Consider the following 53061-nt stretch of genomic DNA (forward strand, 5'->3'; position numbering starts at 1 on the left):
CTAAAAAAAAAGGCGACGAAGTAAATTGAAAGAAAAACAATTTAATTTTTTTTTTTGTGTTTCTTTGCATATAAAAAAGAAAAACAATTTTATTTTTTTTTTGTGTTTCTTTGCATATAAAAAATAAAAACAAATTTTATGATAAGCGTCATTTTGCTTAATTTTAATGATGATGAGTTTATTTTTACAACAAAAAGACATTTTTTATACGGATTGCAAATGTATGGAGCAAGTTCATTCACGTGAATAGTGGAATACCGAACAAGAACAGCATTAGCTCTGTTCCTTTGGGATGTGGCAAAGTACTTCTAGTAGTTTACTAGCGATTTTCAATGGAACGCACTTTCAACGAATTTAATACAAATCGTATCTACTCGGGAGCTACTCGAGCATGCGAGTAGAAAATAGTACTAGATTAAACAAAACATATCTTCTCTTAGTAGACTAGCACCTCCAATGGAACAGGGCTAATGATAAACGTTTCGAAGTGTACTAAAATTTTTGTTGTTTTTTTTTCATACCGTACTGTAACGTCAAATGTAATGACGCCCAATGTTGATACAAAAAATATAAACAAGATTTTAATTGCAACTCGAATACGTATTTTATTAATCTTTTGCATTAATTTTACTTATGCATGTGTCCAAATTACATAGTTAATGAAATAAATTTTAACTATTTTTCAAATTTCGTAAATCATAATAAGACACCGTTCAATTCATCTATAGTAAAACATTTGCAACTAAAATATGATTGCCGGTGGTCACGGAGACCCTAATCCCAACAGGTCGTGGTTGGGTGCCCGAGGAATGTGGCTGGCATATCTTCTAGGTGTATTATCTTTCCACTTGGTGTTTCTTTCAGTGCCATTACTAAGCATTTCCATGGCTTGGACTTTTACAAATATTCTTCATAATGCCGTGAGTAATATTTCTAGGACTCAGATCTACTACAATGAAAATGAATTTAATGTTATTATTTTAAAAGGCACACCTTTATTTTTTGCACATAATAAAAGGAGCCCCTTGGATTAGCACAGAAAGTGATTGTGCTTCTCAGCTTACTCATTGGGAACAAATTGATGACGGTGAGCAATTCACTGCTACTCGCAAGTTTCTTACCGCTGTTCCGATAATTTTGTAAGTAATGACAAACAAAACAGCAATCATTTTTAATGTATATTTGTTATTTTAGGTTCCTTCTAACGTGCCTTTACACAAGAAACAACACTGAACACTTCATTGCCAATTTCATCTCCTTGATTGTTATAGTTCTGCCTAAACTTCCACAATTTCATGGAGTGCGTTTGTTTAATATCAATAAATATTAGACTTGTTGAGACTTTTTCTTATTAATCATTTACTAACAACAATTTTAAAATGTAACTTGTTTTTCTGTATTATAAAAAAAAGATATAAAACTAAATTCTAATACATAAATACATTATTGTAAATTTTATTTTTGTTTGAGGTTTTCCAATTCAATCAGTAAAAATCTAATGCGTAGTGCAAGAATAAATCTATTCTTTATTCTAGTGACTGAAAAAGCTAACCTTGAAATGATTTTCCCGAAAACTAGGATGGTTTCATAATAAAATACTTCTATCTGAACAAGCACAAATGTCTCTGATAAACGGACTATTCTATTATTATTACTTCTAATGTGAGAATATTGTTTCATGTCGAAGTCCTAAATACTCGCCTAAATAATAGCAGAAGTGTCGGTCCGAAAAGCAATGGGTGAGTAGATGAGAAAAAATTCGTTTGGCTGCCGATTTGCCGGGTAAAAACGACTAAAGGGAAAAGTATTCGGTAAAAGTAATCAGCCCTATCGTGACTTTCACGTGAAAAAGATTCCACCAGGAAAAATTCAATTTCACGTATCCCCTATTGTGAGTTCCGGGTGAAAAGTTGTTCACCTTCGGACATCTCCTTGTATTTTCAACTTTTGTTCAGTTAATCTGTTAGGTATTCGACAGCTCTCTTCTCTCACTAGAATTTTGGTGCCGAACAAGAAATTAGTTTTGCGAAAAATGTAAATTCCCTTCGGGTGAAACTAATGATAGCTTTTGAAATTCCGGGCGAACAAAAATATTCCGGGTGGTAAACATTCCAAGTGAAATTAACGATAGGGCTGAATATTTTATTTTGACGATTTGCATTAGTAAAAAATTTGAACATTACAGTGTTACAAAGGCTAATTACCTACCTACGACATAAAGCGATAAATCGTCATAGAAACTTTCTGCGGCTCCTTTTCGTCTATCAGTCCAGTTTCATAGTTAAGGGCACACATCGCTGGCTGAAAATTATAAGGCTGTACATATTATGGAAACTCCCATCGCGACTGTATTACATAGTAAAAAAAACTCTCCTCCAGCACGTTTAATCCACGTACCTACTTCGAACTTACAATCGTCCCCATTTATAATAGATGCCTGTAACTGAAAAGTCTTATTAAGATGAACTTTTCCTCAGTGAAAATTGGAACACCGAAACATTTGAGGCGGCGTAATACATCGGACAGACATTCAGCGGCTTGAAAATAAAGTTACCCCAAATAACCATTTTATTTGTGTGATCTATTTAATTTTTCTATTAAATTATAATTAAGTTAATTTGATCAAGTGTTCAATTGTTAAAAAATGTCGTTCCAAATCTTTTATTGCTCAATCTACAGTAAAACATGTGTTTTTTTATTTGTTGTTACTCTACAATGGATTATTTTGTTCGCTTCTCAAGATGCGCAGTCCAATTAAAACAAAGTTTATTATTAATCAAATCACAAAATAATATTTTATTTTTTTTCCTTTCTAATTCCAACAACGTTTAATGTTTTTATGAATCATAACCAAATGAGTACAAAATCAAATCTTAGATAAGATTTCTAACTATAAAAATACTGTTCCTGGAATATATAAAAATTAGTTCTTGCAACCCAAATATGTTGTCTCTTTTCCAGTTTTCTTTAAAACCTCCAGCAGTTCATTGCCTGACAGATTTGATGTTATCTGAACAGTTTTTCCTTCCAAATCGATCGACATATCTTCAACTTTATCTAAAAAAAGATAATAATTACAAAGTGTTATATAAAAGATTAAATATTTAATATACATTATCAACACATTCTATCTGCATGTATATTTAAATTAAATTCAAATAAATTACACATTTCCTTCTTTAAATGATTAAATTAATATAATTAAACAAATTAATTCAACTCACCACCTAACTTTTTGACTACACGTTCTACTGCTCCCGAGCAACCGGTGCAAGTCATCTCTACTTTAAATTCGTGAACCTAGAGAAAGTACTTAAAATGTAAATTAACAATTTTTTAGAATTAATTAAACTTACTGGCATTTTGGCAATTATAAGTGTTTTAATAATCTAATTGGAAATTGTACACAAAAGTATTTCGAAATTTAGTTTTTGCTTAAATGCAGAAAGCAAACATTCGAATTTTACTTGACACTGACAAATTAGTGCTCGTAGGTGGGTGAAGACTTATTTGACGTTTTAGGTGGAACTGTAATCGTCGATAAAATTGGTCGGCAACGAAAATACAGCTTGAACTATAAAAATCGTTTTGCGTTTCGTCAAAATTTCAAATTTGAATATTTTTCAGATACGACGACTGTCGGGCGACGATATGAGCCTCGGGCTCAAACTTTTCAGTACGATAATATGCAAAGAATGTACTGTAAATGTAAATAAGCTGTTCTTAGCAAAAAATGAGACTTCAGGTTAGCGCCTTCTTAGCACTTTTTATAATAATGTTATGTTGCATTGGAGGTGTCAGTTTACTTATAAGTTAGTATATCTAGTACTACAATCAATCTGCTCTAGGAGATAGGAATGTATAGATGTTGTACTAGATTTCTAGTCATGAGTGGTCTACCACCTTCAATGGAACAGAGCTACACTTTTTTAAATTTGATTTTCTATCAAGCCAAAAAAGAGTAAAAATCTTTTACTCCGGAGTAAAATTTAAAATCCGTATTTTCTCCGGATAATCCGGACGAGCATGCACACTTGCATATTTATCATTTTCTTGTTGTTTATATTTGAGTTTTTTTCACAATTACAAAAAGAGATAGTTTGATGGGATATGAATCTCTGTAGTGTATATATATATAAATATATATAAACTTGATATAATATATCAAGTACCTTCCTGAGACCCAGAGTTTGTAAAAATAATGAAGGCTTGGCCACACCGGAGGGTACGCGGTAGCGGTACGGGTAGCGGCAACGATATTTGTATTAAAAAAATTCCACACCCGAACGTTGATGTGTCAGTTTGGAATTTTTTCCATACAAATACCCGTACCGTTACCTGTACCTCTACCGCGTACCCTCCGGTGTGGCCAAGCCTTGAAAAGAAGTATCATTGCTGATACCGTGGCTGGGTCTTATCTACTTTCAGAAATTCGACATTAGGTTTTTTATTATGTTATCTCTGAGTGGAGCACCGAGCAGAGCAGAGCTAATCGAGCTCAGTCTGAGCAGAGTAAGCTAAGGGCCATTTTGTTCACTCGAAGTTGAAGTACAATTGAAAACAAATTGATTTGTATATAATCATTTTTTCTTAGAAAAAAAAAAAAAAAACGAAATAATTCATGACATATGGATTTAAATTATTTATTATTTACTCAAATTTGACATTTTGTTTGCATTTCAGACTTAAAGTTGACAGATTTTGTATTAATTGTCACAAATATCCCAGGGATATTTTTGAAACTGGAAGTTGGCCAACTTTTGTTTTTCAAACTCGAGAGTTAAGAAAAAAACAGTGAACAAAATAGATTCTCAACTTTTGTTTTAACTCTCGAGTTAAAGTCAACTCTCAAGTTTGTCAACTTGAGAGTTTGCTTCAAGTTGAGCAATAGTGAACAAAATCGCCCTAAGAGCTTTCCGAGTTAATAAAGAAACAAAACTGAGCCCGGAACTGTCACCTATAACAAAAATATTGACAAAAATTTGTCAAATTTATTAAAATAATTAATTTTTACTTTCAGTCGGAGAAAAACTAGCGTTGCTACCTTTTCAAATGTTTTTTTTTTTTCTCTTGTCATCTCACTCACGACATGAACAAAATAAATGAAATTGATCGCTCTCAGCTTATTACTCTATCTACTCCAATTTTAAAGTTCAAGTGACCTCAACTACAAATTTATAAAGCGTTTCGCCCAGGTACGACAGTGGGCTCATCAGTTAGATCTGTCGTACCCTTACTAAGACGCTTTATTTTGGTCGACTTTTGGCGAAGTATGCGTGAAAAAACTGTGGTTACACTGTGTTTTTTTCACATTTATTCACGAATACAAAAGAAATTACAACAACGCGAAATAAACAAATGGGTTTTGGGGGGTAAAACGTGCGAAAGTTTCCCATCTCCTTTGGGTATCTCTGATTTTAATAATTTGTTATTATTTTTATTATTTTTTCTTCGTTACTATATCTACTCCATCAATTTTTCCTAAGGTCGTAGATCGCGCTCTGACCACGGCCTGATCGAAAAAATAAACAAAAGTTGAGCGCTTAGATAAACTCAAAAACAAAACCGACTTCCATGGATTAAAACTGGGTTTAATGTTTTTTATCATAGTTTCTACAGCCAGAACTGAACGAAATTGAAATGGCACCACACTGCAGGCACCAGCTTTCCAATACTAAAAGAATTATCAAAATTGGTTCGCTTAATCCAAAGTTATGAGGTAACAAACATAAAAAAAAAATTCAGGCGAATTAAAAACCTCCTCCTTTTTGGAAGTCGGTAAAAAAGAAAAACGCCTATTGATTTCGAGTTTTTAACAACACTTTGTAATACATTTAATGGAGTCAGTTTTATTCGATAAATTTACGCATGGACATTTGTTGGTTTAACAAATTTATTCATTTGTAGAGATGCTGTCTTCAACATGAAACTTATCATCTTGTGTTCCATACACATTTTTTCTTCTCGGATCAATCAAAACTTCCTCAAAACTGTTGTTACCAACTCCACCATGCATCATATCTTTCCCTGATGGACCACCTGCGTTGCCTAAATTCGACTTCCATACCAACAGCTGAAAGTACAACCAAATTTTTAATTCCAAACGACAATTAAATAAGTTTTGACAAACCTGCTTATCTGCCCCTGCAGTTGCAAATTGCAATCCATCTACAGAGAAAGCTACAGATTTAACTTTTTGAGTGTGTCCTGTAAGTGTGAATAGTGGCCTTCCTTCCAGCAAATCCAAAATTTTCATAGTCTCATCATCGCTGCCTGACAAAATATAATTACCCGATGGATGGAATGACAAAGTATTAACTGGTGCCGAATGCACTTGATAAAGTTGAATCAGACTTTCGGTTCGTATATCGTATATCTTTATTCTGTTGCTTGTCAATGCAACAGCCACCAAATTCCCATCCGGATGCCACGATACTTCCGTCCCTAAACCCTTTTCTTCAGTAAACGACGATATGCATTCACACTTTTCGACATCAAATATCTTAACATGCTTATCGTCGCCAGTGGAGGCGATAATATTTCCTTGAGGACCAAATTTTGCGCTTCTCACCCAATTTGTATGACCAGTGAATGAAGCCACAAACTTTTTAAGAGATACTTTCCACAATTTCATAGACTTGTCGTCGCTGCCAGTTAACAGCTTAAAATAAGTTTACTACAAACTATTCGGATATAGTGAACTAAAATTTGAAAACATACCAATTTTCCTGTAGGATCAAAATCAACAGTACGCACTGGTTGATTATGCGCAATAATTTCTTTAGTAATTCCACGTATCTTTGGTTCCCATATTTTGACCAATCCGGAATCAGATGACGATGCGACTATGTTCGATTGGTGAGCCCATGCAATTGAATGAACTTTTTCAGTGTGGCTACTAAATCGAATGCAGCGAGATGCTAGCTGCAAATCCCAAATCATTACGGATGCATCTAAAGAGCTGGAGGCTATATAATTTGATGTGGGATTGAAGCAAATTTGTGTAATATCGGCATTGTGTCCGGTGAAATGACGTTCTAGAGATGGTTCATTATTGTCTTCCATTTTTTTGTAACTTTAAGTTAAATTGTGAACAAAACTTGAGATAAATAGAATAAATAAAATGTTTTAAAATACAAAAAATGTAGACGACAAAGAACAAAACGGTGCAAGAATTTTTGTTCAAATTCAAAAATGATTTGACGTTTTGAAAGACAAACATCATACTTAAGACGCCATTTACACCATCATACTTTGTTTGGATTAGGTTCTTCATTTTGGTGTAGGTACATTTATTAGGCGCGTCCCAAAACAGAAAAAATCTCTGAGTTTCTCAACTGAATTCTATTTTTTTTCCAAATCCAACACTTATAGGCTTTTCACACCAGACCCAAAAACGCAGTTTATGGCAAAAAGTTTTCAAAAACCTGAAAAGCGTTCACACCAGAAATTTACAGGTTTTTGTTTAACGTTTAAAATTTTCTGACATCTAAATGTCAAGTTTTCGATGGGATTTAATTTTTGTTGTTTAAATCAGCTTGAGCTCACAAAATTGGTCAAATAAAATGAACTCTGACAATTTAAATATAATTTTATTTATTTGGTCGTGAAATTGTGTAGTTTTATTTTAATTTCTTCCGGAGAATAATATTTTGCCCGCCCCTCAAATTCTGTAGACATTTTGATGTAAATATGACTGTTTTTTCAGCTGCCTTTGAGCTGTGGCTCCTTTTCAGCCCAAAGTTCCAACAGGAACTCTTCATCTTCGATCCCTCATTTGCTCTGCCATTTTCTATAATTAATGAAAGAAATAAAAAAGCAATTTGATTTATATTATCAAAAAAAATCAACAAACCGCATTTGTAAAACACTTAGTTATCTTTGCCTGTCAGTTCTTTTTTTTTTTTGTCTGCTGTCAGTTTTTTTTTTTGTCTGCTGTCAGTTCTTTTTTTTTTGTCTGCTGAATTGTTGCTGAATTCCTCAAAAGGTTTGTTTGGTTAATTCGTTTGGAGTTGAATGTTTTCATTTTCAGGTTTTTGGCGAGTTTAATCAAAAACTTGTGTTTTGCGAAAACTTGTGGTTTATGAAAAATGTATGGAAAAACTTGTGTTTTTGATATAGGTTTTTAATGTTTTTTCGCAAAGAAATTGATCCGCGGATCAAATATTTGATCCGTGGTTTAGCAACTTTTATCTTCTGAAATCGGTAATAAAGCTGAAGCGTAGTACTGGTTCAAGGTTCATACATGTAAAAATAGCCACGTCCATGCTTGAACCGAAGTTGACCCGCAGCTAATCCACCGAAATCGGTGGGTTAAAATCCTGACCCGAGGCTGAATCACGTTTGTACAACTGGACCTAGAGGAACCACTAAAAAGTTATAAGGTATAAAGTTCAGGCAACTTATCTTGTCCGGAAAATGAGCAATTATCTCAATTGACAAGTTTTATGAGAAATATCTTAGTTGCAGCCGTTTTTGTTTTGTTTGACTTGATAGAAGCTGAGAAATTACATGCCTTCTTGTGGATTCAAAATGTTCATGCAGGACCCATGGCATTTTTCTTTTTTAGATCAGAACAGAGTCTGAACTGTCAAACAAAAAATTGTATTTCTTTTTTACCTCTAAACATTCAGAGCTTCAAATTTGTGTTTCTTTTTTCGTTCTCTTTTGTTTACAAGAAGTGACATTGAAAAAAAATCTCAAACAATTAAAATAATGGCGCAAGAATGCAGTTATCAGTCTAGTTTTTTTTAATTTAATTTAAGTTTTAATTCTTATTTATTGTTTCTGTAGAAGACAACGACAAGTAAATAGACAAATGTTCAGGTGTGTTTAAAAATTTTTTCTGAGCTCTCAGAACAAGTTTTTTTCAGAGCGTGCTCAGAATGTTCAGAGCTTTCTTCTGAGCTAAAAGAAAAAAACGCCTACATATGGCTTCCGCACAAACACTCATCACCATTCCATTTATGTCAAACATGTTTGAAAGTGTAAATGGTCCTAACCTAAAACATTTATATGACAACAACTGTCACTTGTCATTAATATATTTTGGTTAAAATTTTATTTCAAAGAAAAAGGCGAAGAAAAATATTATCAAGATGGCCCTTTTATCATCTTGTTTGCAGCGATCAATAAAACCAACATTTTTGGGAAATTTAAATAGTAAGACCATATCTTTCCTCAAAATAATTCTAACACACATCTTTTCCTAGCATTATTTAACTCGTTGCACATGAGTCCTAGGTCACAACAATCCACAAAAACCCTTGACAAATTGCCTGGAGCCGATTTTAACCCTAGTAAAACTGCCCAAGACTACCAGAACATTTTCCGCAAAGTAAATGATAACCTAAGTTCACCAGAAAGTCATGGTCGTCTGTTTGCTGTCGTCCACTTGTGTGGAAAACAATTCAAAGTTACGTCTGGTGACATAATAGTTGTTGAGGGATACTGGCCCCCAACCGTTTCCGATCGCATTCACCTGGAAAAAGTCTTGCTTGTTGGAGGGAATAATTTCACTTTATTCGGACGGCCAATACTTGAAAGCGGGCTTGTTGATGTCCAAGCAACTATTATTGAGAAAACTTTGTCGCATACTAAAACGCATTTCAAGAAAAAGCGAAGGAAGCAATACACAAGGATTAACTTTCAGAGGTCGCCGCACACAATGCTACGAATCAATTCGGTAGATATTGTTGGAAAAGTTAATGAATCCGCTAAAGGCATTAATTCTGTTAATCTATTTTAATTAGACGTTATGCATTAAAATAAAAACATTGTTCATTATTATTAACTCCCTTATTCTTTATTCTAGATGTATACATTTCAGGTCTGTTTGGGTACTTGGGTACAGAAATATTTCAATTTTTGTTAAAAATAATTTACAAAACTACACAGTTCCAGAGTACCCAAACAGGAATTGGGTTGAAAATGTTGAAAAAAGTAGAAATATTTCTGTTTTAGGCAGTACCCAAACAGACCCAGTATTTAGATCAAATTAGAGCATAGCATCTCTAAAATCAGTTAGCAAAACTGTACGGTTTAACTTACGGCGGTTGATCTGTAGGTACAATCAGCTGCATTTAAAGTTGCTAAGGAATGAAAAGAAAGCAATATAATCCTTGAGAATTTTGATCTAGGGTGAAATCGGGTAACGCGGTAGTCAATAGTTAAAAGTCAATAAACGAAAATTAATGAAGCAAAACTGTCGCTTTTTGACTATCAACTATTGCGTTAGACCAACGGATCTCAACCTTTGAGAGTGCGCGGAACCAATTTAAAAAAAAACATACCCCCGCAAATTTGCATTTGGTTCAAGAACCGCTAGTGGTCGCGGTAGCGCATTCGAATTTAAAATTGAAAAAAAAAAAACAAAGAACAAAATGGGCTTATAAAACAAATATCTACAATATCTTGCATTAAAAAAAAATGTAATTTATTTATGCATTTATTCTTCTTTAAACAGACTCCGTTAGTTATTCCTCATTGCAATCGAACCCAGAAAAAATAAGACCAGAAACCAAACGATAGATCAGGGCTTACGGAGAAGAAATATTTTTTAAATATTTTTCAGTTATATATGTACTTATTTTTTTTTTTGTTTTTGTTTAATTTAGTTCCTTAATTAATTTTATATAGGTAATCCTTTTTTTGTATCAACTCTATACTGAAAAAAAAAAATGTTTTTAAATTAAAAAAAAAAAAACAACAAAAATACGATACCTACAGGGAAACATAAATTTTTGCATTGCAATGCGCGACCCCTAGCGGTCGGAAATACATAAAAAAAATATTACATTAGTTTTAGGACTATATGCAACTTTTGCGGGGGGTAGAATTTGAATTTCCAGAAAATTAAATTTCGCTCCGGCCTAAAGCCCTTATTATTACATACATAAAAAAGTAAATTGCCCTTTTGTAACTAAAATTAGATGCATGTATCTATTTATTGAGAAGGATAAGAAAACGCAATAAAATGGAATGAGGAAATTAGTAAAAAAGAAAGAAAGTTCATTGAGCGTCACATTAGAATAATGTTAAAGACGTATTTCTGATGCTTTATGGAAATGCTGCCGCGGACCCTCTGAAATCTTACGCGGACCCCCAGGGGTCCGTGGACCACTGGTTAAGAACCGATGCATTAGACGATTCCACGCGTGAAAATAGTTACTTCTTTTTCTTCCTTTTTCTCGGCGCTGTTATGATCTCGATGTCGAGGGGATCATAACTATCCCACGTATCTGCTTCACACTAGTGATCCGCCTGTGGGGTTCGCCGGGTGAAAATAGTTACTACTGAATCAAAACATATCGATGTAAGGTATACGGGTCAAAATTATGGAGGTGGAAAATTTCGATGACCGAATTTTTTAAGCAATCAACTTTGTTGTATGATAAAAATTTCATGCTCAAATGTTCGCTTTAGCTATAATTTGTCGGTTCATGAACGGGCAGAGCACAAAAATGTATATTTTTCAACTTAGCGCAAAACCCCAAAAATTAGTAGGTACTAGAAAAATGTTCCTCAAATGGTACTGATCTCTTAAAAATGATTTTAGGGGTCTAGAAACAGTATCAATGTGAATGTTGTATATTTAGATAGTAGATCTTAAATATATGTAAATAAAATAAAACTTTACTTCTTATTTCAGAGACCAGTTTCTACAAAAAAATGATTTTCCGAAAACTTGGGCCATAAAAATTTGTTTATTTTGTTTTTTGGTAACTTTTTTGTATAACAGTGTATATTACAGCCAGTTTTAGATAGAATACTGATTTAAAATACCCAAAATGGAGAATTGTGTGTGGAAAGTTTTGACCTTAATTTATTTTCATTTTTTATATAGGAAACAAAGTAAAACGAAATATTTTTGAGATTATATGTAGTGGCCTTTATTTTTGATAATAACATCACCAAAAAATTAAAATTTTAATCTAACTATACCCCAAAATAAGCGTTCTCAAAATTACGGTTAATTGATGTACGCTACTTAAAAATGAAACTAAAACTAGTTTCTAACATATATTTTATATATTTATCCATACAAAAAAGGTGTGGAATGATTACACTGGTCAACAAAATTTGACTTTTTTTTTGCCACAAGAACCAAAATATACTTTTCTAGTATTTTGTGGGGTGCTGAATCCGAATCTGAAGTCAGAAAAATTTGATTGGCCTCCGTTTTTGAAATATTATCGTTATAAAATGCTAAAAAACGTCATTTTGGCTGTTTTCGAGGTTCTGTTTTTATGTGGGGTAATTCATTATAAACAAATTTGTAACGGTTATTATAAGAACTGATATTCTACTTTCAAAAACTGTTTAAATTTTCCCGATATCTCTTTTATTGCTCGAGATATCTTAAGTTTCAGTTAATAAGCCAAAGAGAAACTAAACTTAATTTAAAGATTAAGACACTGGTCACAGAATTTTTGCCACAAGAACCAAAATATACTTTTCTGAAGGTTTTTGGGTTGCTGAGCTCGAATCCGCAATCAGAAAAATTCTGTTAGCCTCCGTTCTTGAAATATAACCGTTTTCTGATTGCGGATTCGAGCTCAGCAACCCAAAAACCTTCAGAAAAGTATATTTTGGTTCTTGTGGCAAAAAAAGTTTAATTTGGTTGGCCAGTGTTGTTTCTGATTCAAAGACCGCTATTTAAATTTTAAATATCTCGGGCAGTAGAAGAGATATCGGAAAGATTTAAAAATTTTTGGAAAGAATAAAATCAGTTCTTATAGCCACCGTTACAAATTTATTCATAATGTATTACCCCACATCAAAACATAACCTCGAAAGCAGCCAAAATGACGTTTTTTGACATTTTCTAACGGTAATATTTAAAAAACGGAGGCCAATAACAATTTTCTGACTTCAGATTCGAGTTCAGCACATCAAAAACTACTAGAAAAGTATATTTTGGTTGTTGTGGCAAAAACCTTGTTGACCAGTGTTATTTATATAATACCAACTTTAAAAACGGCTTGCAGCACCATTTGTAATTTAGATGATTAAAATATTGACACTTTAAGAAATTTGGATACGATGCGTCTTTTTTCTTGGGACAACTTTTATTAAAGTTTAAAAAATAACACAATTCAATTTTTGTGTAGATATGTATGTACGAATTTATAAAGATTATTGTGTGAAATACTTAAAAATAGTTGACTTTAATGTTTAATGTGTTTTTAAGCCATTTGAATTTCATTTTTTGAGTTTTGGACATGTCCGGGAACGCTATTTTCGAGTATATTAGATGCAATTAAAAAGGAATTTAAACTTTTCTAACCGAAAAATATATATTTCCAGATGCGTGCCTGTTATTTTAATTGATAAATGCCAAACAAATTTTAATGAAATGTTTGTTTATTTAAAAAAATACCTGGACATCAAATTTTCCATCTCCATGATTTTGACCCATACAGAGATAAGGTTTCAAGAACGAATTGTTCATTTAGAAAATCTTATATTTCTCATTACTCATTCGGAAACTTATTAAGCTGAATTTTTGTTTAAATTTTGTTTATGTACCTATGTATATACAGATTAACAATTTATATCACGAATTATTATAATCATATGAAGGCCAAGTGGCATGGGTCTTCAGCATATCTATTGACACCTTGTGTTTATTTCCTCCTCTCTTTCCGAAACATTTTTTCGGTGTACACTCAGCTTACATAACCCTGTAAAATAAAACCGATATCTACAGATTATCATCAACTATACCATTCAAACGAACTTCGATCATGGTTGATCTTAACCACGTTTTGACTCTCCTCAACGTGCTAAAAGTTCTTTCAACCGAGCTTGTGGTGCACGGTAAGGAAAGGGCAATATGGAGAATAAGTTTCGTTGTCCAGAAAAAGTCGTCTGCTTCTTGTACGATATCGCATAAATAAAGTTTTTGGAGATCTTAGGGAGATAGCTTGGCTATTCTTAGTGTTTGCAGTTCTAATTCAACCACCAATTTTGAATCAAACATGAGTTCTTATACTCCTGAATCCTTTGCCATATTAATAATAGTATGAATAGGTTTGGTGCATGCAAGGTCTAATTTTTTTTATTGCAAAATATTCACAACTGGTTCGAGATAAGCTGAATATTTTGCTATGAGGACTTAGGCATATTAATAGTAATAGTGGGTAGTAATAAAATATTTTTGTTCTAATTATAATGGACTTTGAGAAATCCACTGCCCTACAAGGCTAAAAATCATACATAATTAATATCATTATATTAGGTAATCATTATTTTTTTTTTATTGGTCAAAATTTCCTGCGTACGCCCTTGTTTTTGGGTGCTTAATAAAGTACTAGTTGAGTTTGGTCACAGACAAAAGAAATATATTTCTCTTGTCTGTGGTTTGGTTGAATAAAATAAACGGTGTCTAAAATAATTAAACTTCCGTATGAATATGTTTTATTTTGGAATAAATTATTAAAATAACAGTTTTTACATAAATCGATAAAATTTACAAAAAGGATTCATTTCATTCAACGTCGTCACTCGTCGATCAAGTTGAAGTACACGGTGGAGAAAAACTTTATGAAAGAATGCTCTAATATTTACCCCAGGATATCCTCAGTTCGTATATTCATAAACTAAAATTTAAGCAAACGGTTTCGTTCCATTCATAGTTTTGCTCTTTTTAATAAATTATTTATTCTTAAATTAACAAATTATTTTAAAAACGATATCCAAAAACTCTTATAGGTACATTTAAAACATTAATTTATAAAAACACACATTAGTTTGAGTTTTCAAATTTTTTTTATAAAAACAAAAAATTTTTTTTTAAAATTATTTATTGAACTTTGAATGCATTTCAAAAGCAGTATACCGCTCATCATCAGCTACACGACTGAGTACAAAAGGGTTTTGCATAGAATTCAAAGCAAAAAAACCGTTGCATGTTGGAACTAATATGTAAATCCCAAACAAAAAATTAAATAAACTAATTGATTGCACGTTAAGATTAAAATTGGTTAAGCAGTAAAGATGCAATTACACAGCCACACAAAAAAAAGTTCTCACCTGGGGATGGGGGTGCTAATCCTATGTTTTTTGGGTTGCTGAAACCGAATCCGAAGTCCATTTTGCCACATCACTTCAGGTTTTTGAGATAACCTCAAAAAAAGATGTTCGGGGCAGGTTGCTTGTGTACTCTTTTTGTGTTTATCTAGAAAACCTGACTTGATCGAGTGAAACGGACTTCAGATTCGGTTTCAGCGACCAAAAAAACATATTATTAACATAAGCTGCGTTCCTTTGGGAATATTTATCTACTGCTTAGTACTTGAAGCTGCTTTGAAGTACTTTTTCAATACGACAAAAGTAGTTCAAAGTAGTTTTAAGTAATTAGCAGTAGATAAATGTTCCCAAAGGAACGCAGCTATAGTCCCCTATTGTTACAGGGTATTTTTTGGGCAAGCAGAAAATAAAGTTCTAACCTGGAGACGCGACTATGTTCACTAGAGATAAGCAATTTTTATTTTTTTGCTGTTTTCATAACTTTGGCCACCAACAAAGAAGATCTTCGATCTTTAAAACATAGAATAAGTTGGCAGCTTTGTGTTCTGCTTAGGGTATGTAAAGTCGCCCAGGCAGGCGCCAATGCCAACAGTTTTTTAGTTAAAAGTACCTTACCTTTCCCGCTTCGCGGGCTCTCGAGATTTTAACTCCCTATTCGAGTCCTCTGTCCCACTCACTTAACTTCGTTGCTCCGCTTAGGGTATGTTAAGTCGCCTTTGAGATCGATTATTTCAAAAACTATTGATTGAAATAATTTGATTTAACAAGATTTCGTTATGCTATTTTTGTATGGACAATTTCGTTTCGCTTCAGCTGAGTACTAGGCTTAAACGGGTTGAGATAGAGACCCCCTCCTATAGTAAAATAAGCCTCTACAAAATAAGTTCAAATTTAAAACCGTCGATTATATCCATGGAATGGTCTCCATGAGCAGTGCCGGTTTAAGCACTACCGGCGCCCCTGGGCAAGATTGCAAGTGGCGCCTCTAAAAAAAAATTCATCTAAAAACAATTTTTTAAAATCACGAAAAAAAGCAATAGCAGATTATGTCTTACCTCTCATATACTTGTTAATGCATTTATTAAAAATGTGCAGTGTATTAACTTAAAAAGGTTAACTTAAAAAAAAAATTAATTATTCATGTCATTTAGGCTAAATTGACAAGACTACCTTTATCTCTGACTTTTTTGTTTAAACACATTTAAAGATTAGGTACAGTTGGTCTTATTTGAACAATATTTTTTCAAAAACTTTTTCAACTAGGTACATTAATGTCGTTTTCGATTGGAATCACTCAATGATTCACTCATTCTGAATACAATAAAAAACTTTGAATCGCTTCCACCCAATTCTAAAATTTAATATCTGTATTGGTGAAAAATCAAATATTGTGTTTTGTTTTTTCACTAGGAGAATAAAAAACTTGCAGCACGCTTCTTAATGATTCCAGGCGCTTCCGGACGGCCAATCGAAAACAACATACCTTTATAAGTATAAGGTTTGTTCGTTGTGAGCTCTAGGGCACTCTGGGTCGCTCCGAATTCGTTGTCAAGCGTTTTTTGTAGCTCCTTTTTCAACCAGAGTTATTTCCTCTGTGTTCGATGTTCGCTGATGAAACTAAAGCTCTAAGGTGTTCGATGTAAAATGAAAACCCGAGAAATTCTGATTTTTTCACAGTTAATTGAAATGAGTTAGAGTACCCTGGAGGGGGGAACAACGAACAGACCTATTTTTTTATTCTCACACACAAACGTAGTTTTTATGAGAAATGGAGAAGCTGTGAATTTTGGCATTTCTGGATTTTGGGTTTTCGGGATTTTGGGATTGTGGGTTTTCGGGATTTTGTGTTTTTGGGTTTTCGGAATTTAGGGTTTTCTGGATTTTGGGCTTTCTGGATTTTTAATTTCGGGATTCTGTCCGTCTCCCTTCTCTTTCCTTATTCATTACTATAGGGGCACCTTTGTAAAAATTAAATTGGTAGGAGGAATATTAGGATTGCTTTAGTCTTTCAAAAGAAATGGGGGCGCCTTGTTCTTCAAAGATGAACGAAGATTTTGGACACCATTGTCCTTCCGGAAGCCAAATAAATTAACCCAAAATTGGGGGGCGCCTTCATTCTTCAAAAAGTTTAGGACAAACAATACGAGCGCCGTTGAAAATGTAAAATAGAAACAAATTGGGGCGCCTTTGTGAATGTAAAAAAAAAATAAAACATCGATTGGAAAGACTTCGTTATTTATATAACTTTTGTAAAAGTTCGGGGCGCCTGCGGCGCCCCTCAATTCTTGCGCCCCTGGGCGACGGCCCAGGCTGCCCCCCCCCTAAAACCGGCTCTGTCCATGAGAAAAAAAAAAAAACAAATATACATGTGGCGCCGCGGTAGTCAAATCACAAAGCTTTTCAATTTTTTTAACCTCACGAAACGTGAACATGCCTAATTACCGTCAGTCAGTTGACAGTCATTTGTGACAGCTGCACACTTGACAGCTGGAAAGGTAGTAGAAAAATTTCTTCCCGACATCCATTTGGTCTTCTTTCAAAACAAATAGTTTTTCAATCGAGCTAGTAAAATTTTAGATAAACTTTTCAAAAGAAAACATTTTTGCTGCAAAGAAGGCCTTTAACAATGGCATCCTTAATGTTGGTGAAAAACTCCATTGCTGCAAGTAAGAATTATTTTATTTTTTCTCCTTTTAATATAAGTGCTAGACGCTCATTGCGTAATTCTGTCAAATGTGAGGTTACACATTACCTACATAATAATATACAATCGTGCACTTCCAGAAAATCACATAAGGCCACTCGGAGTCTTGGTCCTCCGTTCGTCGTCTTACTCCACCGACGGCCCTCGACCATTGAAAACAACCAATCTTTCCTCAATTAAAAGAGGCACAGGAGGTCGGAGCAGTTTCAATGGCATTGTTGCCACTGTGTTCGGCTGCACTGGTTTTGTCGGTCGATATGTGTGCAACAAACTTGGAAAAGTTGGCACACAGATGATTCTTCCCTATCGAGCTGACCATGGTGAAGCTATTCGTCTAAAAGTCTCTGGTGACTTGGGACAAGTTCTTTTCCACTTTTACAACTTAAAAGATGAGAATTCGATTCGTGAAGCTGTCAAGTATTCGAATGTTGTAATTAATTTAGTCGGTCGGGATTTCGAAACCAAAAACTACAAGTTCGAAGATGTACACGTTACTGGGGCGAGGAATATTGCCAGGTAAATAATTCTGATAGTTCCTTTGTTTTAGAATTTAGCAAATTGCCAAAAAATAATTAAAACCGTTTTTACCAATTTAATTTACGGTTTAACTAAACTCCAAGTCATATTCTATTATTAAATATATTATTTCTTGTTTTAGCCAAACTAAAAGTCTATTTTGTTTTCTGTTTTTAACGAAACTTAAAGTCACATTAATATTTCAATATAAATTTTTGTTTTAGCTAAACTAAAAGTCTGTTACTTCTTTATTTTTTAAACCTAACTTAAAATTCTTAATTTGCAATTAAAGTTATGAAAACAAATTATGTATAATTAAAAATTAAATGTACATATTTATTAAACATATAAAAAAATCATTTGAAGATAAAAATAAGTTAAAGTTATCGAAACTTTTGTTACTCAGGCGGACGACTAAAGGCCATTTTTTTTCATTCGAAGTTAAACGTAACTTGAGGAATTTTATCTTCAAGTTCGATTTATTCTTCCGAGTTCGATTTAATTCACTCCAAGTTGACGTTTTCAACCTTAGATTTCTCAACTCTTTGAAAAAGTAGGAGTTGGCTGAGGAAACTAGAAATTTTACGAAAAATATTAATATTTTTTTCAATCATAATAATGTGATATTTTTTTTTTTTTCACAATTTAAAACAATTTAACAAATTAAACACAAAAAAGAATACAAATATGCTATCGATATGACAGATTCAAATTGTAATTTAAATAAATGAAAGTTTTTGTTCCATATTTCATAAAAATCCCGGGGATATTTTTCAAACTTGAAATTGGCCAACTTTAGATCTTCAACTGGAGAGTTGAGAAAATAATTAGTGAATAAAAAAAAATTACAACTTGCGTTTCAACTCTCGAGTTAAAGTCAACTCTCAAGTTGGCAAACTCGAGAGTTTTCTTCAAGTTGAGCAATAGTGAAAAAAATGACCCTTAAATGTTTGCCTTATTATTATTCAGTTTATTTTTCTCAATGACTATATTGATACTTTTTTATTATGAATAAATCTAAATCTAAAAAAATCTAAAATCTTTTAGAATTTGCAAGGAGATGGGCGTTGAACGTTTTATCCATCTTTCTGCTCTCAATGCTGAGCCAGATCCAAAGGGTCATGTTTTGAAAAATGGAAGCAATTTCCTGAGGAGCAAATATTATGGAGAGCTTGCGGTACGTGAAGCATTTCCAGAAGCTACCATTATCCGTCCTTCGGATATTTATGGGTCAGAAGATAGGTTTTTGCGATACTATGCTCATATCTGGCGTCGCCAATTCCGTGCATTCCCTCTTTGGCACAAAGGAGAGCGCACTGTAAAGCAGCCGGTTTATGTAAGTGACATTGCTCAGGCAATTCTCAATTGTGCTCGAGATCCGGATACTGCGGGAAAAGTCTATCAAGCTGTTGGGTATGTTGCAAGTTGTTTCTTTTAGTTTTTTAAACTTTTATAAACTTGTTTTCTTTTAGTCCTAAACGCTATCTTTTGAGTGATTTAGTTGACTGGTTCCATAGAGTTATGCGAAAGGACGAAAAGTGGTGGGGATATTTGCGATACGACATGCGTTTCGACCCAACTTTTATTATGAAAGCTAAATTGACGGAACTTATTTGTCCTGGAAATCCGATTGGCGAACTTCATATGGAACGTATCGAGCGGGAGTGCGTGACTGACAATGTTTTGAGTGGTGTCCCTACCCTCGAGGATCTAGGTGTTAATTTGACACCAATGGAAAACCAAGTTCCATGGGAACTTAGACCATATAGAGCTGCTTTATACTATGATGCTGAATTGGGTGAATTTGAAACACCATCTCCACCAAAAACACTCAATGCGCGTGAGGAGATGAGGCTTTTTGGTTAAACGATGTAAAAGATTTCATGTTGCGACTTTAAAGGGTTAATAAAATATTTTACAAAAGTCATTGCGTACTTTTCATATTATTATTATATACATATATTATATTATTAAATAAGATATTAAGAATTAGTTGCAATGCTTGCGAGGGTTGAAGAATTTAAAACAAAGACGCGTTAAAATCTAAGATAAGACTAAGAAGTGGAGGCTCTTTAACTAAACCCTCGACGAAAACCTATGACATAGCAACGGTATCAATAAATACGATTTTTACTCGGGCGAGTAAGCGATGGTCACATATAGATATTGAAATACTCAAACTCCCTGTGTTGTCGTTTCGATGAAATTTATATTCAAACTGAACGATTTTTGTTTGAAACTCGATGCTTACCTATTCGGCCTTTTCACGAATTTCATTCGTATCGGAAATTTGCTACGATTCCCTAAAAAAGAAACACGGAATCCGTTCGTAATGGAAAAATTCATACAAATCGTCACTACGATCGAATTTTCTGATTGATTTTCGAGAATCGTAGAAAATTTCCGATACGAATGGAATTTGTGATAAGGCCGATTAAAAAATTTTAATTCGTTTTAGCTGCTGTTATCTCCGCAAACAGTATACAATAAAATGCACGACTGGGTTGCACGTACTTGCTCCGACATAAGAGGTTGTTTTTTTTTAACTCCATTTTTTCTGGTTTTTGAGTTTTTTGAGATAATCTAAAAATGCAATTTTAATTGTAATAGCTTCGAATATTACGTGTGCAAAGTTGAATAAAGCCGTTTTTGAGAAAAATGAAATACATAAAATATTTTGTTCTCATACAAAATACACGTTCTAAGCGAGATTATAATAAGACAAAACAAAGTAACTTTAGGAATTCCATAAGAATTTGCTATACAGATGCGAACAAAAATCGATGAAATCTTTTGATTAATTTTGTTACTGCCTTAAAATAAACACCCTTTCAACCACAATAATTGTGTGAATTTTCGGTTTTCATCCCATTTTAATGTAACCCGTAGTGTAATGGTTTGGTTAATGCGTCACCGAAGTCACCGAAGGGGTTCTTTATTTAAAATCCAAATTTAAAAAAAAACTAAGTTTCATGGACTCGAGTCATTTCTTGGTTCTTATGACACATACAATTCTTTTCTTGACAATCATACTAGCTTCAATCTATTTCCACACTCTCTTTCAGACAAACACCCATCAATCAAAATAGTCTTTTTATGTGATGAATTTTCTTTATTATTTCAATCGACACTAATTAAAAATACAAAATTAAAATCGATTTTTGTAAAAAAAAATTGTAAGTACTTATTTTTGATATTTAAACAGGCTTTGGTTGTCCTATAGAAAAATCATTTCTTCGAAAGCTATTGCCTATGAGATGAACAGTTTGTGTGAAAACTTTCATTTTCATCTTCGCATACTGTTGTGTTTAAATCGTGTTCGAATTCGTCTAACTGTTCGTCACTTAATTCCCGTGAAACGTTATTGCCCGTCACATCCAACAGACGAACTCTTAATCTGTCTGAGATTTCCTCAAGCTCGGTAAATTTTCTTTTAATTGCTCGGCAAAGGTTCATATTATTTATATCCAAACTGGATTCAAAAGAATCAAGTAAATTATCAACTTGGTTGTTGGGCCCCAAGTCTTTGATTTCTTTGACATCGTCAACGAGATTTGCAACAACATGTATCTGACCATTTATATGTCCACTAAAGTCAACAATATCAAACCAGGCATTCAAATGAGTGGTATTTTCTATCAAAACGGATAAATCTACTGATGCAAAACCAATAATTGCATCCTCCATGGGACATGGAAACTTTTGCCCGTGGGAATTACTTTTACCAGTTTTTTTCCAAACTTTAAGGATGAATCGTTCGTTTTTCTGAAATAACAAAGGTTGCTGATTTAAAAGCATCTGAAATTATAGTGTAAGTACTTACATTTATAATATATTTGACCGGTCCAGATATACAGAACGACTTGTTCCAGACAGGATTGCAGTTTTTTTCTATCACAGCAGTCGAATATACCATTCCTTCGTGAGATTTCACCATCGAACTGTTTTCCTCTTTCGCTTGAAATGTTACATACGTACTTGGCTCTTCACCCGTTTGAAAGCTTGAACTATGACTTTCCTTCGTGTTATTAGATCGGTTGAGTTTCTTCTTTTGTTTGAGAGACTGGGTCAGTGGTAGATTTCTGGCACTTTTGATCTCTAAACGAAGCTTGAATAAATTGTTTTCCGCCATTTGTGTATCTGATTGCGCATTACTAATATCAGTTGTAGTTGTCGAGGCAAGTGACTTTTGAAGTAAGTTTAAAAGGTCAGAGGTTTTGCTAAGTTTTGAATTTATAGGTAAAGATGGTTGAGTTTGATATGAATTGTTTGTGAAATGATGTTGCTGGGTGGTCGATTCAGTATTAGCTATTTTGTTTGTACACATTTTTGGGTTTTTTACATTTCCAATCTGCTTCTCGGTTCCCATTGCTAAAAGACATTCAAGTTCACCAATTTGCTCACCTGATTTTGAGTTTAAAACTGGCACCCATTTGTTTGTGGATATAACTGGAAACTAGAAGAGCAACAAAGTATTAAGGTTGCTTTTGACAAAACTAAAAAAATACATACATTCCCGTCGTTGAGACGGTTCATTAATGAGGCATCGCGATAAGCAATAAAGAACTGGTGTAATGGTAAACGCAGGAAGCCAATTACTTCACGGTTCAAATTATCTTTATTATTTGAGAGCTCAATACTAAGATAATTGTTTTGTACCTTGTCCAGGAATTGTTTACTATTTGAAACAGTAAAACCCTAAATACAAGTTGTATATTAAATCATAAGAACATAAAAAACAAAAAATACAAATAAATACTTTTGTAAAGTTAGCTCCTTTTTCAGAAATAGGTACAATAAAAGTTTGTTCTTTCCAAAATGCGTTGAAAACTAAGAAAAAATTGTCACTTTCCAAGGAAAAATTAAAATTTCGTTGACCACCTATTTGTAAAACTCCATGTAAACAGGAAGGTGTTGTAGAGGCCGTGGTTGAAAACATTTTTGAAGTAAGAACTGATTCGAGTGGTTCGGAAACTTGGTAACGAATGTTTGTGCTGAAAGGAATATTTAGAGGACCATCAATATTAAGTTTATTTTCTAGAATTTATGAATAAAAATATACACTCCTTCTCAACAACAACGCACTTTTCATTATTTTTGAAGTTAGTTTTAATGGGCTAAAAATTCTAGTTCGTATTTTTGTGTGTCTGTTTAGTTCATATCAAGTCGAAAAAATGTTAAACAGCAATATTATCAACCAAAAACAGATAAACAAAATTTAACAACTCAAGCACTACAAATTAATACCAAGAAAATGTTTGCTTTTTCATAATAAAAAAGAAAAAAAATTAGAAACAAACGACTGTTATTTCCCATAATTTTATTTGATGCTTGGTATGTTTTCTTCTACCGCGTATGACAACTTGGAGTATTTTTTTTATTCCACGAATTAAGTATTGAACCTTTTTTTTAATTTTCTAGGGGTCTTCTTTCCCTGTAGTTTTCAGCTGATTAAGAGAGCTTTGAGGTATATTCTAATTTTTTATATATGTATAGAGGGGTTTTGTTTTGTATAATTTTGTGTACAAATATACAGTAATAGTGAACATCCAAGGACTAGTTTGTGGTAATGCGAAATGTGTTTATATCTCCTGAGACCATAAAAAATAAACATATCTAATCATGTCATTGAAAGCCACAAGCAGTTTATGTTTACAATGTGAATCGGGCTTACAATAGACGACATAAGCGAAGTCAATTAGAGGTACCAACAATGTTTTTATTAGTCTGTTTGGTATTTACTGGAGTATTGTTAGAGAATGGCTAGAGTCTACATAGCATAGAGTAGATTCTTCCAACTATGCAGCTGATATGATCATCAGCTGAAAGCGACCGTTTGCTTTTAAAAAACAAGACTAGTAATAGTCTCTTGGAAGTGAAGCTGGATTTGGGTTAGAAAAACTGGTGAGATATCAAATTGTCTCTTACATATCGCAATAATTTGAGACTTAAGGGCAATTCCATGGTAACTCACGTTACATTCACAAAAATTTCCTATACATAAATAATTTTTTTTTTGTTAATTTTAATATAAATTGATACGAAATTACTATCCATGAATGGAGCATAACTATTACTTTCATAATTAACAAAAAAAGTTTTCTTTATTTTTAGCATTTGCTTGGGAGAAATAAAAGTATGATGGTAACTCACGTTACAAAAATCGGACAAGAGTTTTAAGAGTCCGGCAGTATGAAGTTTTTCTGCGAAATTAAGAACCTTTATTTGTTTTTAATGAAGATTCCATACATAAAAAATTATAAATTATAATATAAAATAGCAGCCAAACTGCAAGTATGGAAACATACGAAACTTAAACATAATGTAAAATAATCAAGGCACGCGCCAACATCTTTCTAATCACTTTCCTACTTTCGTATAACGCAAACGAATTGTTGCTATGCCTAAGAGTATGGAGAAAAACATGAAAGAGCCGAATAACAATAATCATACTTGAAGGAGCTAGTAAAAATGCTAAGTCTATTCGTTTGCATGTGAAGCTAATCACGTGGGTGAGGTAGTAGTGTACTGGCATCTGAACTCGCTTGGTCTAGGTTCAATACTCAAGTGTGACGGAAGAAGTTTTTCAAATCAAATGAAAAAATTACTAGACCAAGCACCACACACAAAATGGAATAAAAGGAGTCTGATGATCGGATTGGCATCCGTGAAACTGTACTGTAACTCTAGCCATAAACACTTGGTGGTAGCACCTTCAAGATGTTGTTGTTGTTCAAAAATTATAATGAAATTGACGGTATAAAATAGCAGCCAAACTGCAAGTATGGAAACATACGAAACTTAAACATAAAAAATTATAAGCTTTTAATATTAGTGACAAAACCAAACATTTGTTCAATATTTCGAGGAAAAATTTTAAAATATTTAGGTAACTCACGCTACATTATTTTGGTAACTCATGTTACCTGCGATTTATGGTTCCAAAAGTAAAGAAAAGATGCATTTTCACTCAAGTTTTTTTTTAAATCGAATATTGTGTAACGAAGCTTGCTTAAATGTTAATTTATTTTAGCAATTACGAGGGGATATTGTCATCGTCACTATTAGATTCATCTAGTTTTCTGTAGGCTTGTTTCCGTCATTTTCATGTGAAATTCTTCTGTAGTTGACAGCTTATGCTTTAAAAATGCTTTAAGATTATTTATACTCCCTGAATTTAATTTCTATCCATAAGGGAACACAACAAAGAATCTTTTCTTGCAACTTGCATTAAGTGTTACCGTTTGTAAATAATAATTTGCTATTACAAAAAGTAAAAAAAACGGCATAATTTGTTCAAAATTCGTGTCCACTTTTTCATGGAATTACCCTTAAGCGGATTTAAAGTAGGACCATTGCCAATAGACCAATTGGGGATTACCATGAGATCCATATTAATCCTACAAATCAAGTCTTTCTGTAGACAAAGTGGCTGGGATTAATAAATTTATTCTGAAACCACTTTGGCACTGTTAACTCGTGCATTTTCACGCATCAGAATAAGCTGTGGACCAATTCTAGGGATAATTGGTAGGTACCGCATGTTGTTCGAGGACATCAGTCACGTATCCATGGGACTTACGTAGTTCGAGGAAAGCTCACTAAAGTGATGTAAGGCAGATTCTACAGCAATAAAATTTATGACCCACCTGTAATAGGTTAGCGAGTGGACAAACAGACTTCTGCAAATCTCTGCCCAAATCTTTTCTTTTAAGCTCTCCCTTGACTCATCTGAGAAAAGAATCATGATGCTGGGATATAAAGTAATAATAGTTTGTCTTTAGAATTAGGACGTGCGTTAAATTTGATTAGTTAAAGTTAAATACAACTTTTTAAGAAGCATAGAATGAAGTGGTACTTAAATAGTTCCTCTTTTTTCATTACATTTTTTCATGTCTAAAACAAGTTCAAGTCATAAATTATTGTTTACTGATGTGACGCCTAGTTTTCTTTGAACCGTTTTTTTATAGTTTTTGCTGAGTATTTAAATTTACTTACTAATTAGCTGCCGAATATATCTGTAAAATTGACGGATTGACGCCCAAGAACTCTTCAAAGAGGATTTTCTTGTTTCCAAGCGATTATATTCTTTTTTTTTTTGTTTATTTCACTAATAAATTATTGCACTGTTCCTGTCCCACAACAAAAACAGTTTTGACGTCGAAATCAAGATTTATTTATGACAGCACGCATATATATAAAAATACATACATACATGTTTGTTTTACATACCGTACCAAATCATTTTCCATTGGCAAAAAAAAAAACCAGTAAGGTTTGATCTAACACACAAATATAAAGAATAAAACTCTAATTTTTCTGATTGATTTCAAATTAAGTAGAGTATATTCATAGATATCATTTAAATAGAATTTATATTGATTAAGTACTTGCATAGCTAAATTAGAGTAGTAGTAGAAAAGCCCGAATTAATTGTTTTGATCTGAAATTCAAATCTTAGATCAAAGCAAGATTTTCACCTAATTGAACAAACTCAAAATCTGACATGTCAAAACATTTTTGTTTTTGTTTATTTCTGACATTTAAGTTCTGTTCGATATTTTCTTTATGGCCTGTTTTCACTAGACCAAATAGAGCAATTCGCAAATTAGGTCAGTTCAAATTACAAATTCAATTTTTTTCAAACTTGGTATGAAGCGTATTTTTGGGACTCTCCAGAGGAGTTTTTGGAATTAGTTTTTTGGACAAAATATAACGGTACCTGTCATATACCTTTTTTGGAAAAGTTTAATTTCGTATGTTAGTTTTAATATAGTTCATATCTTTTAATGAATTTTTTTTTTCGAAAATCATTATTAACGGTACCTGCCATATAACAGTTTTTTAAATCTGATTTTCTCTGAAACTATTAATTCGATTCGATTTTCGATTTCAACGTTTTTTTTTTTAATTTTAATTTTTATAAGCCACAAATAAAATTTTAAAAAATTTGAAATTTTTTATTTGAAAAATAAAACTTTCGAAAAGCGGTCATTTGAAATTTTGGTTTTAGATGTTGAAACTCTTTTAACCTCTTTCGTTTGCATTTGTTTTGTATATTCCTCTATCGATTAAAAAAATATATCTGGAAGGATTTTGAATTTTATGGCCTAATAGTGGAGTTATGTGCTTTTAAAGTTTTGGAAAACTGTGGGAATGAGTTTATTTGAAAAATTCAAATAAATTGAACGAAGGGGTATCAAAACTCTTTAATGATGGATTATATGGAAGATTAGACGGTCTATATAAATATAAATTCTAAACCGGAAATCGATTTTTTATTTTGATAGAAAACCGGAAGTTGACATTTCAAATCCAAATTTAAGTAACTTTGACACTTTTGATATATTTTAGATATGCTTAAAATTGAGTGTATACAATTTAGGAACTATGTGCAAAGTTTTAGAGTGAAAAACCCATTCGTTTAGAACATATACACATTTTATTACGCGGACTTCGTGCAAAAATAAGCAATTTAGTTTAAGTTTTAGGTATCTTGACCGTTTAGGTATTATATTCTTTAGACTTAATGCTACTTATACAATGTGGATACAATATATCAAGTTTGAAGATGGGATCTCACCTCGTTCACAAGTCACATATTTTTGATTGCCGGGGAAACAATGTAGGTAGTGCCGTAGACAAGCTGCCAGTGGCCTATCCAGAAAAAAATTTGGAGGGGGCTGGAAACTTTTTTAAAAATTCTAAAGAGGGTAAATGTACCTACGAAATTTTTTTTTTCTTTTTCATTCATATTATTTGATCGAGAGTGAAACGCTGTCCTGCGGTACTGAAAGTTGTATAGTAGGATTTGTCTGCACTCGATCGACAGCTTCGTACTACTGTCTCTTTAACATTCAAAGTAGTGTTTTTTCAAAGTTCTTGTATCCCAAACATTTTACACAAACAGCAAGGTGTTGAGTTAAGACATAACTACAATGACCTAAAAAGGGAAAAAGTGTGAAATTTACAAAAGTAAATTTTTTTTATTTCTTTCTAGTGCTATTTGTTTTTGGAAGAAACTACAAAAATTGTTTTTTTTTTAAACCGAAAAATAAGCTTTCTGCATTATTTTTAATTTTGTGGTCGGAAAAACTGTCACAAAATGAGTTTGAAAATTTTCACTTTTTGACTTTTTGCAAAAAGTGGCCGTTGTAGTTAAGCCATTATCCTTAAAAAAACACTTTATTTCGTTCGATCGTGAGAGTCTAAAAAACGAACTATAAATGAAATTTTTTTATGTTTAATGCGAAATATATATTTTTTCGCAATATGTTGCTTTTTTAATCAAAATCAGAAGCACGAACTGCTTAAAAAAAAACCATTAGTTTATTGTCCACTAAGATTTTAAGATATCAAAAATTTCTATGCAATATCTTTGAGAAAATATTATTTTTGAAAAAAAAGTAAATACATATAGGTACTTACGACGATAAAATACGGCGTTTCGAGATTGCATAATCTAATTCGACGTCAAAATACTAAAAAAAAATGATGTAAAAATTCCGGATTGTACTAAAATCGAAACAAAATTCAACCCCTCAACATCACCTAAGGTTCTTCCTCAAACAAAGCAGCCATTTCAGAATTTGGAAGGGGCTGGAGCATCAGAGCTGCCTCTAAATCTCGAAGATGTATGAACTAGTTTAAGTTAATCATGTATATTATGACGAAATCAGCTAAATAATAAGATGATCTTGAAAGCTTGGGGGGGGGATTCAGCCCCCTGAGCCCCCTCAATACGCCACTGCAAGCTGCAAACTGGTCTTTTTCTAAATTTTCTCTATAAGTAAATAGAAGAAAAATTAAGAAATTAATATAAAAACATTTTAGTGACTCTAATACTAAAAGTAAGAAAAAATTTCAAAAAAATTATTTAAAAAAAAAAAGTTTAATTTTTTTTAAATAAATTTTTTGAAAACGGCCCAATCAATTTTATTGAAATATTTTTTTTTATGTTTCAATTAATATTGTCCTCTTAATGGCGTACCAAATTTTTTTTTTGAAAGTTTTTTAAAAAATTTTATAGACAAAATACTATTAAAAAAAAACGGCTCTAACGATTTTCTAAAAATTTTTCTAAAAATTTCTTGTTGTAGAAGAAAATAAATTGCATACTTGGTTTGAAGACAAAAATATTTAAACGGGATGTTTTTGTAACTTTAAACCAAATTTTATAATGATTTTCAATTTTTATATTCTAAAATTTCTTAAAAAAAACTTTTCTGAGTTTTTTTAAAGCTTTAATATTCCAACCAACTTTTAAGATAAGAGCAGGTACATGCGTTCCATCATGCATTTTATTTTTTTGTGGTTTGCCGATCAGTGTTATTATTCAAACATTAATACAAATATTAAATACCTACTCAAAAAGAAGATCCTGTCAAGCATTTTCAAAAAAAAAAAAAAGAAATGCTTCAAGTATTTTTTTTCAATAGCCTCTTATTTAAACAAAATCTCCGATGTAGTCAAAATTTAACGACAAACAAACGTTAATTTAACACAAGTCTTTATGCGCTGAATAGAGCTTGGCACATCGATTGATATTTTTATCACACAGAGGTCTACGCACATGATTCTTACTCTGTTGCCTTATCCCCTTATCATTTAATACATTTAATATCAACAAAATAAAAACACAAAATGACGACGACAACGACAGTGATCAGTCGCTTTCGTTTTCATTTTCAGTTCGCGAGTTTATTTGACCAAAATAACACAAAAGTTGTAGGTGGTGCGTGTAATAAAATTATACGAATCAATGAACAGTGAGATAGAGATTTCGTGGCTTTACTAAAAAATTACAAATTAAAATTAAAATTTTTATGCATAGGTACTCCCTAAATAAAATAATGCAATTGTTGCTCTTATTGTTCAGATAAATTTACAAAAAAAAGGTTGCTTAAAAGAATTAATTCATATTAAGTTAGTTAAGCTACTTAACATAACTAATTGGCAAATAACAGCTACATTTTAATTGAATTCAATTTGTTTTATAACTTGCGATTTGTGTCGTCATAAACTGAAAGAGAAATGGGGGAGAAGCGCGAATATTATATCTGATTGTACTTTTACGGTATATTGTATAACAAACACGGGCAATGTGATTGTTTAACTAAAGTATCTCAACAAAAATAAATTTTATATTTTGAATTATAAAATTTAATCCATAAAATCTCTCTAATCGGCATGGTGTCTTAATTTTTTTGCTAAAAAATTCATATTCTTATTACATATAATCGAAAACACACTTATTTTTAAAGAAAAATAAACAAACACGATAATAACAAAAACTGAACCAATAAGCATATACAGAACCGTCAATAAAAAGGCCAAAATAGAACCAAAGTATTAATTTTTAAGGTGAGTATTTTTTTAAATTTTATTTTGGGGATCGGGCTTTAAATATTTTGTATAGAAAGTTTACATATATTTTGTGAAATATATACTTTACTCTTGATTGTTAAATTTTAATAAGAAGTTAAGTAAAAAAGTTGTGAGTCAAAATAAACTAACGAGAACAGGGTCAATTATAAAAAAAAAAACATTAAAGTGTGTTTTTTATTCGGGTAGTTATAATACTAAAGAAAATCTTTGAAGAATAATGTGCGTTGTTGTATCGCATGTACTTGCACTTTGCACTTATTGTTATTACTAAGATTGTTTTAATTTTTTATTAAAAAATTTTATTTATTACAAAAAATGTAAAAAAAATATATATTATGTATCTATGTATATCAGGGATGTTAAAAATTATTTTATTATTAATGCATTTGCTCTCCATTACTAATTTTTTAACAAAATTCATTGCAAATAAAAAAAATTTCCATTGAACAAAAATATTCACTGTAACTGAAAAATATTTGCATTAATTAATACAATTTTTTTTAAATATTTTTCAGTTGCAATGAATATTTTGTTTTTAATTTCAAATTCATTTTTTTTAATTGATATTTTTACAACCCTGATCTATATACAATACATCATGTTACATCCACTTTAATTACAAAAAACGCTTCAGTGGTTTATGATTAAGATGGAATAGAAAAAGACATTATATTCGTAATTTCACTTTTGATTCTAATCTCCGCAGTTAGTTTTTTTTTTTTTAATCCTAAACTTGTCTTCATTTTGCATCGCAAGTAATAAAATTCTTCGATACGAATTTTATTTATTTTGCAAGAAAACGAGACCAAGAGGTTAAATACCTGCAACAACTAATTTATAATTCAATATACATCAATCTGTCACAACAACAGACATTTCGATTAATGACAAGGGGTATTTCTTAACAAATGTTTTTTAATTTTTTTTTGTCACCAAGGCAAGTCTTCAATATCATACACATGTATGCTTGTATACGTTTGAAGAAGATAAAACATATTAAATGTGTAGATATGTTTACTTAAATCAGATTAATCAAGTGCGTGTACTTAAGTTGAATCCTATAATCTATAATAATATATACTCCTGCTAAATATTATAAAAAAAACACACACAAATTTGTACCAGCATGGCAACGCTTAGGTCTCACTTATTTGCGCCTGTGGTTTGGAGTTCCTATTACTTAAAAAAAAGATAAAATTACCAAAAATATGATTGGTATTGTGAATATAAAATTTTAATTTAATAGGGAATACTTTCGAAAAATGAAGATATAAGAACTGATCTATTTATCGTTCCTAGAACTTTTGGATTTCTCCAAAGCCTTTGATACGGTCAATTACAAAATTCTTATGTATATCAAAATTAAATTAAAAAATTAATTTCTGTTTTCAAACACTGCGGCAAAAATGATTTATTCATACCTAAGTTGGAGGAATCAAGCAGTCGTTATTGATACAAAATATCTCAACCCTTAAATCTTCTCTCGGGAGTTCCGCAGGGATCAATTCATTGGTTCAAAAAGACCAAAAACAATAGATTTTGAAAGTCTATTCTTAATATAATTAAAAAATAAAGTATCTTCTTTTCTCCGCTACATGTTCAATGTCTTTAAATGCTCTAAAGATAAAAATAGACTATATAGTAAAACCATCAAAAATGTCGTTTTTTTCTCTTTTTTGAATATATTTTCTTAAGTTTTTTACACTTTTTTAATTTTAAAAATTTTAAAAGGATAAATATCGATAGAATTTTAGAATATCAGAAGAATAAATGTCAATATAAAAAAACTTTCATTCCTAGAAATAAGCTCTATCTGAGGTTTATCTGACTAGTGAAAAATTGGACATTAATAAAAGTTTTCAAATTTGGCTGCTTTTCAAGTTAAAATCAAAAACTCAAAAAGTTACAAAAAGAGTCGGTCATATCTTTATTAATTATTCATAGATTTTGAAAAAAATTACCTTGTTATCTTTGTTAGGATAACATGTAAAATTTAAAACTATGCTTAGAGGATATAATATATGGAGTGCTTGTGCTGTTAGTTCCGTGAGCTTTTATTGAGGGCTCTAGTTTCTTTAAGTTTTTCGATGAGTGCATGCCTCCATTTTATTTTCATTTGATGGCTGTCATCAACAAGCGTGTTTATTTACAGCTGCGGAACCGGACTCGCACTGAAAAACGAAGGCAGCGACCCCTATCCATGCATATGGCGTTACAATGTATAAGGTATAGGAACAAGCACTCCATATATTATATCCTCTAAGAAACTATGAGAACTCGAAAGGTTTTGTTTTTTTTTTTGTAATTTTGTATGGTAAAAATTTGCTTTAAAAATCGATTTTTTTAAAAATGTTTTGATACATTGCACTTTAAAATCTTGAGTGACGCAAAAAAGTTGTTTTAGTGTTTCTTGCTTATTTATTCAACTTTCAGGTGTCGGTTTTTCTGTTCAGGTATAGCCCGATTACTATATATGCTGGGAAAAATAATGTCAAAAACCTTTGAACAATTATATCTCGAAAACCTATCCATCGTAATTTTTTAAAAAGTGATTTCCGAGTCCCTGAGGTCAAAGTACGTAAGAAAAAAATAGTGGGATTGAGTGTCCATTTTGGCTGTAAACCAGAGTAATCAAACATGACATGACGATGTTAAAGAATGCTAAAAAAGTGAGTCTCGGAATTCTTTCAGCCGTTTTTCTATATCTATCTCTAGCTGCAGCCCAGGATACTGAAGCGATTTGCTTTAAACTTTGGGGCAACTGAAAATTGTTTTTCTAACCAAAAAAAAAACCAACGGTATTTGACTAAAATGGAATAGATCGTTTTTCTCAAAAACAGATGTAACGATGTTGGAAAAATCCTCTAAGACAGAGGAATGTTTATGTAAAAACAAATTCAAAATACAATTTTTTCAGAAAAAAGCTCTGCGAAGCGGGCCAAGGTTTCTCTTGTTTCTCCTAAAACTAATGTTCTTATTCTTTTTTATTTGCGATCGTTATGATCTCCATTTTGATGGGATCATAACTCTCCCACGTATCTGGTTCACACTAGTGATCAACCTGTGGTGTCCGCCGGGTTGCTCTCAGAAATCGGTGGAAAGCCTTTTGGTTTTGCATTGTTTCATTTCTGAGGCCAACTGAACTGACTTTTAAGATCTACCTTTCTTTTCTTCTTACTTGGTGTTGGAACGTTGTATGATATTGCCATTTTGACCGAGTTCTCAGGGTCTCTTCTTTGCACGTGGCAGCACCAACTGAATCAGTCGTGTTCTAATTTTTGAGGCTTCCTCGGATTTTTGTACTTCTAATTCCATCAAGCTTTGTTATTCCTGCATTCATTCAAAGCATTTTTTCAATCATTTATTTATTCATTTAAATCATTATTTGTGTCATACATATGTATGTGTTTTTATTTAATTTTAAACGAATGTATTGAATATAATATATAACTTAAGAAAACCAAAATTCACTGTGGCGTATACGTAATATTTTCCGTATTTGTATTTGAATTTTATTTTAATGCATTTTAAACATGAAAACCTATCAATAAATATAAACGTAGGAGTAAAAGTGATTAGTATCTTTATTTGACTGATGACTGACATAATAAACACCCACTCAGAGGTCCAGGGTTCGAATCCCAAGACAACCCAATACTTTGTTTGTTTTTTTTTTCTATATTTTTTGCTAACAAATAATTTTTGAAGCATTTTTTTTATCTAAAACACACAACCTGTTTGCTTATGATGATACGACGTAAAATAATTTTCCGTAAACCGACTTGTCAGAGTATATACCCACATTTATCATAAGTAAAAATCGACTTTTTCTTGTTTTGAGATTAAAAATATATTGCAAGTGGTAAACTTCATTCATTTGCAATCTTGCATATACACCTTCCACTTGTTTTCAAAAACTATTTTTGCAAAAAAGAACAGTTTTATAGAGTCTGTCATGTCTGCCTTGTGTGTGGCACAAGGGACGGATTGGCAAAAAAATCAGCAATAACAGTTAGGTACAAATAAAGTGAATTATCATACGACTGACTGACAAGCAGCGAATTTTAACGACGTATAGTGTGTTATTTTGGTCTAAAACCTGGCCAAATATATTTGGGCACATTTTCCACCTCAAATAGGTACCAAATGACAAAAAAGTTATTCGGAAAAACTTAGAGTAAAATCCACTTAAGTGCACCCACTTACCTCACGATTAGCCGGGAGAAAAAAAAATATTAAAAATCCTAAAATGCATGTACAATCCTGTGCTATAACTTTTCTTAAAGTTAAAGTAATTTATTCTTTATTCTATTTTTTTTCACTCTAGTTTTTGAGAAATTAAGTTTTAAAGATGAAATTTAGGAAAAAAAAAATGTTTTCGTTTTTTAATTGATTTTGTATAAAATTTTGCAATATTATGGACATATGTATTTATATCATTATTTAATGACCTGGTAGTTTTTAGTCAAAGAATTCATTCTAATAAATATTAAAGTTCATAAGAATAAAAAAAAAACTGAAACATAGGTACTTTTTTCCTGGAAAACCAAGTTTTGTTTTTTTTTTTTATTTGCATTAAAGTTTTTTATATCTCAAGAATATTGTGCTCAAATTGTAGGTCTATTGGAGCCAAATTGGCCAAGTTATGAGTATTTTAATACTTCGCTTACGAACGTTTTAGTCCAGAATTCAAATTAAATTAAATTAAGTTAAATCGTTCTCGCCACAACTAATGTTTTCAAAGCCGGTGTCCCTCATAACTTCAAAATTACTGCACCGATTGTTTGAAATTTGGAACACTATTTTTTTTACATATTCTTAAAGGTACTATCCCTGGAGAAATTTTCTTAATAACATAAAATTATAAAAATCTAAAATAAAGGGTCGCTTTTGGGGAGTTTTTTTTCAAGGGGTCTTTACTTTCGGGGTTGCAAACTTGGGCAAACTCTTGAAATGCAAGATTATTCTATATATCCAGCATTTCAATAATATATAGGTTATGCAATGTTGTGGCGTGTTGCGCTATTTAAAAAACACTAATGTTAAATAAAACAACGAAAAAAGTGCAAATTTTTTAAATGTGTACTTCAACCCCTCCGTATGAAAAAATAGAGTTGCATATACAATTAATTTTTTTTTTAGAATACCAATTATACCTTGATTGTCGATGTCCATATCAAAATTTTTCACCAAAATCACTTTGAAGTTAAAAAAAAAAAACATTTAGAAAATTCACTTTTTTTAAATCGAAAAAAAAATTCGTGTTTACCCAGCAAATAGTCGTTTTTTTATTTGTGAGGTTGAGCTTTTTATGGGAAAGGGATGAAGCAAACAATAAAATTCGCATTTCCAGCCAGAAATAGACAAGAGTTTCACTCAAGTTCTTTCTGTTATTATTCATATATTTTAACAACTCTTATAATTTGATTTGCTTTAAGTATGAACCAGTTCTGGGGGGGGCACGTGCCCCCGCCGTGCCCCCCCCCTGGATCCGCCGTTGGTTTTTCAAATGCATCGTTTTTTATTTGAAATTCCCACTATGCCATTAATGAGTGTCAATACCTACAAAAAATAACAATAATCGCGTAATTAAATTTATACTCAGTTTAATGTAGCTTTTTATTTGTCACATATTTTCTTTTGCATAAAAAAGAAAAAATAATTACGAGTATTAATGAGCATAATAATAATAAATTCTATTAGGTATGCGGTTCACAAACAAAATATTGCGAGCTTTGGTTATTCCTAGATGGGTCGGTAGGTTTTTTGATTGATGAGACCAAATATTGTACCTGGGTTAAAAAAATCGAATTTAATTCAAATTAAATTTTTTTTCATTTTTTCTTTGAAAATAAGAACAATAAGACTAAGAACCAGAAAAAAGTAAAGAACTTTAAGAGTATGATCGTTTAGATTATAGGCATAACATTATTCTGCAACCAGACAACTTATTTAATTTTTATTGAAGCATCTACCTTTGGAAAATGTAAACAAATGGTGATATGCATAAAAAATAGTAAATACTTTTCCTTGAAAAATTGTAAAGTATAAACTTTTGTATTCACATTTTGTGAATATCAAACCAAGTTTATACTTATTAATTAAATATTGCTAGTATTTACTATTTTTTATGCATTACGAGAAATGTCATAAAAATAAAAATGAAACTTTCTGAGACAATTAACTGGTTGGAAATATGAATAAATAATCCATCAAAGAAAGCCAATTGAAGTCACTTCTTTGGTATGCTGAAAAAAATTTGTTTAAACAAAATAAATTAAATTCTAATAAAATACGTTTTTGAGTAAATGTACACAAGTACCACATTTTTATAAATTATTAAAGGTTAAAAAAAAAACATAAGCTGCAGTTAAAAAATAAAACGCAGTCTATAGCAATAATTGGCTAATATGATCATCATTAGTATGCTGCGTATATGCTATTTCAATGTTTAAGGTATTTATTTAATCATGGAACAATCGTTTTTAATGCGTTTTACAAACGGATTGTCGAATAACATACATTAAAAATTAAGGAGACGCGCCTAGTGGAAAATAATTAAGTCACCTTTATTAATTTGCTCGTTAATTGCCAAGAACTTTGAGTAGTTATTTTTATGTTTTTTTTCGGGGCCATTTAGCGAATAAATTATCATTGATTTGTTTATTGAGTGAAAATCATTTTATGATTTTGAAGATTATTTTATTTATTATTATTTTATATGTAACAAGTTTTTATGTGTTGCACATAAAAGATACACTGAATAAAATGTTTCCCATAAATTGAAAATAAGCCATTTTAAAATACCATCTTAGCGAAATGCTGTATAACCAGCGGCTGAATTCCGATGCATGAGTATGCCCAAAATCAAATACTTAGGTACTTTAAGTTAATATTAATATTCATTAGTATTGAAGACCCATTATTTACTTCTTAAGTTCATTATGCCAGTATAGATTTGATTTAACTTAAATTATGGATTACAAAACAATAATAATAACATTTCATATTTATTTCCAGGATATTTGGGACAAAATACACAATCCAAAATGGCAATAAAGGATTTATTGCAGCATTTCCGGCCAGCTCAATTGTATATAGTTTTAATTTTATCAATATGTTACTTTAGTCTTCAGATGGTGTTAAGTCATATGACGCATGGTCTGACCTTGCTCATGTCATCCTACCATATGCTGTGTAATATATTTGCATTAACAGGATGCATTATAACGATGAAGGTAGGTTGCATTTAAAAATTGAGAAGTTATTGTTCAAAGTGGAATGAGACACATAATTGCATTCCTTTAAAAAATAGGTATCAATTTATTAAGTAAAAAATTGCGATTTAACTGATATTTTTGGCTGAATTATTTTCTTTTATAATGAATACTAAACATTTTAACCGTGGTTAATTTGAACCTTTTTTTAATGTATTATTTTGCGTGAACTTTTTACTACTTTCAAATATAACGACTCAATTTACTTAGCTCTATTTTGCATTTTTAAAAACGTATTTTTAATAGACTTCTAAATTATAATAAGAGTAATTACATTAATTTCTGCTCTCAAATTAAGTTTAATACAAAATGTTGTTTTCTGTTTAGCACAACGACGGCAACTCAACTTGGGATGACAACATGGACTATGATATTTCAAGAAAACCCAAGGATGCTGAAGACAAATTTATCTGTGTGAATCTCAGTGTTGAAGAGAAATCACTACGGAATATTGAAATTCGTGAAAGGAAGCTCAGAAACACATTCGGTTGGGCTAGAATTGATGTTCTCACAATGTTGATAGTATGCATATTTTTGGCTTCTCTTTCATTTTCGCTGTTAGTAGAAGCGCTTCAAACGTTAATTCACATCGATCATCAAGACTCAATGCACCTCCCAGTTCCTGTTCTCATTCTGGGATTTGTGGGTCTCATATTAAATGGCATTTGTTATCTAATTATCGGTGGATATACTATGCACCAGGGTAGTTTCTTACATATGACCTCTAACGGAGATGTTATCCTGGACAGTGAAAAACCAAACAAAGGAGATTCAGCTGAATGCGGCATTGCAACATCATCTGCAGTAGCGAATAATTTAGAAGAGACCAACCCAAGATTCAAAAAAGAAAAACAAAGTTTGGTTGACATGTTTCGGGATGTATCCAGTACATTATTTGTCATTGTTTGTGCTGTGATTGTCTATATGTCGAAAGACGAGCACACAGCTAAATTTATTGATCCTATTATATCAATATTTTCGTGTGTGGTACTTGTCACGCTCAGCTATCCATACAGTAAGTATGCTTTTATTTAGAATAAGCTAGCGACTGACGATAGGGTAATTCCATGGGATCGTTTTAGTTATAGATCTTTGTACGTTTTTCGCTTTTAATTACACTGGTCAATAAGGTTTTTGCCACAAGAACCAAGATACATATACTTTTCTATAGGTTTTTGATGTGCTGAACTCGAATCTGAAGTCAGAAAATTTTTATGTGGGGTAATTTATTATAAACTGATTTGTCATAGTGCTCATGAGAACTGGTTTTATTCTTCCAAAAAATGTGTAAATCTTTCGGATATCTCTTTTACTGCCCGAAATATTTAAAATTTAAGCAGCGGTCTTTGACTCAGAAACAGCACTGGTCAACCTAACTTAACTTTTTTTGCTACAAGAACCAACATATACTTTTCTAGAGGTTTTTGGTTTGCTGAACTTGAATCCACAATCAAAAAAATTCTATTAGCCTTCGTTATTGAAATATTTTCGTTATAAAATGCAAAAAAAAAGTTTTTCTTATAACGGTTATATTTCAAGAACGAAGGCTAATAGAATTTTTCTGATTGCGGATTCTAGTTCGGCAAACCAAAAACCTCTAGAAAAGTATATTTTGGTTCTTGTGGCAAAAATTCTGTGACCAGTGGCTTAAACTTTAGATTAAGTTTAGTTTCTCTTCGGCTTATTAACTGCAACTTAAAATATCTCGAGTAATAAAAGAGATATCGGGAAAATTTAAACAGTTTTTGAAAGAAAAATATGGGTTCTTATAAATATCGTTACAAATTTTCTTACAATGAATTACTCCACATAAAAACAGAACCCCGAAAACAGCCAAAATGACGTTTTTTAGCATTTTATAATGGTAATATTTCAAAAACGGAGGCCAATCAAATTTTTTGACTTCAGATTCGAGTTTATCACACCAAAAACCTCTAGAAAAGTATATCTTGGTTCTTGTGGCAAAAAAAGTTCAATTTTGTTGACCAGTGTTACTTAACTATTTACTTAGTTACGTATCTTAATACATTAACACTTAGTATATTTATTTGTTTCATCGTTTTTAATATTAAAAGTATTCCAACTATTGTGCTTTCTGAGAATATCTTCAAATAGATGTAATGGGCGTGACATTCTTACGTCACACTCGTTACATCTTATTTGAAGATATTCTCAGTAAGCACAATAGTAAGAATACTTTTGGTACTAAAAAAACGATGAAAGAAATTAATATACTAAGTGCCAGTTGTAGAAACGCCGATCAGCCTTGGATCAGGAACTTAACTCGCCGATTTCGGCGGATTAACTGCGGGTCAACTTCGGTTCAAGCATGAATGTGGCGATTTTTACATATATGGATCTTGACACAGTGCTAAACGTCGTATTTACTACCGATTTCAGAAGATAAAAGTTGCTGATACACGGATTAAATATTTGTACAACTGGCCCTAAGTGTTAATGTATTCAAATACTTATTTTAGTGATGGGTAAAAAAATAAGAACGAAAAACATACAACAATTTGCCTATTTGCTCTAATGGAATTACCCTATAATATGTAGTATATTTCAGAAGAGATTAGAAACAAAATTCTATAAAGCATTAGAAAAATAAACAAAACAAAATAAAATACCGATCACAATATTTGAACTAATCTGAAAATATTTAAGTCCAATTTGAAAGCTGTTAAGTACCTATGTATTTATTATTTATATTTTCTATTTTAGTGAAGGAATCGTGTCTCATTTTGCTCCAAACTATACCAGCTTCCATTAATATTGACATCTTTGAAAAGAATTTGGAGACAAAATTTCCAGAAATCATCAGTTATCATGACCTTCACATATGGCAATTGACTTCAAACAAATTTGTATCAACAGTACATATCAAATTTAAAAGTCAACAACTTTATACCAAAATAATTGATGACGTGAGGAATTTTTTTATAGACCAGGGAATAACAATTGTAACAATACAACCGGAGTTTCAAGATATAATATCACCGGATTCCATAGAATGTTTAGTTCAATGCAATGCAAGTGATTGTATCACTAAAGTTTGCTGTCAGCAGTCAAGAAACGATCTTCATGAACTGATCTCTTCAAATGGAGATCTAAAAGCGATAAAAAATATTTCAGAGCTCCAACAGGAAAATAAAATTCCGAATACATTGAAAACAAGCAATTTAATAGAAAGATCACAGTCGGTAAATAATATAACTTGTTGCCATTCAATTGACGTTCAATGTGGTTCAAAATTTAATAGTAAAAATACAACTGGTGGAAGAAATAGCATTTCGGTAACTGCGATATCTTCTTCGCCAAATATTAATTTAACTCGACATAACGAGGCCTAAGCTGAAAATATGAATTAATATTAGTTTTAAATATTAAATAAAATTAAATTTTTAATTTTTACAATTTGACGATTGTATGAAATGGCAGCAAAGAAATTAGAAAATATTTGTTTAAGATATATTTTCATACGATGTACTTTTTTTTACTAATGTTGTTTTATATTGTAAAGTATGTACAAAGTGGTTCCAAATACAAATATTGTAGGTATTGTTTAATCACTATAATGTTATGTTTTATAAAGGAAGTTGAAGACGCAAATCTGTATTATTCTTATTTGTTTTTAAAAATAAAAGACCATAGATAAAAGATTGCATTTCTCTAAGAAATATATTTTATATATTTTTTTATAAAACTATTTTATTTTATTAATAAAAAGAATGAACTGTATTGAATTTTCATCTAACTGTGTTTTATTTCAAGAATAGGTTAGTACCGCTTTCAAGTAAGTAACAACTACTCAATTGAAGCGCATTTAAGATGAAAGTGCTTTGCTACATAAAATCAAATGTACGACTAGATCACGTAAAAATAAAACTTTTCTTCAATCAATAAAATTGTTTATGTAAATTAAAATTTAAAAAAATAAATAAAATTCGTAATTCGTTAAATAAGTTCCTAGATCGATTTTCAAATACAGTATTCCTCCGTTGGATTGCTTAGCTATGCAGAATAAAGGCCTTACTATTATATTTGGGAAAGTTAAAAGTACCTACCTATAAACAAATTTTTCTGAATAGCTCAATTTATTTGTAAAAAAGAGTATACAATTTGTTTTTAAAACCAAAATCTAAGCATTTTGCATCATTTTCATAAGCCTGAAAAAACAATAAAAAAATAAGTTTGAAAATAAATTATAGGTTTAAAAATCCCAAATTTTAGTATTTATCAAATATCGATTGATAGTTTTAAATTACAATAAGGCTGATAATCACTCACTCACTCACTCACAGTTTCAAATTCAAAATTTCAAATTCTTGTTTTAAACTATTTTAAAAATCCCAAATTTTAGTATTTATCAAATATCGATTGATAGTTTTAAATTACAATAAGGCTGATAATCACTCACTCACTCACTCACTCACAGTTTCAAATTCAAAATTTCAAATTCTTGTTTTAAACTATTTTAAAAATCCCAAATTTTAGTATTTATCAAATATCGATTGATAGTTTTAAATTACAATAAGGCTGATAATCACTCACTCACTCACAATTAAAAATTCAAAATTTCAAATTCTTGTTTTAAACTATTTTAAATCAATAAAACAATAAGAAAATGGGTTTTATAAATGACCCCCTTAAAGTACAAGTGGTTTTTTCTTTTTAAATTTTATTAGTACCTACATATATAAAAAGTTTTAAAAAAGTTTTAAAATAAGTTAATGATGATTTTTATGGAGTCATTGAAAAAAATAATCCAAAAGTACAATACCTGCTGATTTTTATATACAACTTGTAGCAAACCCTTTAATATCTCTAAACAAGAAAAATTGGAGCTACACCATTTGAACTTTAACTTTAAGGGACTCAAATAAAACATCGCTACAAATAAAATTAATATATATAAAGAAAAAGATAAAATAACTTTTTTTTTTAAATAATATCCGCTGTTGGATTTAGCTTCTATTTGTATCGGTAGTTGCGGTTTTTTGTATAAAAAAACACACATTTTATAAATTCTTATCAAGAAATCTCAACTAAGCTTAAAAAAAATAAATTAAAAATTTTAGTTTACTAGTCTAAGCAATTTTTGGAAGTGGAAGTATAACTAAAATGTGAGTAGGTACCTATGCAGTTTTATAGCCTTATGCGTTTTAATAACGACTTCATAAACCCATTACTGCTTTTGCATTACAACTTTTTGTTTGAAAAAAAAAAAAAACACCTTTCCTACAAAGCTTCACGTATACACCAGAAATGCTAATTTTAGAAGCGTTAATGAATTCAGCCGACGAACTAAAGAGTTTGACAGCTTTAAATCTCCAAAGTTAGAACCGCTTTGGTTATTTCAAAAAGCTTATATCTTGAGTTCCATTTGTCGATTGAAGTATTCAGACAGAACATCAATCCTTAGGTACAGTGGCGGTCAAAAAAATAGCAGTGCATCGAAAAATATTTCAAATCAAATATAAAACATAAAAAGAGTTTCGATGTTGGATTTATTTTTTAGTAAAACTATTTTAGATACATTCTAGATTAATTTTTAGTATGAATGAAATTTAATTTATTGCTAATAGCTAAGCAATAATCCAAAAACAAAATAAACCTAAAAATTAAGCGGTCAAAATAATAGCAGTGATTTTCTTTTTCTAGTAAATTTAAATAAAACAAAGGCACAAAAAGTTCAAATAAACGGTATTTTACTTGGCAAAAGCTAGCATTTGCTCCCTTGACCTTTGTTTTTAATTAAAGCTTGGCAAAAACCTTTTATGGGGCCGACAAGTCGCTGAGATCTGTGAGGTGTTTTAGCTCACCAAACCTGCTCAACAACGGTCCATAACTGCCGTTATGTTTGGGTTTTGCTTTATAAACTTCTTCTTTTATATCCTCGCAATGATTCTAGAAAAGATCGAGGTCCAAAGACTAAGCAGTCCACTCCATAAGCTAAATCTTAATGTTTTGAAACCATTGTTTGGCTGCTCTCCTGAAGTATTTTGCGTTATTATCTTGATGGAAGACTCATTTAAGCGGTATTTTGAAGTCGACGTATAGCAGCATACTGTCTTACAAGATATCCAGGTACTACTGCTGGTTTATTTTAGTTTTAATCTAATATAATAGACCAAGTCCGTAGTAGGACAAGTTCCCCCAAACCATTGTACTGGATCCTCCGTGTTTAATAGTTTTTTTTGCTTTACCTAGGGTTATATTTCGTGTTTGGTAGTACTACCGAGACCCTTTGCCACCATGCGGAATCAATTTGCTCTCATTAGTCCAGAGAATATTCTAGGGTCTAGTATAATAATTTGAAGAAACTTGTCCTACTACGGACTTGGTCTATTATATTAGATTAAAACTAAAATAAACCAGCAGAAGTACCTGGATATCTTGTAAAACAGTATGCTGCTATACGTCGACTTCAAAATACCGCTTAAATGGGTCTTCCAACAAGATAATAACGCAAAATACTTCAGGAGAGCAGCCAAACAATGGTTTCAAAACATTAAGATTTAGCTTATGGAGTGGACTGCTTAGTCTTTGGACCTCGATCTTTTCTAGAATCATTGCGAGGATATAAAAGAAGTTTATAAAGCAAAACCCAAACATAACGGCAGTTATGGACCGTTGTTGAGCAGGTTTGGTGAGCTAAAACACCTCACAGATCTCAGCGACTTGTCGGCCCCATAAAAGGTTTTTGCCAAGCTTTAATTAAAAACAAAGGTCAAGGGAGCAAATGCTAGCTTTTGCCAAGTAAAATACCGTTTATTTGAACTTTTTGTGCCTTTGTTTTATTTAAATTTACTAGAAAAAGAAAATCACTGCTATTATTTTAACCGCTTAATTTTTAGGTTTATTTTGTTTTTGGATTATTGCTTAGCTATTAGCAATAAATTAAATTTCATTCATACTAAAAATTAATCTAGAATGTATCTAAAATAGTTTTACTAAAAAATAAATCCAACATCGAAACTCTTTTTATGTTTTATGTTTTACTTAAAATATTTTTCGATGCACTGCTATTTTTTTTACCGCAGCTGTATATTCAGAATGTGAATTTGTGTGAATTTCGCCTACTCAAATTGATTGGAAAAACTTCATTATTTAACCCCCCGAAAACCACCGTTATTTAAAGCTACCAGACTTTTGAATAAGGCTATAAAATATCATATCACATTTTGGCTATACCTCCTCTGTCAAAATTTGGTGTGGGCTCTCGGTCTATTTTTATGTTTTTTTTTTGTCTTCATAAGAAAAATTAAATTAAATTATTATTTTCAGTTGCTTTTCCATGAGAATTCTATGAAAAATTAAAACCATTAAATTTGAGTTTGGTTGTTTTTTGAGTAATTTTTAATGTAAAAAAGAATAGGTAAGTGAATCTATCAACTACGCATTTAAAGAAAACACTATCAAATGGTATACAGGCGTTTTTGGGACTAGTACCAAGCTCTCCGTCCCAATGGATCAATCCCCAAGTATATTTCAGGCAGAAGTAAAATGTTCAGAAATAAACCTCGAATACAATCACCGGAACAAAAACATTGCCATTATGTTTTATAGTCAAGCTGCCCTAAAAGCACTCATCAACTCCAAGCTAGTATTGGAGTGTGTAGAAAAACTGAACGAAATTGGCAAAATAAACAAAGTCACTCTCCACTGGATATTTGGGCACCAGGGGCGTAGCTACCGCAGTATCCATGTAACAGGGCCTTCAGAATATAGGGGCCCCCAAAGATACAGAGCGCAAGACGTGTATAAAAAAATCACTAAAAACTAAATCTAAAATAAAGTTTGAATACTAAAAATGATATGCTAACCATTTTTTGGAGGTACATGCGCCTATGCGATTTTTTTCGTATCTATATATTTTAATGATAAAATTAAAATGTTTATCTTTTGATGAAAAAAGTTTTTTTTTTCAAAAATTATTAGCACCTGCCATGGAATGTTGTTTTTTTAATTTCCCTAAAAAAAAATCTGAAAAATAAAATTGGGAATTTTTTTGAAATTTTTAGATTTCGATTAACAAAACTGCAAATAAATATTTTTTTGAAATTTTATTTTAAAAAATTAGTTAAAAAATAGCTCATCATTAAAAACGACTCTAACGATTTTGATTTTATTTTTTTTTTAAAAGCACCTTAATAGAAATCAAATTGCATACATTTTTTGGAGCTGCAATTTATTTAAGATTCTGTGATTTCAGAAGGAATTCTATGATTTTTTATAAACATTTACTTAATTTGTATGTAAATTAAGGTAACCTGCGGCCCTACTCTGTATCTCTTTTCGAATGTAAAAAATTCTAAAACGAATATTTGGTACTCTTTATTTCTAAAGCGGATCAAAATTTTCATACCCCTTAACTCGTTTTCGAATGGCAAAAGCATTCAAATACGGAAAATTTGTTTCTACAACAAATGTAATAGCGGAATGCCCAATGAATAGATCAAAATGTTACTTTTTTGAAAGTTAATCTTAGTGATAGCAACAAATTAAACAAATAATATCTATTTATAGGAAATCTTGAAGCTAAAATTTACCAAAAAAATTATAATAGGTATGTTGATGGAATTCACGTGTTTGCATACCGAATTAATACTGAAAAATTTGAGAGTCCATGATCCCAGGAAAATCCAGCAATTCATGAAGGATATTTGTATTACAAATATCAGTCCGATTTTGGATGCCAACCTGCAAAAATAATAAAGTGCAGCCAAATCTATTTATCTTCGTTTTATTAATTCTAAATTTTCCAAAAAAAACTAATCCTTAAGTTGAAATAGTATTAAGTATTATTTTTTCCATTTCGAAATTTTACAATAACTTTCGAATAGAATTGACTTACGGAACGAAATACAGAGTAGGGCCCCTGAACTCTAAGAGAAAGTCCGTGCGATGAAAACACCCCAAATACTCAATTTCCTGAAATGAATTAAGTTAGATGAGGAGCTGTAACATGAGGAACCAACTAAGCCAGCTTAAAAGAGAGTACAATAGATCTTATTGTGACTTGGGAAATAGCTTTCCACGCCATCTACAGCTTGTAGCGACAACCCGAAAATGATATAGATTTTTTTCGATTTGCAGTTCAATGTAGTTTCCTTAAGAAAAAAAACAAAAAAGACCTCGAAAGACATTTATTTTACGAATTATTTTTATATGAACGAGTATCAATTTTATGATTGTAAAATGATAATAATATGTGTTTATATCTAAATCAGGTTTAAAATATATCAAAAAGAATAATAATTCCTATTTAATTTGTCTCCAAAAAGGGAAGCAAATCGCAGGAAAACAACAACAAATACTACAAAAAATATAGAAACTATTTTGGTTTAATTTTCTTTCAAAATTGTTGAAAATAAAAAAAAATGCTTACCTACTATTTTTTGTGAAAAAGTAAAACAAATAAAACAATAATTTAATAATGTCTATATTTTTTATAGTATTTTTTGTTGTTTTTAGGCGATTCGCTTGCACTTTTTAAATACAAATTACACAGGTATTATTATACTTTTTGATATATTTTAAACCTGGGGCCGAACTACGGCATACGTTCGTTAACGAATGGTTACTATGTGTCCTTATCTTTTTCTACTAATTAAATAGAGAGAGCAATAGTCAAAACGATAACGTATGATCGTAATCGTGTGCGGTGATTCGACCCCTGATTTGGATATAAACACATATTATTATCATTTTACAATCATAACATTGATACTCGTACATATAAAATTAATTCGTAAAATAAATGTTTTTCGAGGACTTTTTTATTTTTTTCTTATGGAAATTACATTGAGCGGCAAATCGGAAAATAATCTATATAACTTTCGGGTTTTCGTCGCTATCCACCTGGTGCCGTGATGCCAAGTGTCAATAGGTCGCAGTGCATCTTACACCCAAAATATCAATCAAGTACGACGTTGATGAGCCTGCAATCGTTTTAGTTACTAGCTATTTGATACTTACTTGTAGTTAAGTTCGTATTAATACATTTTGAAATAATAAAGTATAATAAAACCATAGAGTATTTCGATTACCATATTAGAAAAAGTATACACTATAAAAAGAGCTTGATGTTGTACCTACTAATATGGATGAGCCTTTAGTTACTAAAAAGAGTAACGAAAAAACTTACCAATTTACTATAAATTTATTATCTGATTGATAAAGGTATAGATATGAACTTAAGAATTTAACATTTATTTTGATGCAAATAAAAATACTTAGTTTACATTATCTGGAATTTTTTTTTATAGGTTCTTATTATATTCCTAAGCCACTAATCATCCTTTTCAGGACTCGTAGTCACAAAGTACGCCCTGTAAATGTACAAGCCTAATCCTACGTGTAGGGCAACAACTGCTCCAACAGCCGAGTAGATATTGCTTTTAACTTCTTCCATAACAAATAAATTATCAAGAACTAACGATTTCATGAAAAAGAAAGTGAAAATTGGAAATATTACTATGAACGAGCAATAAAGCATGACTGTTTTGAATGAGCTGAAGTCCTTTGTGTCCTAGAATAAGAAAACAAATGTTGTGAATTATTTTTGATATTTTTATATGGAATTTAACTTACGTTCGATTGTTGTTTTGATTTAGTTCTTGCCATAGTGATTGCTAAATTAAATATATTTTACAAAAAAGATCTTTTATTTTCAACAAGAGAACAGCCGAATACTGCACATGATATACCTCAAAAAAAAAAAAAAAAAAAAACTGACAGATAAATGACTTTGACAGTAGGTATGTTTGTTTATACAAATAATATAGCAAAATAGCCGTGTTCGTTTGAGGTGGTAAAGAGCTCTTATGCCCCATTTACATGAGTGAAAACTTGCCAGTAAATTTGACACAACTACTGATAAAGAATAAGCAGGTTCATTCTCAATGAAGACTTGCCTTAAGGTGAAGAGGGGAAAAAGTGGAAAAATCTCAGATTTCATGATATATTTGCGTCTTGAGATTAAAAAAAATGACAAAAAATTAATCTGAGATTCAAGAATCTGAATTTGGATTTTTATCAAGATTCACGCATACAAACACACGCACGTTCACACTCCTCTGTTTGACAATTGTCTGAACATTTGTTGTTGTTTTATTTGTTTTATACGCACAGATTTCGTACACAATTACGAAACTAGATTTCATATTCTATTTGCAGTGGAAAATTTGAGATTTTTACACAAAAATCTCAAAAGTCAATAGAAAACGACATAAATGTCGCAAAATCGAAAACAACATTAGTACGTGCATACCACAACAAAACTGTTTTCCAATTATGAGAACCAAATAGTGCCACTTGCTAATCTTTTTGACATTTCGTTTTGAAAAGTAAATTTTCATACCCAACGCCGCAAAAGAAGTATAACTTCAAAAAAAAAAAAAAAAAAAAAAAAAATGGCAGAGCATCTATGCTAGGAAAAATGACATGGCATATTTCCCACAATTTGAAAAAAAGTTCAACAGTGTCTTAGTAGACAAAAATCCGTAGATAATACATAATAACATAAATTGTAACTCCATATGCTTTGATAGGACGATTATCCACTTTCAATCAGTAACGCGGGCCCAGCAGCTGTAAAGTGTCAAGTGCGTTCTCTTTGGTTGCGCAGCCATCAATTGAAAATTAAATGGACCAGCAGCACATAGAAATTAGTGAAATTAATGCATACTAGCACCCTCTATAAAAGCTTCACGTTTGGAACTGCACAAACCCTCCATATTATATAAGGAGTGAATAAACAAAACGCCGTATTTTCACTTTTCATGTTCTCTATTTTTTGAAGTTATACTTTTTTAGCGGTGGCGTATGATAATTTACTTTTTGAAAAAACCAGGGCCGTCTTTAACTAGCCTGGGGCCCTTGGGCACACAAGAATTTGGGGCAATTTTGGAAAGTAAGATAAATACAATGGTTGGATTAAAGGCAATGTTGGTTAAAAAGGGGTGTCAATAATTCGTTCCATATTAAGTAGTGGTTTTATTATTTGCAGGGGGTGCCAATAAATAATAAGTGCATCGGGACATCAATCGTTGTCACTGCCAATAATTGTACTTTTTATACTGCAAATACTTATACCCTGTATCCGTTGAAAGTTTTTGTTTGAAAAATTGGAAAAAAAAAGATTTGTACGTGATTTCCAGGAGCCGTTCTTATTTTATTTTAATGTCTCCTTTTTAACGGATATCCCCAATAATATATAAAAGTTTTCGAGATATTGCAATTTTCTCAAAAACGACTTTTAAAATAAGAAAAATATTTTTTTGGACCGTTTTTAATGGTACCTACTTGCCATAGAACCGATTTCTTAATGAAACGACACAACCGATTTCAATCACAATTTTGATATAAAAAGCTTTTATACTGATATTAAAATTAAGAAAACTTTCAATAAAAACTATTTTTGGATTTTTTAAAACGTTAATTTTTTTTTTTGAAAATCAATTTTTTTATTAATTATTATTTAATGGATTTGATGTGTCAATCTTTTGATACGATACGAGAACAATTCGCAATTCAAAGTGAAATAAAATGCACGACTGGGTCGCACGTTCTTACTTGCTTTTACAGTTCAAAGTACTTGAATGTTAGTTTACTTGTAGATTTTAAGAGCTGCGTCTAAAAAAAAATTTCAAAGAAATTTTGTTGATGTTGGGGAAGAGCCGACATTCAGGGAAAAATTTTGTTAAATGAAATTTTTTTTTTTTTTTTTGTTTGGATTTTTTGAGAAAAACTAAAAATGCAGTTTAATTGCAATTGCTTTGAATATTACGTCTGCAAAGTTTAATCAACTTGCTATAAATTTAAAGATTTGTATGGGAGTTACACTTTCTAAACGACTTATGTATAAAAAAAAAACAAAAAAAAAAAACAAGTTTCCCAATTTCGCTTTGGCGATACGAAAATTCTTATACAAAACTGACATAGCGAAATCAAACTAATTTATTACCTGCATTAGATTATTTGGAGGGTTTTCAGACGTTTTGGGCACACAGAGCTTACTTACCAAACATTTTTCTTCATTCAAAAGAGTTTTTATGGCACTCTTTTAATATTGATTTATTTAATTTGAAAAGTTATTTGCTTATAGAATATAAATATTTTAATGGAACATAACTGCGTACTATATATCTAATTAAAAGCATGATTTCGCTGTGTCATTTTTGTATGAGAATTTTCGTTTTTGATTTTTTTACTTTTCGTGAAAATCGGTTAAGAAAAGACTGAGAAAAAAAGATAAACGGAACCAAATTTTCTCCAATTTCAACGAAATGTACGAGTTTTGACCGTATTAAGCGTTCAGACTGTCAAATCAGATAACTTACCGAAAAAAATGTAAGCCTGCATAGAAAATCTTAAATTCGTTTAAAACAAAAAAGAATAAAGTAGAACAAACAAAAACCGGAGAACTAAATAATATCTATAAAGAAAATCTTATGTAAGATAAGCTTTTTTAAAATAATGCTTACATATGCGTACTTTCTAGGTCACCTTATCAATTTCTCATGTTTGTTTTTAGCAAAATTAAAACAAAATTGGATCCGACGGCATCCAACCCCGTTCACCAATGGATTTAAGAAAATTGTCTACCTAATTATGTTTATTCTTATTCGTCTCATTTTTTTCGTTTGTTAGCAATTAAAGTGCAAATTAATCCGAAGAACGCCAACAAAGAAGAAAAACATTCAAATCCAGCTCGTTTATTTATACACGCTATATGTATGTAAAATTCAAATGATCAATTATGAACATCTTTGCTCCGTTCAGAAATAATTACAAAATCAACTTTTTGATTGGTCAGTTATAAAAATGTTATAATAATTGCTTAACTATTTCTATAGAAAAAAATGTTACGCATACACCACAGTGACCGTGTTCTTCGTTAAATAAAACTGAGATTCTAAATAAAAGAAGATAGGTACATACTAAGAAATAAGAAGGTACCTTGACAAAATGCGGAGCTCAATACCGTTTAAGAAGATGTTTTATTCATGTTAGGAACGAGTACAAAATATGTTTTTTTTTTTTTAATTTCTTATAAAAATATACATACATTATTTACATGCTGTTACATTCGCAGCAACTTTCACAATAATAGCAAATACATACATACGTGCGAATTGATTAATTCTTATTTATTGTTGGACTTTCAAAAAACTCGCAAAGCAAAAAATTTTTCATTGGAAAAAGACGAAATGATGAAATTTACGTCAATTTTGAAATCAGAAACCAAATAAGTCTTTGTTAGAGATGGTGTAAGTACATTTTGTATGTAAGCAAGGCATAGAAATTCCATGGAGTTAATTATTAAAAATTATTTATTTGAACCATAACTAAAAGTAAAAGATAATGCTGATGGTGATTAGTAAAAAAGTTCATAAGATTCTGGTAAAAAAATTAGGTATGGTATAAAATTTACGTGTTTTAATTGAAAGTGTTGCCATTTTGTTTTTAATATTTTTGTTCGTTTCAATTATTTTGCCGAATTTGTGTAGAAACAAGAGGGTATTGTCACCTCCTCTACAAAAATCCCATTATATTTATTTTGCTAGCTCTCTCACGCCTGAGTGCAGTACCAGAAGTTTAATGGGCGGCTTTTAGAGAACATTTGTTTTCATTCACATGACGATAGCTTAAGAGATAACCTACTACATAGAAATACATTTTTTTCTATTCATAATGTGATATTATACAATTCCAGACAGAATGGCGTTAGCGGTGAGCCACCAATATCTTAACGAAGAATCTTGCTTACGAATGCAGGACTTGTCCTTGAATTGAGTAAAACAAGTTAAAACCATGTTTAATTAATTTTATTAAATTGCATAACTTTAATAAGATATTTATTAATTATCTAAGTCTCTATTCTTTTTTGAACCACAAATTAAGTAACATTTTTATATGAGATGATAAAATGTTGCGTCCAAAGTTTGTTTAGGTATACTCACCGAGCCTTTATTTTTTTGTTTAAAGAGACGCAAAACATACCGGTTCGAAACAGTCGAAATAAAATTAAAAGATTTTTAAACCGGCTATTGCGGTTAACTCTTAATCATTGTTGGTTTTTATTTTTATTAAAAAAAAAGATACAGTACGTGATGGATTGTATGCCATACTTCT

General features: G+C 31.2%; 7 protein-coding genes across 8 annotated transcripts; 4 read left to right on the forward strand and 3 right to left on the reverse strand.

Moving 5' to 3' along the window:
* The first annotated feature begins 532 nt into the window (after positions 1 to 532).
* Positions 533 to 1458, forward strand: LOC129919632 (ORM1-like protein). The gene is made up of 3 exons (XM_056000580.1): positions 533 to 920; positions 988 to 1139; positions 1195 to 1458. The coding sequence occupies exons 1-3, from the start codon at positions 750 to 752 to the stop codon at positions 1328 to 1330; spliced, it is 459 nt and encodes a 152-aa protein (XP_055856555.1). The 5' UTR covers positions 533 to 749; the 3' UTR covers positions 1331 to 1458.
* Positions 1459 to 5802: 4344 nt separating this feature from the next.
* On the reverse strand, positions 5803 to 7198 carry LOC129918479 (POC1 centriolar protein homolog). Its single transcript, XM_055999062.1, has 3 exons — positions 6721 to 7198; positions 6131 to 6661; positions 5803 to 6073 (listed from the first exon to the last, which is right to left on the reverse strand). Exons 1-3 carry the CDS (start codon positions 7063 to 7065, stop codon positions 5894 to 5896), a joined length of 1056 nt encoding a protein of 351 aa, XP_055855037.1. The 5' UTR covers positions 7066 to 7198; the 3' UTR covers positions 5803 to 5893.
* Positions 7199 to 9012: 1814 nt separating this feature from the next.
* LOC129918546 (39S ribosomal protein L21, mitochondrial) lies at positions 9013 to 9793 on the forward strand. Its single transcript, XM_055999151.1, has 2 exons — positions 9013 to 9162; positions 9213 to 9793. The coding sequence occupies exons 1-2, from the start codon at positions 9099 to 9101 to the stop codon at positions 9746 to 9748; spliced, it is 600 nt and encodes a 199-aa protein (XP_055855126.1). The 5' UTR covers positions 9013 to 9098; the 3' UTR covers positions 9749 to 9793.
* Positions 9794 to 17497: 7704 nt separating this feature from the next.
* LOC129918463 (NADH dehydrogenase [ubiquinone] 1 alpha subcomplex subunit 9, mitochondrial) lies at positions 17498 to 20180 on the forward strand. Its single transcript, XM_055999044.1, has 4 exons — positions 17498 to 17699; positions 17818 to 18253; positions 19301 to 19666; positions 19726 to 20180. Exons 1-4 carry the CDS (start codon positions 17660 to 17662, stop codon positions 20117 to 20119), a joined length of 1236 nt encoding a protein of 411 aa, XP_055855019.1. The 5' UTR covers positions 17498 to 17659; the 3' UTR covers positions 20120 to 20180.
* A 964-nt stretch (positions 20181 to 21144) lies between these two features.
* On the reverse strand, positions 21145 to 26520 carry LOC129918461 (C2 domain-containing protein 3). Of its 2 annotated transcripts, none has more exons than XM_055999042.1 (5): positions 26486 to 26520; positions 23013 to 23247; positions 22766 to 22951; positions 22077 to 22709; positions 21145 to 22018 (listed from the first exon to the last, which is right to left on the reverse strand). In XM_055999042.1, the coding sequence occupies exons 1-5, from the start codon at positions 26503 to 26505 to the stop codon at positions 21497 to 21499; spliced, it is 1596 nt and encodes a 531-aa protein (XP_055855017.1). In that variant the 5' UTR covers positions 26506 to 26520; the 3' UTR covers positions 21145 to 21496. The 2 variants fall into 2 exon arrangements, with proteins under 2 accessions (XP_055855017.1, XP_055855018.1); XM_055999043.1 differs by lacking the exon at positions 26486 to 26520 and adding an exon at positions 26252 to 26423.
* A 3319-nt stretch (positions 26521 to 29839) lies between these two features.
* Positions 29840 to 41568, forward strand: LOC129919586 (zinc transporter 10). Its single transcript, XM_056000520.1, has 4 exons — positions 29840 to 30616; positions 37661 to 37878; positions 38245 to 38932; positions 40642 to 41568. Exons 2-4 carry the CDS (start codon positions 37690 to 37692, stop codon positions 41268 to 41270), a joined length of 1506 nt encoding a protein of 501 aa, XP_055856495.1. The 5' UTR covers positions 29840 to 30616; positions 37661 to 37689; the 3' UTR covers positions 41271 to 41568.
* A 6546-nt stretch (positions 41569 to 48114) lies between these two features.
* LOC129919971 (vacuolar ATPase assembly integral membrane protein VMA21 homolog) lies at positions 48115 to 48642 on the reverse strand. Its single transcript, XM_056001112.1, has 2 exons — positions 48517 to 48642; positions 48115 to 48454 (listed from the first exon to the last, which is right to left on the reverse strand). Exons 1-2 carry the CDS (start codon positions 48547 to 48549, stop codon positions 48215 to 48217), a joined length of 273 nt encoding a protein of 90 aa, XP_055857087.1. The 5' UTR covers positions 48550 to 48642; the 3' UTR covers positions 48115 to 48214.
* Positions 48643 to 53061: the final 4419 nt, after the last annotated feature.

Source organism: Episyrphus balteatus, chromosome 4 (assembly GCF_945859705.1).
Source record: "Episyrphus balteatus chromosome 4, idEpiBalt1.1, whole genome shotgun sequence".
Classification (NCBI taxonomy): domain Eukaryota; kingdom Metazoa; phylum Arthropoda; class Insecta; order Diptera; family Syrphidae; genus Episyrphus; species Episyrphus balteatus.

Bases quoted from the DNA above. Each gene is read 5' to 3' on its own strand.
- LOC129918461 (XM_055999042.1), bottom strand. From the start codon at position 26,505: ATGGAAAATGATTTGGTACG. The intron at 22,952-23,012 runs GTATTTATTTGT...ACTTGTATTTAG, and splicing joins AAGGAGCTAACTTTACAAAA to GGTTTTACTGTTTCAAATAG. The intron at 22,019-22,076 runs GTAAGTACTTAC...TTGTTATTTCAG, and splicing joins CGGTCAAATATATTATAAAT to AAAAACGAACGATTCATCCT.
- LOC129919632 (XM_056000580.1), top strand. From the start codon at position 750: ATGATTGCCGGTGGTCACGGAGACCCTAATCCCAACAGGTCGTGGTTG. The intron at 921-987 runs GTGAGTAATATT...TTATTTTAAAAG, and splicing joins CAAATATTCTTCATAATGCC to GCACACCTTTATTTTTTGCA. The intron at 1,140-1,194 runs GTAAGTAATGAC...TTGTTATTTTAG, and splicing joins ACCGCTGTTCCGATAATTTT to GTTCCTTCTAACGTGCCTTT.
- LOC129918479 (XM_055999062.1), bottom strand. From the start codon at position 7,065: ATGGAAGACAATAATGAACCATCTCTAGAACGTCATTTCACCGGACAC. The intron at 6,662-6,720 runs GTATGTTTTCAA...ACTTATTTTAAG, and splicing joins TTGATCCTACAGGAAAATTG to CTGTTAACTGGCAGCGACGA. The intron at 6,074-6,130 runs GTTTGTCAAAAC...TTGTACTTTCAG, and splicing joins CTGCAGGGGCAGATAAGCAG to CTGTTGGTATGGAAGTCGAA.
- LOC129919586 (XM_056000520.1), top strand. From the start codon at position 37,690: ATGGCAATAAAGGATTTATTGCAGCATTTCCGGCCAGCTCAATTGTAT. The intron at 37,879-38,244 runs GTAGGTTGCATT...TTTTCTGTTTAG, and splicing joins GATGCATTATAACGATGAAG to CACAACGACGGCAACTCAAC. The intron at 38,933-40,641 runs GTAAGTATGCTT...TTTCTATTTTAG, and splicing joins CACGCTCAGCTATCCATACA to TGAAGGAATCGTGTCTCATT.
- LOC129919971 (XM_056001112.1), bottom strand. From the start codon at position 48,549: ATGGCAAGAACTAAATCAAAACAACAATCGAAC. The intron at 48,455-48,516 runs GTAAGTTAAATT...TTCTTATTCTAG, and splicing joins AATCAAAACAACAATCGAAC to GACACAAAGGACTTCAGCTC.
- LOC129918546 (XM_055999151.1), top strand. From the start codon at position 9,099: ATGGCCCTTTTATCATCTTGTTTGCAGCGATCAATAAAACCAACATTT. The intron at 9,163-9,212 runs GTAAGACCATAT...ATCTTTTCCTAG, and splicing joins ATTTTTGGGAAATTTAAATA to CATTATTTAACTCGTTGCAC.
- LOC129918463 (XM_055999044.1), top strand. From the start codon at position 17,660: ATGGCATCCTTAATGTTGGTGAAAAACTCCATTGCTGCAA. The intron at 17,700-17,817 runs GTAAGAATTATT...GTGCACTTCCAG, and splicing joins GAAAAACTCCATTGCTGCAA to AAAATCACATAAGGCCACTC. The intron at 19,667-19,725 runs GTATGTTGCAAG...GTTTTCTTTTAG, and splicing joins AAAGTCTATCAAGCTGTTGG to TCCTAAACGCTATCTTTTGA.